This window comes from Hyperoodon ampullatus, assembly GCF_949752795.1.
Source record: "Hyperoodon ampullatus genome assembly, chromosome: 8".
Taxonomy (NCBI): domain Eukaryota; kingdom Metazoa; phylum Chordata; class Mammalia; order Artiodactyla; family Ziphiidae; genus Hyperoodon; species Hyperoodon ampullatus.
The window spans coordinates 112,282,733-112,354,821 of NC_136921.1; the positions used below are offsets into that span (position 1 = coordinate 112,282,733).

At 37.7% G+C, this 72,089-nt stretch overlaps 1 protein-coding gene and 1 pseudogene across 2 annotated transcripts; one reads left to right on the forward strand and one right to left on the reverse strand.

Moving 5' to 3' along the window:
- Positions 1–8,881: 8,881 nt before the first annotated feature.
- SLC35F5 (solute carrier family 35 member F5) lies at positions 8,882–51,838 on the forward strand (the record flags this gene model as incomplete). The annotated part of the gene is given in 16 exon segments (XM_079709770.1): positions 8,882–8,921; positions 9,728–9,818; positions 9,975–10,116; positions 20,110–20,253; positions 23,010–23,072; positions 24,917–24,998; positions 25,779–25,969; positions 30,885–30,966; positions 31,698–31,785; positions 33,952–34,016; positions 36,196–36,300; positions 39,726–39,885; positions 44,202–44,292; positions 47,632–47,786; positions 51,785–51,797; positions 51,800–51,838. Coding segments are annotated over 16 exon segments (1,551 nt in total).
- Positions 51,839–68,733: 16,895 nt separating this feature from the next.
- On the reverse strand, positions 68,734–71,051 carry LOC307057387 (nudC domain-containing protein 1-like; annotated as a pseudogene). Its single transcript has 4 exons — positions 70,934–71,051; positions 70,626–70,804; positions 69,317–70,337; positions 68,734–69,188 (listed from the first exon to the last, which is right to left on the reverse strand). The product of its transcript is annotated as a nudC domain-containing protein 1-like (transcript).
- Positions 71,052–72,089: the final 1,038 nt, after the last annotated feature.

A 72,089-nucleotide genomic window follows, 5' to 3' on the forward strand; every position in this document is an offset into this window, starting at 1 on the left:
CCTGGGATAAACCCCACTTGATCATGGTGTATGATCCTTTTAATGTGCTGTTGGATTCTGTTTGCTAGTATTTTGTTGAGGATTTTTGCATCTATGTTCATCAGTGATATTGGCCTGTAGTTTTCTTTCTTTGTGACATCCTTGTCTGGTTTTGGTATCAAGGTGATGGTGGCCTCGTAGAATGAGTTTGGGAGTGTTCCTCCCTCTGCTATATTTTGGAAGAGTTTGAGAAGGATAGGCGTTAGCTCTTCTCTAAATGCTTGATAGAATTCGCCTGTGAAGCCTAAAATGAACCATTTTAATGTGAACGATTCCGTGGCACCATGTTGTGCAACCACCACGCCCATCTAGTTCCCAGACATTTTCTTCATCCCAAAAGGAAGCCCTCTACCCATTGGTCAGTTGCTCCCAGTTCTCTCCTCCCTGAGCCCCTGAAACCACCGGTTTCTGTTCTGTCTCTAGGGATTTACCTATTCTGCATATTTCATATAAATGAAATCATACAATATGTGACCTTTTGTCTGACTTCTTTGACTTAGCATAATGTTTTCGAGGTACATCTATGTTGTAGCGTGAATCAGCCACTTAATTCCTTCAATCAGCTGAGTATTGTTCTCTTATATATATAAATATATATACCACAATTTGTTTATGCATTCATTTGTTGATGGACACTTGAGATGTGCTATAGTCTGAATGTTTGTGTCCACCCAAAATTCATATGTTGAAATCCTAAAGCCCAATGTGATGGTATTCGTAGGTGGGGCCTTTGGGAAGTTCTTTAAATCATGAGAGTGGAACCATCATGAATGGGATTAGTGGCTAATAAAAGGGGCTCCAGTGAGATCCCTTGGTCCTTCCACCATGTGAGAACACAGTGAGAGAAGGTGCCAGCTCTGAACCAGAAAAAGGGCTCTTGCTAAAACACGGCCATGCTGGTGCCTGATCTTGTACTTCCCAGCCCCCAGGACTGAGAAATAAATGTCTGTTGTTTATAAGCTGCCCAGCCTGTGATATTTTGTTATAGCTGCCCGAATGTACTAAGACAGTTTGCCTCCATTGTCCATTGTGAATAGTGTTGCTAGGAATATGCATCTGCATGTATATTAGCCTTCTCTTGGTGGGGCACCACAGAGGGCTTCCACCTCTCAGCATTATTGTTGTCCCGCAGTGAGGCTGAGATGCTAGAAAAGAGACTAATACCATGTTTTACTTAGAATTGCTCCTCCTTTCTGAGGGCCAAGACTTTCTTTCAGGGCCACAGGATTGCTCTCTGATTCTTTCTTTCTTAAGATCAGTCATTTTCCTGAAAAACCTCAGTCTTTTTGTACCACCAGCTTTCAGTTTGCCAACGGTTCCCAGATAATTCTGAATGACTCTAAGACTCAAGCTAGTGCTCCTGTCACCTAAAGATAAAAAGAGTCAGTTCAATAAATTACCTTCAGTAAATTCACAGATGGCTACATCCTGATTGGAGATAACTTGACTACAGCAAATACATATGTATTTATTCATTTAGGTGTGCTTATTGGTTGTGGTGGTTTTAAATACGTCCACAAATTTGACACTTCCCCCTACAAAAGGCGGAGCCTCATCCCTCGGCCCTACCCCGTGTGTGTGGGGTAGATTCAGTGACTTGCTTCAAACGAGTCGAGTATAGTGAAGATGGTGGTGTGTCATTGTGGCTTCTTCCTTGCTTGATCTGGGGAAAGCCAGCCATCGGCCATGTCACGAGGACACCCAAGCAGTCTGTGGAGAGGCCCACCTGGGGAAACATTGAGACCAGAAGCTAGCAAGAAAAACTGAGACCAACAACTAGCAGGGAAGCGAGGCCTCCTGACAGCAGCCATGTGAGTGCGCCATCTTGGAAGCAGATTCCCCAGCCCCAGTCAAGCCTTCAGATGATGGCAGCCCAGCCAACATCTTGACTGCAACTTCACGAAGAGACCTTGAGTCAGAACCACAGAGCTAAACCACTCCCAAATCCCTGAGCCACAGAAACTGCGAAATAATTTTTAAGATGTTAAGTTTTAGAGTAATTGGTTACACAGCAATGCAGAGTTAGGATATTTGTTTATTGAATGACTGCAGGATACACACATAAAATGACATTATGCTTTCTCACCTTTTCCCCTACAAAGTTGATTTTTCTCTTGGTTCTTTGCTGCCCCAGGATGAAATAGTAGGCATGTTGCTTCGCTCTTCTGGATACGTTTAGATGTTTAAAAGTTCATTTTAGTCTAATAATCATATAACTCCTAACTCTCATTCAATTTAAGCTTCACCCTTCTGCCAGCCCAGGGCTATTTCAGGCCTGAAAGCCTGCAGTTGGGAGGGAAGCTTGGCTGGTTTCTTTATTCCCTATCTTATTTTACTTCCTTTCTGCCACTCACCAGGCTGTGTCTGATACCTCTGTGGATAGGGGATACGGCAGAGGAAGGATGCCAGGGAAGGGACAGGAAAGGCCTTACCTGACTGGTTTGGCTGGAATATGACACCTCTGCCTTCTGGGAATGGTACAGTGGCGTATGCTAAGTTTGCCTGTACCAACCCTCAAGAGCTCATTGTTCAATTATCAGGAATTTCGTGTGGTAGTTAAATCCAGACATCATTAAAAATTAAATCATATATAAACTTACAATTAAATAAATGTTTTAAAATACTCATTATCTTCTAACTACTTAACTACATTTTACTGGTTTCTACATTCTTGTCTTGAGTTTACTTATGTCTACTGTATATGCACGGTGGAAGCACTTTACAGTGGCGTCTTGTTGTGCATCTTTTCCATGTTTAGTGATGTCACGTTGTTACCCCGAAGCTGGCTGTGGCAGGAGCCAAGGAATCTTACCGTGGAAGTCAGAAATGCTACAAACCTGGACTCTTTTCCTGGAGATCTGGTTGTTAAACCTTTACTAGAACACCACCGGCATGGTGTATTCCAAATGCAGATCTTCATTCTCATGGAATGCTTCTGCTGGGACATATGTTTCCTGTAGTTTCCTTGGCAAGGGCCTGTCTCATCTCTTAGACCAGTTACAATTTTCCCCTGGTTCTCTGTTAGAGATATCTCATCCCTCGAGCAGCCCTTGTTGGTAGAGTCACTCTTAAGAAACCCAGTATGGCTCCTTCCTATGTGGTCCACTTCTAGCCTGTGAGAAATTCATCTTCATTTTTCTTCCTGGAAATATAGGCCATTCCCATCAGAATTCTTTTTCCTTATCATGCAGACAGAGCAGCAAGGCTCCAGTAAGCCCCAGTTGCATCTTCTCGCCCCCAGACTCAGGCACCAGCCCTTGTGTTCCTTAAACTCAAGAGAACATGTGCTAAGACCTTTGAATACTCTCTAGAAGTGCCTACTTCCTCCCTTGCTGGTCCTGAGGTGGGGAGAGGCACACATCCCAAATCCCTAGGGGGATGCTGATGGGAATATTCAGATAATGTGACAACGCTCTTCAAACAAATGCATAGTTTCCCATCTTTAGACTCTTCTCATGGATTCTTAGTCTACATATACAGCCTGGATATGAGTGGTGTGCTGACAGTAAAACTGGGTTAGGACACTCCCTTTACAGTCTAATCCCTTACCTTAGAACATGACTGTCTTCGCTACTTATTGTTTATTCTGTTTTGGGGCCTCTGCTCAAAGCAGAAGATAACACAAAGAGTCACATCTAACAACCTGTTACATATATCATAGCCTCAATTTGCTTTTTGCAAATTTTCTCATTTGGGAGTTGAGGCAACCTGGGCTGTTCATGGGCCACATGGGCTGTAGAAGTGTTCCAGGGACTGTGAGACTCAGGCTGGGTTGTTCATTTACTGCCTCGCAGCAGATGGGAACGCAGGTGTTGGTGCAAATGATAAGAGAGGAAAGAGCTAAGGTTGTACTGGGCGCGTGGTATCAGGTATCAAGTATCAGAAGCAGCGCACAAGACCAAGATGGGAGATGAGAGAACAAGGGAGAAGCTGAGGAGGTCAAGAGCACGTTGGGAAGTGGATGTGGCTGTCAATGAGCTCCCCGTTACCATGCTGTAACCTGCGGGCACGGGCCACTCACCTGGCAGGAGGCTGATGGGCTGGCTGAAAGCACAGGGTGGGCACGGGCGGCGCCACTTTTAAATTCCTCAGCATCAATTAAATGGGGCTCTTATTTTCTTATCTCGTTCCTCACCAATTATGCCTTCACCGGTAAGATATAAAAGGAAGTAACACTCCAGTGAGACCATCTTCAAAAAGAGCATCGATTTGGCGTCCAGCATGGTACATAGTGCTAAAAGGATACTAGCCAAGTACATTTAGATTCAGTACTTTCTAGCTTAGCTAATGCCTGCTTTAATTAGATAATCAGTTTTGTCCATAACATGGTTTTCTTGAGGGCCATATCTTACATAGTGTGCCAACAATACTACCACACTGGTAGCCATCAAGTGGACACTTAATTTCTGCCTTACTAAAAGTGTTTCTCTCTTATTTAAAAGCTCTTAGATTCTCCTCACCTACAAATTATAAGTCCAAACTCCCTGAACTAGTTCCCACAACACGCTGCAACCTCCCCAGAATTCACCTGATCTGTCTTAATTCCCATTCCTTCCTTCCATATATGCTGTGTTCTGTCAAGTGTTTTAGCAGTTGCCTCTGGACACACCTTTCTTTCTTGCTCATGTCAGAGACCAGAATGTGCCCCCCCGCAAAATTGTCACTTTGGCATAAGGATTATTTTGAACTGGAGGCAAATGAGATCAACAGATGCAGAAAGAAGCCTTCCTGACTAAAAGCAGAAACTTCTGAAAAATTAAGGACTGCCGTACTTAAATACCCTCTCCTTGGGAAGTTTTACGGACACGAAGAAGACAGAAAGCCAAGGTGGACCTGCACAAACCAACCTTATTCCATTAGCTGCCGCTATGTATTTACCTTCTCATGGGTTGCTGCACCTGAAAGTCTGAAACTCTTTTCCTTTGTCACATCTCTAGAAATTATTGTTTTGTTAAGATGCTACATTAGCCCAAGCTCTAACCGCCCATTTGAGTTACTTTTCCTTGAGATTTCTCCCAAACGATATGCTCTGTAATAAACTGTCATTCCCTTGTTAATCTGTCTTTTGTCAGTCTAATTTTACAGGACCCCAGCTGGAGAACCTAGGAGGATGAAAGGAAAAAAGAATTTTTCCTCCCCTACACTCATACTCTTTTACTCTCTTAGAAAAAAAACATTCCTCTACCCTGCCCCCATCAAAATTCTACCCATCATTAAAATGAAGCTCAGATCCACCTGTTTTCTAAAGCCTTCTTTATATTTACCTAAAGAGATCATGCCTGCGGAACTCTGGCCCATACCCTCAAGGGCATGGCAATGAGTGGCCAGCAATCAAGCACTGTCCTGGGATGCCTATTCTATATGTGTTTGGAACTTTTTTTTTTTTTTTTTTTTTTTGTGGTACGCGGGCCTCTCACTGCTGTGGCCTCTCCCGTTGCGGAGCACAGGCTCCGGATGCGCAGGCTCAGCGGCCATGGCTCACGGGCCCAGCCACTCCGCGGCATGTGGGATCTTCCCGGACCGGGGCACGAACCCGTGTCCCCTGCATCGGCAGGCGGACTCTCAACCACTGCGCCACCAGGGAAGCCCTGTTTGGAACTTTTATTCAGATCTCTTGCTATTTTGCTACTCCAACCTGCCTGTAAACCCTTTAAAGTCTAGGACTTGAGTGTACACAATAAACCCTTAGGACCTTAGATATCCCAGAATCTCCCAAGGTTATGATCTCCATTACAGCATGTTATTTACCCCGTAAAATGCAGTAATTCAAATTCAAAAGCAGTCTCTTGTGTACAATTAAAAAAAAATTGTGAACCTCTATCCATTAGACCATGTGTTAGATACAAATCAAATCAATTATTTATTGAGCTTGTGTACCCAGCATTCTGGTACGTACTAAAGAGAATATGATGATAACATACAAGCTACAAGAGTAGACTGTTGGCCAGAACTTGATCAATAACTGCCAGCTTCCTAACTTTTTGCCCTGTTTCCAACTTAGGACCAACCAGAGAAAGGCAAATACTCAGCCCTAACCAACCACATAGGATGCCTCGCTTCTGGTTAGTCTTTCTCGTTTCCCCATGCCGACAATCAAGGCATCCTGAAGCAGTTCCCCTTTTCCACTGTAAAGCTTTTACACTTCCCTGCCTGTCTTTGAGTCTCTGCCAAATACAAGTGATGGGAGCTGACTGCCTTCCTGTCACAAGCTCTGAATAAATATCTTTTGCTTGTTTTCGTTTGAGTGTTATTTATTTCCACACTTGGAATTCACAGAACTATTATAAGTGGTTTCAACTATTAACTGGGGGCTCCAAAGGCTCATGACATAGCCATTTGTAATTTTACTGAGGCTTGAATTTAAAATGTCATCTTTGATACTGGTGTACAGGAGTTAGTTAACTAGTGACTGTCCTGTACACTCACATACAACTTTGCTTTCATATTCATACTGTAACATAGGTACTTACTGAAGAAATTATATTCTCTATATTTCGGGGGATTTTTTTTTTAAGACTTAACTGATGAATCTTAAGGGTCTACTATTGAGAGATTTCAAAAGGACTTGAAGAGTGATCGACTTTGAAGAGTAAAAAGGAAATTAATAAAAATGAAAGATCAATCTTTTTAAGCCTGTGAGACTACGAAAATAGTACTACCAACAGAAATGAAGCTATGAGGAAGAAAATTGGCTTCAAAAGGTCAAGAGATGGCAGGATGTTGAAGCTCATTCAACAAATATTGACTGCAGTTCTGTGTTAGGCACTATTCTAGCTGCTGAGGAGATAGTGGAGGACCATATAGGCAAAAATCCTTGCTCTTGTATAAGTTATATTTGAAAATGTAGACAGCTGGGATTTGGTAGGAAGGGAAATGTAAAGATACCTGCTTTTAAGACTTAATCACACAGAGATGAGTTAAACTTATATCAGAAAGCAGCTTTCTAAGACTTTGAAGTTCCTGAGGACTTGGCCTTGGACAAGACATACGGGAACAAAAGAAAGAAATGCCTGAGGTCAGGATACCACAGCACAGAAACCACACCAGGGCCTGTTGACTCAGAGTAGTCCAGTGGAATTTTCCTCAGAGTGTGCTGGGAAAAAAATTTTAAGGGAAGATTAACCTAGGATTAGAGGCACCATCCGTTAGCAGATGCTCTGGTAATAAGTGGCAATAATCGTAATTTATATACATTTACAAAGTACTTACATTTGCATTATTTATTTAAGAAACAGATAAGAGTATCAGCATATTTACAGATGGAGAACTGAGGTAGAGAGAATAATAGTCCTCAAGATTCCACAATAAACTGTGGTCAGATTAAGAATTAGAACCTAATTTTCCTGACTCTTAGATCCTGGGAGGTATTCATAATGCTACTATTTTTTTCAGTCTGTGTATCATAAATGTAGCTTAAAAATTCTTAAGCATATTATGAGCCTGACACCCTAAAGAAAGAAGGATAAAGCAGGTACTGAAATAATTTGATTAATGTCTGCAAACAAATTTCCCCTAAGTAGTAATTTTAGGTAAATGGTTAAGGTTTTTCTATTCTGCATGACACGTTTCTGAATAATTTATTAAAAGAGCTTGATGCTGATAGTTTATTAGAAATTGACTAGATTAACACAAAAAAGTCCATTGGTATTGTTTTATTAGTCAACTGAAAAAATTCAATGCATTCAATTTCAATAAAACGAGAGATTAAAAAGGTAAGAAATGCACTACATTTGACTATAGAAGTAAGAAAATTGCATTTCTTCACACCATCTCATAAAGATGTTACAAATATGCTGGTGGTAGACAACTCCATACAGAACCTCGTAGTATTGTTTTTGTTTTCTAAATGCAAACCAGCACACTGGCAAGCCATTTTTCTTATGGGATACTGAAAAGATGATTAAGAAAAAATCTGTACAATGTAATAATTATTAACATTTGTGTTCTACCTGCCGTGAATTATCTAAGCCCTTCACATTTGTACGCTCATATAATCCTGGCATATGTACAAACTAACAGATGAGGCAGGTACTATTAATATGCCCAATTTTCAGATGAGGAAACTGAGGGTCAGGGAGGTGAAGTAGCTTGCCCTAGGGAAACAGCTTCTAATTCCCAGAGCTGGGATCTACTTTACATACAAAAAGTTTCCAGAAAGCAAAAGTTCTCCCAAGCCATTTTGCTTTTCCGGCCTCTTCTCGAGAAAGGAATATCGGGAGTTGCCTGACCGAACTTTGTAAGAAATGGAGTTGCTATCTCTTCTTTTAGTGCGGGGCCATCTGGAGGCTCGGCCACCTCCCTTGACCTTCACTCCAACCCAGCCACCCACGCCCGCTTCCCTCTCCTTCCACCGCGCCCCACTTCCCTTCTTCCCACCTCCGCTCCTCCCTGCAGCCCCAGCCGCATATTCGCGCTCTGTGCCCAGCGCCGCCAAACCACCCTAGAGGCGGACCCTCCCGCGGCCGCCTTTGCGCCTCCGTGACGTAACCCGCGCGCCACCGCCCTCAGGCCGTGGGGCGGGCCGCAGGCCAGGCTGGCTGGCCGGGGCCGGGGGCGGGGCCGGGGGGGCGGGGCCGGGATCCAGCTCCAGGGATCCAGCTCCAGGGATCCAGCTCCAGGGCTCCGCGGCCATCGCTGCCTGCGCGGTTCCTCACTCTCCCCTGCTCCCCGCCCTCCCGGGCCGAGTGGAGCCGGGTGGCGTCGGCAGCCTAGCCCCGAGGGGCACCGGGGCTTCAGGGGCTGGGCCTCCAGCGCAGCGCAATGTCAGGCGCCGCGACAGCCCTGTGAGTCCGAGGCCGCGGCCGTGGCCCTGGGCGGCGGCGGGTCCGGGCCGGGTCCGCTCATGGTGCCGCCACGACACCATCGCTGGGCAGGAAGGCCAGGTAGGTAGGCACGGAAGGCCCGCGAAATCACCCGGAGCCGAAACCGGGATCGAGCGTCCACCAACAGCCCCACCTCCAGCCTTTGGTAGCAGCCGACGTGCTTTGACCGAAACGGCAACGGTGTCTGGGGAGGCAGCCTGGGCGCCGCTGCTTCAGGGCTTTTTACTCGCCTTCCCTGGGGAGGCGTCACCGGCTTAACTTTTCTTTTTTTTTTTTTTTCCTCCGAAAAAGGAAGATTCCCTTTAACAGCTGTTTCCCCACCCACCTCGTGAATGACTGTTTAGATCTAAAATAAGTGACAGGGGTGGGTGGGGAAGCCTGGAGGATCCTTTCCCTTTACCACGTGAGGTGCTTGGAAACGTGCCGTCTAGACTCACAACAAATCCCTTCCTCTCACATCTCACCCAACTCCGCTCGAGATCGGGGACGGAAAAGACACGTAGAAACAGGCGCGTGCCTAGACGCTGTCCCGGGAGTGGGTACCTCCGGAGAGAGGCACGGGAGGCGAATGCAGTTCTGTATTTATGAAACTCGGAGAAGCTGTTTTTCAGTAGCTAACTATTCTTAAATATGCCGTTTGTTGAATACTGCTTTTTTTTTTTTCCTGTACCATGTTCTTTTCTGAGTATAATTTGAAATGCACAACGGATAACATGAAAGTCTAGAGGAAAGTGTCAGTTATATTTTACACACTTTGATATTCTTTCATTTGCTTTCATTTGGAAGGTGAACAGTGAAAAAGAGCTTAGGAATCTTATGTTGAGTGGTTGATGTTTTCATAAGCATTGTTTCGTGGTGGTTTTTAGGTGCGCTGAGTTCTTCACCTCCGTTTAGACTCAGATCTGACCAGTTTTCAGGCGCTGCTCTTGAAGACCTCAGAAAGGCCTTTAAAATAAGGTAAATTACACATCTTTTTTTTTTTTACCTGTATGACTTTCAACCTGAACATTAGCTTAAAAAATGTAAGATATTTCTGTTATACTAATTTTCTCATTTTTATATGGTTATTTTAAAAATATCTCCTCTAATGTGATCTGTATTTTCACGAAACAGATTGCAAATGGTGTGTGTATTTATCATGAACCGAATGAATTCCCAGAGCAGTGGTTTCACTCAGCGCAGGCGAATGGCTCTTGGGATTGTTATTCTCCTACTTGTTGATGTGATATGGGTCGCATCCTCAGAACTTACTTCGGTATGTAATTCTTGTCTAGGAATGATGTTGCGTTATAGAAATATTGTTATAGTATCTCTCGTCATTACTATCTCTCATCTTAAAGCAGTATTTTGAAGATTGATGAATTATTTATCTTTTCTTTGATAATGAATTAGTATCAATTCAAGTTGAAACTGAAAGGATACTCTTTTTGTTGCTTCATACAGTTTTCTTATATCTTTTAGGGAGGTTATTTAGAAAATGAGATACATGCATATTTTCTTAACATTTGTGGGTGTTTTTTTGTTTTTTTCCTAAATTAATTTCCTTCTTTAGAAATACTATCTTCTAGTGGAACAGCCATCTAGGATGCGAATCCATTTGCCACCATTTAGTAGAAAGTGAGAATGCTTTAGGACAGATGAGTGAAAGTGATCTGAGTTTTCATGTACAGGGCACTATCGTACACATACATGCATGCATGGACATTTATATGTTTGCCGATTCAAACATTATTATGAAGTATATATATACAGTGATTGCCTTTAGTTAAATTTTATGTTGTTTTTATTGATGACCTGTCGGTAGTAATGTGGTATTTTTGAGTTCACAAGCTAGTTTTTCTTTCAACTTGTACAGGTACTTTATTCTGTTTGGCTAATGATCTCTGTAAAAACCTATTTTCAGAAGTTACTGCATTTCAACTTACATGTTGCTATCTTAAGGCAAAAGGAAGACTAGCATTTATAAAATGAGCTTAAATGTCACAAGAAGCAGTATGATACTGCTGGTCATCTCACATGGTAGCTAAGTAAATAGTTGACATTGACATTGTATCCGATGAATGAATAAATGTTTAGCCTTTTTGGACTTAGGCTCTGGAATACAATAGGCCATTTATTTTTCACTTTTCTACAGCCTTTTTAGTTTTTAGATTAACATTCTGTAGTTTAACTACAAAGAAACCTCTTTAATGTTGACAGGGAAATAAGCCTATCTTTAAAATTTTATTTTAGTTTAAATAACTAGTTTTGTTTTTATTTATCACGTAATAAAATTTAGGACAAAAGAACACCTGGTTAAATTATAATTTAACAATCCATATCTAAGCAAAGTAAAAAAAAAAAAACCCAACAACAAACTTGTCCCTATTTTTGAAAAAAGTAAAACCTGTTAATAAGAGGATATTTTATAATTTGGTTATCCAGGAGCATATGTAATGTGTCTAATTCCTCAGCCAAATATGCTCTTCAAACTTAAGATATACTGTGTATTTCAAAATTGAAAATCAGTCTTTTTATTGTGGAAATTTTCTGACATATACAAAGTAGAGAGAATGGTGTAATGGATCTTCACGTACCCATCACTTACCTTTAACAGTTATCAAATTTTGCCAATCTTTTTTTAAAAATAGATTTATTTATTCTATTTATTTATTTTTGGCTGTGTTGGGTTTTTGTTGCTGCACGTGGGCTTTTCTCTAGTTGCTGCGAGCGGGGGCTACTCTTCGTTGTGGTGCACGGGCTTCTCATTGCGGTGGCTTCTCTCGTTGCGGAGCACGGGCTCTAGGTGCGCAGGCTTCAGTAGTTGTGGCTCGCGGGCTCAGTAGTTGTGGCTCGTGGGCTCTAGAGCACAGGCTCAGTAGTTGTGGTGCATGGGCTTAGTTGCTCCACGGCATGTGGGATCTTCCCAGACCAGGGCTCAAACTCGTGTCCCCTGCCTTGGCAGGCGGATTCTTAACCACTGTGCCACCAGGGAAGCCCCAAATTTTGCCAATCTTATCAACCCCTTCCCAAACATTTTTTCTTCCAGTGTTTAAAGCGAATTCTAGCTACCTGTCATTTCACCTATAAATTCTTTCATATTCATTTCAAAAGGACTTCTAATTTTTTAAATATAATTACCATGCCATTAATATATCTCACAAAATCAATTATAATTCATTAAAATCATCTGATATTCAAATTTCCCTGGTTGTCGAGGACGTCTTTTTAGGTTAGGATCTAGTCAAAGATCACACATTACATTTGTTGGAACTTTTAAGTCACTTTTAGTCCTTAACCGTATTCCCTCCCTTTCTTTTTTTTTTTTTTTTTTTTTGATTTGTTGGAGAAATTGGATCATTCTTCCTGTAGAATATATCACACTGTCGTAGTCCATTTGGGCTGCTCCCGTAACAGACTACCGTAGACTGGGTGGTTCCAACAACATTTCTTACAGTTCTGGAGACTGAAAAACCCAAGATCAAGGTGCCAGCAGTTTTGCTGTCTGTTGTGAACCGCTCCCTGGCTCTTAGATGGCAGTCTTCTCACTGTGTCCTCACAAAGCAGAAGGGTCAGGAGAGCTCTGGGGAGTCTCTTTTCTATGGAACTAATCTCATTCATGACTTACCCTAGTGACCTAGTCACATCCCACAGGCTCCTGCTTCCTCATGCCATCACACTGGGGGTTAAGATTGTCACCTAAGTGGATACAGACGTTCAGTCCACAGCACACACGTCCTGGATTTGGCTAGTTACTTCCTTGAGACGTCATTTAGCTTGCTCCTTTGTCTCTCTTATTTCCTGTAAAATGGTAGATGTGAAGTCTTGATTTGATTTAGGTTCAGTTTTTAGGAAAAAGTGCCTTGGTGGTATTGGGTACTTCCTTTGACATCACAACATGAGGCCCATAACGTCTGCAAGTCTTACTTTGGATGATGCCAATGTGAGCACTGTAAGTTCCTCATCAATCTTTAGGTAGTGGTTGAATGTCCATATGATTATTGCCCAGATAGAGTATTTCACTAGGGTTGTAAAATGGTGATTTTTCTAAGGGTCATTCCTCCTGCGTTTATTAGCTAGAATTCTTTAAGGAGGACTTTTCCACAACTACTCTTTGGTTATCCTGATACACGGGTCATATAGGAAAGGTTGGATAAATCTTGATTCTTTCCCTTTATTCATTTTTTCCCCTTTATTCATTTTAAACTAATGTTGCCTAGCAACTTCTGGAAGTAACCATTGAGGATTTTTTGCATATCATTATACATTTATGGATTTTTGTATATTTGATGTGTTTTAAGCAATTGTGGTTATTATCCCTTTTGATGCTTAAACTGCCCTATCTGTGGCCAGTGGGAGCCCCTTTAAATTCTCTCCAGTGTCCTTTCAATATTACCCCATTAATCTTTAACATCCTGTTTGCCTTCTGGCACAAGATGCCCCAGACTCATCTCATACATTCCTGCCCCATACTTGAATTTGACCCTTTCTTCAAGGGCCTGTGTTTTTTTTGTGTGCAAGATGGTACAGATCATCATCTGCATTTTAGAGGTGCTCATTCCTTCTGGGTTATCTTTTTTTTGTTATTTAATTTTACTTATTTTTTTATACAGCAGGTTCTTATTAGTTATCAGTTTCATACACATCGGTGTATACATGTCAATCCCAATCTCCCAATTCTTCACACCACCACCACCTCCCCACCGCCACTTTCCCACTTGGTGTCCATACGTTTGTTCTCTACATCTGTGTCTCTATTTCTGCCCTGCAAACCGGTTCATCTGTACCATTTGTCTAGGTTCCACATACATGTGTTAGCATAGGGTATTTGTTTTTCTCTTTCCGACTTACTTCACTCTGTATGACATTCTATAGATCCATCCACCTCTCTACCAATGACCCAATTCCGTTTCTTTTTTTGGCTGAGTAATATTCCATCATATATATGTGCCACATCTTCTTTATCCATTCATATGTCGATGGACACTTAGGTTATTTCCATGTCCTGGCTATTGTAAATACAGCTGCAGTGAACATTGTAGTACATGACTCTTATTGAATTATGGTTTTCTCTAGGTATATGCCCAGTAGTGGGATTGCTGGGCTGTATGGTAGTTCTATTTTTATTTTTTTAAGGAATCTCCATATTGTTCTCCATAGTGGCTATATCAATTTACATTCCCACCAACAATGCAAGAGGGTTCCCTTTTCTCCATACCCTCTCCAGCATTTATTGTTTGTAGATTTTTTGATGATGGCCATTCTGACTGGTGTGAGGTGATACCTCATTGTAGTTTTTTTTTTTTTTTTAAAGATGTTGGCAGTAGGAGTTTATTAATTAATTTATTTTTGCTGTGTTGGGTCTTCGTTTCTGTGCGAGGGCTTTCTCTAGCTGTGGCAAGCAGGGGCCACTCTTCATCACAGCGCACAGGCCTCTCACTATTGCGGCGTCTCTTGGTGCGGAACACAGGCTCCAGACGCGCAGGCTCAGTAGTTATGGCTCACGGGCCTAGTTGCTCCGTGGCATGTGGGATCTTCCCAGACCAGGGCTCGAACCCGTGTCCCCTGCATTAGCAGGCAGATTCTCAACTGCTGTGCCACCAGGGAAGCCCCCTCATTGTAGTTTTGATTTGCATTGCTCTAATGATTAGTAATGTTGAGCATTCTTTCATGTGTTTGTTGGCAGTCTGTATATCTTCTTTGGAGAAATGTCTATTTAGGTCTTCTGCTAATTTTTGGATTGGGTTGTTTGTTTTTTCATATTGAGCTGCATGAGCTGCTTGTAAATTTTGGAGATTAATCCTTTGTCAGTTGCTTCATTTGCAAATATTTTATCCCATTCTGAGGGTTGTCTTTTCATCTTGTTTATGGTTCCCTTTGCTGTGCAAAAGCTTTTAAGTTTCATTAGGTCCCATTTCTTTATTTTTGTTTTTATTTCCATTACTCTAGGAGGTGGGTCAAAAAGGATCTTGCTGTGATTTATGTCATAGAGTGTCCTGCCTATGTTTTCCTCTAAGAGTTTTTTAGTGTCTGGCCTTACATGTATGTCTTTAATCCATTTTGAGTTTATTTTTGTGTATAGTGTTAGGGAGTGTTCTAATTTCATTCTTTTACATGTAGCTGTCCAGTTTTCCCAGCACCACTTATTGAAGAGGCTGTCTTTTCTTCATTGTATATTCTTGCCTCCTTTATCAAAAATAAGGTGACCATATGTGCGTGGGTTTACCTCTGGGCTTTCTATCCTGTTCCATTGATCTATATTTCTGTTTTTGTGCCAGTACCATACTGTCTCGATTACTGTAGCTTTGTAGTATAGTCTGAAGTCAGGGAGTCTGAGTCCTCCAGCTCCATTTTTCTTTCTCAAGATTGCTTTGGCTATTCGGGATCTTTTGTGTTTCCATACAAATTGTGAAATTTTTTGTTCTACTTCTGTGAAAAATGCCATTGGCAGTTTGATAGGGGTTGCATTGAATCTGTAGATTGCTTTGGGTAGTAGAGTCATTTTTAAAATGTTGATTCTTCCAATCAAAGAACATGGTATATCTCTCCATCTGTTTGTATCATCTTTAATTTCTTTCGTCAGTGTCTTATAGTGTTCTGCATACAGGTCTTTTGTCTCCTTAGGTAGGTTTATTCCTAGGTATTTTATTCTTTTTGTTGCAGTGGTAAATGGGAGTGTTTCCTTAATTTCTCTTTCAGGTTTTTCACCATTAGTGTATAGGAATGCAAGAGATTTCTGTGCATTAATTTTGTATCCTGCTACTTTACCAAATTCATTGATTAGCTCTAGTAGTTTTTTGTTAGAGTCTTTAGTATTCTCTATGTACAGTATCATGTCATCTGCAAAGAGTGACAGCTTTACATCTTTTCCAATTTGGATTCCTCTTATTTCTTTTTCTTCTCTGATTGCTGTCCGGATTCTGTTTGCTAGTATTTTTTTGAGGATTTTTGCATCTATATTCATCAGTGATATTGGTCTGTAATTTTCTTTTTTTGTAGTATTTTTGTTTTCTTAGTATCTGGTTTTGGTATCAGGGTGATGGTGGCCTCGTAGAATGAGTTTGGGAGTGTTCCTTCCTCTGCAGTTTTTTGGAAGAGTTTGAGAAGGTTGGGTGTTAGCTCTTCTCTAAATGTTTGATAGAATTCACCTGTGAAGCCATCTGGTCTTGGGGTTTTGTTTGTTAGAAGATTTTTAATCACAGTTTCAATTTTGTTACTTGTGATTGGTCTGTTCATATTTTCTATTTCGTCCTGGTTCAGTCTTGGAAGGTTATACCTTTCTAAGAATTTGTCCATTTCTTCCAGGTTGTCCATTTTATTGGCATAGAGTTGCTTGTAGTAGTCTCTTATGATGCTTTGTCTTTCTGCAGTGTCCATTGTAACTTCTCCTCTTTCATTTCTAATTTTATTGATTTGAGTCATCTCCCTCTTTTTCTTGATGAGTCTGGCTAAAGGTCTATCAATTTTGTTTATCTTCTCAAAGAACCAGCTTTTAGTTTTATTGATCTTTGCTATTGTTTTCTTTGTTTCTATTTTATTTATTTCTGCTCTGATCTTTATTATTTCTTGCCTTCTACTAACTGGGTTTTGTTTGTTCTTCTTTCTCTAGTTCTTCTAGGTGTAAGTTTAGATTGTTTATTTGAGGTTTTTTTGTTTCCTGAGGTAGGCTTGTATAGCTCTAAACTTCCCTCTTACAACTGCTTTTGCTGCATCACATAGGTTTTGGATCATTGTGTTTTCGTTGTAATTTGTCTCTAGGTATTTTTTGATTTCCTCTTTGATTTCATCAGTGATCTCTTGGTTATTTAGTAACATATTGTTTAGCCTACATGTGTTTGTGGTTTTTACGTTTTTTTCCCTGTTATTAATTTCTATTCTCATAGCGTTGTGGTCGGAAAAGATGCTTGATACGATTTGTTTTCCTAAATTTACCAAGACTTGGGCTTCCCTGGTGACGCAGTGGTTGAGAGTCCGCCGGCCGATGCAGGGGACACGGTTTTGTGCCACGGTCCGGGAAGATCCCACATGCCGCGGAGCGGCTAGGTCCGTGAGCCATGACCGCTGAGCCTGCGCGTCCAGGGCCGCTGAAGCCGTGTGTCCGGAGCCTGTGCTCCGCAACGGGAGAGGCCACAGCAGTGAGAGGCCCGTGTACCGCAAAAAAAAAAAAAAAAAAGAAAGTACCAAGGCTTGATTTGTGACCCAAGACATGATCTGTCCTGGAGAATGTTCTGTGTGCACTTGAGAAGAAAGTGTAATCTGCTGTTTTTGAATGGAATGTCCTATAAATATCAATTAAATCTATCTGGTCTGTTGTGTCATTTAAAGCTCGTGTTTTCTTATTATTTTTCTGTCTGGATGATCTGTCCATTGTTGTAAGTGAGGTGTTAAAGTCCTCGACTATTATTATGTTACTGTCAATTTCCTCTTTTTTTTTTTCTTTTTTTGCGGTACATGGGCCTCTCACTGTTGTGGCCTCTCCCGTTGCGGAGCACAGGCTCCAGACGCGCAGGCTCAGCGACCATGGCTCCCGTCCCAGCTGCTCCGCGGCATGTGGGATCTTCCCGGACCAGGGCACGAACCCGTGTCCCCTGCATCAGCAGGTGGACTCTCAACCATTGCACTACCAGGGAAGCCTAATTTCCTCTTTTATAGCTGTTAGCAGTTGCCTTATGTATTGAGTTGCTCCTTTGTTGAGTGCATATGTATCTATAATTATTACGTCTTTTTCTTGGATCAATCCCTTGATCATTATGTACTTCCTTCCTTGTCTCTTGTAATATTCTTTATTTTAAAGTCTATTTTATCTGATATGAGTATTGCTACTCCAGCTTTCTTTTGATTTCCATTTGCATGGAATATCTTTTTCCATCCCCTCACTTTCAGTCTCTATGTGTCCCTAGGTCTGAAGTGGGTCTCTTGTAGACAGCATATATATGGGTCTTGTTTTTTTTTTTTTTTTTTTTTTTTTTTTTTTTTTGTGGTACGCGGGCCTCTCACTGCCGTGGCCCCTCCCGTTGTGGAGCACAGGCTCCGGACGCGCAGGCTCAGCAGCCATGGCTCACGGGCCCAGCCGCTCCGCGGCATATGGGATCCTCCCAGACCGGGGCACGAACCCGTATCCCCTGCATCGGCAGGCGGACTCTCAACCACTGCGCCACCAGGGAGGCCCTGGGTCTTGTTTTTGTATCCATTCAGCAAGCCTGTGTCTTTTGGTTGGAGCATTTAATCCGTTCACATTTAAGGTAATTATCGATATGTATGTTGCTATCACCATTTTCTTAATTGTTTTGCGTTTGTTTTTGTAGGTCCTTTTCTTCTTGTGTGTTTCCCACTTAGAGAAGTTCCTTTAGCATTTGTTGTAGAGCTGGTTTCGTGGTGCTGAATTCTGTTAGCTTTTGCTTGTCTGTAAAGCTTTTGATTTTTCCATCAAATCTGAATGAGATCCTTACTGGGTGGAGTAATCTTGGTTGTAGGTTCTTCCCTTTCATCAGTTTAAGTGTGTCATGCCACTCCCTTCTGGCTTGTAGCATTTCTGCTGAGAAATCAGCTGTTAACCTTATGGGAGTTCCCTTGTATGTTATTTGTCGTTTTTCCCTTGCTGCTTTCAATAATTGTCTTCTTTGTCTTTAATTTTTGCCAATTTGATTACTATGTGTCTTGGTGTGTTTTTCTTTGGGTTTATCCTGCCTGGGACTCTCTGTGCTTCCTGGACTTGGGTGGCTGTTTCCTTTCCCATGTTAGGGAAGTTTTCGACTATAATCTCTTCAAATATTTTCTCTGGTCTTTTCTCTCTCTCTTCTCCTTCTGGGACCCCTATAATGTGAATGTTGTTGTGTTTAATGTTGTCCCAGAGGTCTCTTAAGGTTGTCTTCATTTCTTTTCATTTTTTCTTCTTTATTCTGTTCCATGGCAGTGAATTCCACCGTTCTGTCTTTCCAGGTCACTTATCCGTTCTTCTGCCTCAGTTATTCTGCTATTGATTCCTTCTAGTGCAGTTTTCATTTCAGTTATTGTATTGTTCATCTCTGTTTGTTCTTTAATTCTCTTAGGTCTTTGTTAAACATTTCTTGCATCTTCCCAATCTTTGCCTCCATTCTTTTTCCGAGGTCCTGGATCATCTTCACTGTCATTATTCTGAATTCTTTTTCTGGAAGGTTGCCTATCTCCACGTAATTTAGTTGTTTTTGTGGGGTTTTATCTTGCCCCTTCATCTGGTACAAAGTTCTCTGCCTTTCCATTTAGTCTATCTTTCTGTGAATATAGTTTTCCTTCCACAGGCTGTAGAATTGTAGTTCTTCTTCCTTCTGCTGTCTGCCCCCTCTGGGTTATCATTTTTTTCTAGGCCTTTTCAATGCATATAACTAGGTCTTTTGGGGGTTTTTTTTGGAAACAAAAATTATGACTTCATTCTGATATTTTCAATTTAAATGAGGATTACAAGGATCTACTGTATAGCACAGGGAACTATATTCAATATCTTGTAATAACTTATAATGGAAAAGAATCTGAAAAAAGAATATATATATATATGTATATATATATATATATATATATATATATATATATATATATATATATATATATAAAACTGAATCACTTGGCTATACACCTGAAACTAACACAACACTGTAAATCAACTATAGTTCAATTTTAAAAAATCAAACAAAAAAACAATGATTACAGGTTGTTGTATAACTTCCTAATAACATTAAACTTCATGCAGTTTTCTTCATACCCCATACTGTTTCATTGCTTCTCTTTATGCTGTTTCCTCTGTTTGGGCCTTCAGATACAGATCAAGAATGGCTTCTTTTGGGAAACTTCTGTAACGTTCAAAATGGTCCGTCTTTCTTTGGTACTCTCATGGTACCCTGTATCCCCCTATCATGGTATTAGCACATAACACTGTGTATTCTTCATATCTATATCTGTGTCTATATATCTGTATCTGTATCTATAGATCTCCTCTCAGGAAATCCTATCTTGTTTTTCCTTAGCTGCTAGTATAGATACTGTTGCATAGTAGGTTTTCAGTGACTATTGAACAAAAGTTGTTTTGCAAGTTGTTGCTGCTTTGTTTTGGAAATATTATCCTTTGTATGCAAGGCAAATACAATATTCAGAAATGAATTCAAAATATTTTTATAATCCCTTTTGATCTTTCCCTTCCAAATGAACTTCTAGAGTTAAAAATCATGTAATAACTGTATTTTATTGGAAATGAGTAATAAGGTTTGTCTCACAGTTTCTGTAACTTTTTCCTCCACAGTATGTTTTTACTCAGTACAACAAACCGTTCTTCAGCACCTTTGCAAAAACATCTATGTTTGTTCTGTACCTTTTGGGCTTTATAATTTGGAAGCCATGGAGACAACAGTGTACAAGAGGATTTCGAGGAAAGCATGCTGCTTTTGTAAGTTTAAAATTTTAACTGTTTGTTGGAGCGGGGGTACATTTTTTCAAACTGTTAGTTTCTTGAAAAACAGTCAGATTTTAACTTGTTCTTTAAATGAGTGAAGATAGCATGATATAAGAAAAACTTGCTTTTGTCCATACTTTTAAATTTACTCTTCTAATCAGCTTGGCATCAGAATGTTTTGTGAGAAGTCAAAGGTACATAATCACTTTCTTTCCCTTACCTCATGACATGCTCTGAGTTGTTAAGACTTACTTAACTAGTCCAAATCAACTAATGTGGAGAAGATGATGGAAGGTAAAGGATAAGAAGAATATCTAGAGTCTGTGGTCATTTGCAGATCAAATAAATATCATCTAATTAGCTATAAAGTTGATTGTAGAAGCAAACTAATTCAAAGTTTATATGTTAAAATGAAAATAACATATTTCAGGGCATATTTCAGATGTTTGGCTAATCAAATTATATTCCATCACTAATGTCACATAAAATGCTTGTTTATAAGTGTTGAAAGAAATGGCAGTTTATGTAGTGATGTATCTTCCGTGTAGTAGAAACTGAATTTTTGATAATGAAGCATATAAAAGTCTCTTTTTTTTTTTTCTTTTTTACACATTTATTTATTTATTTATTTTTGGCTGCGTTGGGTCTTTGTTGCTGCACACGGGCTTTCTCTAGTTTCGGTGAGCGGGGGCTACTCTTTGTTGCAGTGCGCGGGCTTCTCGTTGTGGTGGCTTCTCTTGTTCTTCTTGAGGAGCATGGGCTCTAGGCACATGGGCTTCAGTAGTTGTGGTTCACAGGCTCTAGAACGCAGGCTCAGTAGTTGTGGCGCATGGGCTTAGTTGCTCTACAGCATGTGGGATCTTCCCAGATCAGGGCTCTAACCTGTGTTCCCTGCATTGGCAGGTGGATTCCTAACCACTGCGCCACCACCAGGGAAGCCCATAAAACTCTCCTTTACATTAATCCTTTTCCTTTTTTTTTTCCTTTTTAATTCTCTATCCTTTTCTCTCTTTTTAAAATTGTGGTAAAATACACATAACATCAAATTTACCATTTTAACCATTTTTTTCTTTTCCCCAATTTTTTAAAAATAAATTTATTTATTTTTATTTTTGGCTGCGTTGAGTCTTTGTTGCTGCACGTGGGCTTTCTCTAGTTGCAGCGAACGGGGTCTACTCTTCATTGCAGTGCACGGGCTTCTCATTGTGGTGGCTCCTCTTGTTGCAGAGCACAGGCTCTAGGTACGTGGGCTTCAGTAGTTGTGGCATACAGGCTCAGTAGTTGTGGCTCACGGGCTCTAGAGCACACGCTCAGTACTTGTGGCGCACAGGCTTAGTTGCTCCACGGCATGTGGGATCTTCCCAGACCAGGGCTCGAACCCATGTCTCCTGCATTGGCAGGCGGATTCTTAACCACTACGCCACCAGGGAAGTCCCTTCACTTTCTCTTTTGTTGTAATTAAATAGGAATGTCTTTGTACACATCTGTAGTTATTTACTTAGGATAAATTCCTAAAAGTATAATTGCTGGATAAAACAGTAATGTCATTATATAGCTTTTGATTCCTTTTGCTAAATTATCATCTACAATAATTGCACCTGATTTATGTCTGTTAGCAGTGCATGAGACTGAACTGTTAGCAAAACCCTAATGCTTTGCCAATATGATAGGTAGACAGTGGTATCTTGTTTAATCTGTGTGTTTTTGGTTACTTTTTCATATATTTTTTGCACAGTAGAATTCTTTTGTGAGTTGTCCTTATCTTGTCCATTTTTCTACAATAACTCTTTCTTACTGATTTATAAAGGTTTTTTAAGGGCATGGGCTTCTGGTGTTTGAATCTTGTTCTGTCACTTGCTGATTGTGTGATCTTTAGCAAGTTATTTAACCTCTTCAAACTTTAAGCAGGGATAAATGATAGGGTAGTTGTGGGTGTGAATAAAAGCATGCTTTTACAGCACTAGCACAGTGGTTCTCAAAGTGGTCCAGTGTCTGAATCCATTTAGGGGATTCTTGAGGTTAACACTGTTATCATGATAATGCTAAGATGTTATTTGCCTTCTTCACTAACCCATCCATCCTCTCCCTGGTGATCTGAAATGTTATTATAATATTGTGAAAAGGGCTTAAGTTCAGAGTTAGACTAAGCTGGGCTTTAATCCTAGTTCTGTTACTTAGATGAAATTTCTTATCCTCAATTTCCTCATCAATAAAATAAAGATGATAATACTTACCTTACATGGTCGAGTACTTGGCATTAGCTGCTATTATTATTAATAATGATTATAGGGCTTCCCTGGTGGCACAGTGGTTGAGAGTCCACCTGCCGATGCAGGGGACGTGGGTTCGAGCCCTGGTCTGGGAAGATCCCACATGCCGTGGAGCAACTAGGCCCGTGAGCCACAACTACTGAGCCTGCGCGTCTGGAGCCTGTGCTCCGCAACAAGAGAGGCTGCGACAGTGAGGGGCCCGCGCATCGCGATGAAGAGTGGCCCCCGCTTGCCACAGCTAGAGAAAGCCCTCGCACAGAAACGAAGACCCAACACAGCCAAAAATAAATTAATTAATTAATTAATTAAGAAAAAACAGTAAGAAATGTTCAGGTACAATTGGTGTCTTTTTAAAAAAAAATGATTATACCCTTATAGGTCTGCTCTGGATTTTTGGTTCTGTACCTTTGAGCTGTGACTCACACTAGTTCTACTTTATTTCATGAGTTTAATTGAATTTTATGTTTCATTAATTTGTAGTTTGCAGATGCTGAAGGTTACTTCGCTGCTTGCACAACAGATACAACTATGAATAGTTCTTTGGTAAGTGTTTCTTTTCTCCTCAGGAAGAGAGCGGGTGGAGTTGACCATGGCGGGAAGGACTGAAATAGCATTGATAGCACCACAGCTATATTAAAATAAAAATATATCTCAATGTTGGCTGCTGTCCATGAGAGTTGTAATTTGGTACTTTCTTAGAGATACCTGAGACCTAAAAGTAAGCAATTCAGCCACCTCTGGGGAGAGAAGGGAAGAGGAAATTAGTTAAGGACTGAAAATAGTAAAGGAAGTCCTTTGTCCTTTGTTTCTTACCAACTTTGTCACTTCATGTTTGTTATTATATTATTACCACTTAGAAACAAATACATTTACTTGACACTGAGACTCTATTAGCAGATTGTTTATTCATTTCACAAATTTTTAAGAGCACTTAATGTATGTTAAACACTTGTTCTAGACTCTCAAAATACAGCTTATATTCTAGTGTGTGTTCGGGGAAGGGAGGGAGACAGATAATAAGCAAGCATATGAAGGAATTATCAGTCACTCTATTTAAGCGTTTATAATCTTGTTGGAGAGAGAGTATGTAAAAATCTATTCTTTTTACACCATTACTAAGGCATCTCTTTAAAATATATTATTCCAAATGTGGCATTCTATCTGAGAAAAATTTTAAAGTTAACTCTAAAATTTAATAACCAATTTATGAAGCACTAGCTCAGTGACCTTACTGACAATACAGTTTTTTGTTCCTCTGACTTTTAGAACTATAGTTGCTTTCAAGGTAGCTTACCGGGTGCTGTGAATGGTTTGTGAATCTTAGAGAAAATGTCATTTCTTTTCTCTGGGATCCTAAGCATCAACAAGACTAATCCCCTGGTGGTTCAATGGTTAGGACTCTGCGCTTTCACTACCGAGAGTGCGGGTTTGATCCCTAGTTGGAGGACTAAGATCCTGCAAGCCTCACTGTGCGGCCAAAAAAACCCAAAAAGCAAACAAACAAAAAACAGAAAAAAACAAACAAGACTAATATCAGTTGTCTCTATCAGTGTAGAAGACAGAGTTGAGATGGCAGCCTACTCTTCTACTATTTTTTTCTATTATCTGTAAGATGGACATGTCAAATTGTTCTAGGCCAAATGCTATGATGAAAAGTTCAATGCAACAATGAGACTCCATCTATTTCCAAATCCTGTTGTCTCTTCATTTACTGAATATTTTTCATTGGCAGAGTCTGTATCAGGAGTTAAAGATAAATTGAAACAAAAAATATTTTATGTTAATTTAAGAAACAGCCTTGTTTCTTAAATTATCAGAATTGTGCCTTAAATACAGATCATCTGAAGAACATTTACAAAAACAGTTGGGGGATTTAGAACCACTTAAAAATGTAGACTTTTAGAGCAGGTTAGACAAACCTGGCTTTAATTCTGTTCTCTGCCACTAGGTTATTTTATATCACTGAGGACAGAGACTGTGTCTCTATTCGCTCTTATATCCCTGGGACCTAGAACAGCACCTGATGTAGTAGGAGCTCAATATGTATATGTTAAAAGAATGAATGAAAAGGAATGGGAGATAATCTGTTAGCTGAGGGAGGTCTGTTTTTATGACATTTAAAAATTAAATATCATAATGTGCCAGTGCCGTGTGATTACATTTCTAAACTTTAAATTGATTCTTTCTGTCATAGTACCTGGGTGGATCATTTGAGTTTCCTATATAAGTCTTGAAAATGCATTTTGGGAAAATTATGCTGTATAAACATGGTGGTGAACAGCCCTGTTCTGGGTGGTATCTGTGTCTGTATACCATCCACTTAAATTTAGCCATTATATCAGCTATTATACTTGTTTATATTTGTTTCTGTTTTTGCTGCATTCCAGAGTGAACCTCTGTATGTTCCTGTGAAATTTCATGATCTTCCGAGTGAAAAACCTGAGAACACAAACATTGATACTGAAAAATGTAAGCAAAACTTAGAATTTCATAACTTAGAAATGGGTGGAAATTTTAGCTTCATTCAAGCCATCCCAAAACTTAGTGGTTCTGTGGGTTGCCTGGGATCACCTGGCAGTTCTTCTGTTCCATGTGGTGTTGGCTTAGCCTGTAGTTGTTCAGTTGACTGGACGTTTTTATTAATTCAATGGAAATAACTTCCAAATACCAGAAATCTCTATGATGTTATTATGTATATATAGATATATTTATTAATGAACAGAATCCTCTTCAACCAGACCATCAAAGACCTTGATAGCAAATTACAGGAGTTTTGCTGGTTCTTTGAACATGGTAAAGAATGCCAGCTTCAATGTAACGCACAGTATTCATCCACGATATTCTCTTTCAAGGAAGGGAACTACAAAAGAATGTTCTGCATGCTTGACCAGGAAAATAATTCTCATAAATTGGATATCTATGAGGAAAAATCCAAATAAACTTTTACTATAAATGCTAAAATAATAATCATACTATAATCCTGAACCAGGCAGTTGTTTGAAACTTTGTTGAATATCGGTCTCATTTTAAAACCTTCAAAATTTTTTATAGATGGAAACATTTTTCCCACCAACTCTTTTGAATGAGCAGCGCTGTCCCATGTAATAATTTAACTGTTTTTTTTGACTGTTCAAATACGATTATAGATGGATTAAATAATATGCATTTATAAGTAAATTAAAACTTGTGACATTTTTTGGATGTGAGGGGAAACGTTTAATGATTTTATACTTTACTTTTCCTTTCAAGCTCCCAAAAAGTCTCGAGTGAGGTTTAGTAATATCATGGAGATTCGACAGCTTCCATCAAGCCATGCATTGGAAGCTAAGTTATCGCGCATGTCATATCCTACCGTGAAAGAACAAGAATCCTTACTCAAAACTGTGGGGAAACTTACTGCAGCTCAAGTAGCAAAAATTAGCTTTTTTTTTTGCTTTGTGGTAAGTCTTCTTTTTATTATATGTTTGGAATTTGACTTTTAAGACAGTAGACATACCAACAATATAGTATTAAAGTTTAAGACTATTAGGTTGCCTTAGTCGTGACTTTGAACTCTGTTATCTGCTATCATAGGGAAATTAGAGTATTAAATTAATAAATACTAGGCATACGTAAAAGAATTCAATGAATACTATACACTACAACCACTCATGTATATTTAGAATTTGACATTGCCTCATGGTCAGAATAATGAATAGAGTTATTTCACACTATGATATATACAAGCACTAGTAAATGTCCAGATAAGAGTTTGCATTGATTGCATTGATTTCTTCAAATAAGTCCTTTTGAGGTTTTATTTTAAATTCATATAAATGTGGTCAAATATTTTATAAATACTCATAGTAAACATTTTTTCATTGTTTATTATAATATTGTTTATGGCTTCTTAATTATTTTAATATAGAAACAAAAATATGCTTAATGTTTCAATAAAATATTCATATAACAAATAAAATATTATTTTGGGCTAATCTGGGATTAGATAACTTGTCTGAGTTAGTAAACTGCGATTTACAATTTAAAAAATGAATGTCAGTGCTCTTTTCTATATGTATCATTGGAAGTAGACTATTCCAAGGTAGTTTAGTATGGGCCTTTAAGGTTTAAATTTATACTGAGCATTTTAAACCACTAGGTAATACAATGCTAATGTCAATATTATTAGCCTGATTATAAGATTTTTTTACTTTGCAGTTTTGCCTCTCATATTTACTGCATAGCCAATTTTTCACCATCCTCTAACTGAATAACCTCTGTTTTAGTGATACCTTGATTAATATATTCAGGAGTACAAATCAAAGAATCTTTGGGAGTTGTACTATGATAATTACATATGTAATAAAGTTGATTTAAAGGCTCATATATTTGGATTATTCTATTGTGATTTCAGTTTACTTGTTTTAAGTACGGCAAGACTAAGATTTATTAATTATATCTCCTAAGTTTTAAAGGAGACTTGAGGTGAAACACGATAAAAGGATCTATAAAGTAAAACTTTAAAAAGGAAGGGTGGATAAGAGCCAGACTAAACAGATAAGGTCTGTGTAGGGTGCAAACTGGCTGTGGAATGGGTTGATTATATCAGGAACTTACATTTAAAGAAAGAAAGAAAGCACACAATTCATCTGTAGACAAATGGGCAGAAAGGAAAACTTCCTGAGTTACACAGTTTGTCATCTATTGATAAAATAAACTTTTCCTAACTCAAAACCGAGAGAATATATTTCATAGGTTCTTATGTAGAAAGATACTGTTCTGTATAGCAGATTTACAGGTAGATATGTACAGATAACAGCCTTTTAGAAAAATTGTAGTAAAATATACCTACCATAAAACTTACTGTTTTGACTATTTTTAAGTGTACAGTTCACTGGCATTAAATACATTCACACTGTTTTGCAACCATCACCACTGTCTATCAGCAGAACTTTTTTCATCTTGCAAAACTAAAACTATACCCATTAAATGACAACTTCTCTTTCCCACCTCCCTAGCCCTTGACAGCCACCGTTTTACTTTCTGTCTCTCTGAATTTGACTGCTCTGTGCACCTCATATGAATGGAATTATACAGTATTTTTCCTTTGGTGACTGGCTTATTTCACTTAGCACAGTGTCTTCAAGGTTCATCTTTGTAGCATGTGTCAGAATAGTTTTCCTTTTTAAGGTTATGTAATATTCCACTGTATGTATATACCACATTTTGTTTATCCATTCATCCATTGATGTACACTTATGTTGCTTCCACCTTTAATAGTCTTTTTTTGAAAAATCAGCCTTAAGTAAGTTATAAGAGCAGGGAGCTGTGTTAATCTTAAGTAAAGACATTTCTGTAGAAAGTCAGAGTAATATAGTCCAGGTATATATCTTTTTAGAAACCTGACTTAATAGAGTAATAAGCTTGGATGAGCTCTAGAGCAATGCTGTTCAGCAGAAATATAATGTGCAAATGCAGGTCACATAGGTATTTTAAAATTTTCTAGTAGCCACATTAAAAAAAAAGAGAAACAAGTTACTTTTAATACCATATATATATATATATATATTTGATTAATTTATTTGGTTGTATTGGGGCTTTGTTGCTACATGCGGGCTTTCTCTGGTTGTGGTGAGCGGGGGCTACTCTTCGTTGCAGTGCGGAGCTTCTCATTGCGGTGGCTTCTCCTGTTGCAGAGCACGGGCTCTAGGCATGTGGACTTCAGTAGTTGTGGCATGCAGGCTCAGTAGTTGTGTCTCGCGGGCTCTAGAGCGCAGACTCAGTAGTTGTGGCACACAGGTTAGTTGCTCCGCGGCATGTGGGATCTTCCCAGACCAGGGCTCGAACCCATGTCCCCTGCATTGGCAGGCGGATTCTTAACCACTGCGCCACCAGGGAAGTCCCTTAATACTATATTTTTATTTAACCCACTATATGTAAAACACTTCAAGATATTATCAATATAAAAATTATTGATGAGATAGTTTACATTCTTTGTACTAAAATCTTCTAAACATTTCAATTTTTAAGCATTTCTATTTCATTTCAATTTCTTTTTCTGTTTCATTTCAATTTCAGTTTTTATTTCAATTTCTAAACATTTCAATTCAAAGTAGCCACATTTCATTTGCTTAGTAGTCACATGTGGCTAGTGGCTAATGTATTGTACATTGTAGGTCAAAAGGAGTTAATGATTACTGTATTTGCCAGTCCTTTAATTCTTTTGTCTCATTAGGACTTATGGTGTTTTAATTTTTTCTGTAAGATGTAATTTAGGTCATACAGGCTTTTATGCTAATTTTAAAATGAATTATCACTCATGAAATAATGAAATACTATATAAATTATTTGTGACAGCTTAATTATTAGTAAGTGGTTGTCCTCAACTCTGGAATAATGAAAGGAAACATTGTAAAGATAATTTTTACCGGAGGGCAATTGAGATGGTCTTCTTTTGTGATGAGGCTGCCTTGTGTTTAAAAGCCAGAGAATGGAGTTTGGGGAGAGCTGGAGAATGGGAAGATCTTTCTGGAAAGAGTTCATAGCTAATGATGAGTAGTTATACTCTTTGAATTCCTGCAATCTAAGTTGTCTGTTTTTATTTCTTTATCTCACATTAGCAGAGACCAGTAAGATTGTTTGGAAAATGAGCACAGTATTTAAGTATTAAAGTGGTAAGGAAAGTGGGTCAAGAAAGCTAATTATCACCCCACAAGCATGGCCTGTTCTTATAGAGAATCTCCAAAAGATAATTAAGGGCAGAATCTTCTGCTGCTTCTTTTTTTTTTTTTGCGGTACGCAGGCCTCTCACTGCCGTGGCCTCTCCCGTTGCGGGGCACAGGCTCCGGACGCGCAGGCTCAGCGGCCATGGCTCACGGGCCCAGCCGCTCCGCGGCATGTGGGATCCTCCCGGACCGGGACATGAACCCGTGTCCCCTGCATCGGCAGGCGGACTCTCAACCACTGCGCCACCAGGGAAGCCCTCTGCTTCTTTGTTAGCACTTCAACTGCAAGCAGATTGTGGCTTCTATTGTCATATATATTTGATATCGCCCATCTTACCAGTTGCTAACCTCATTTTCTTATTTAGATAGTCAAGTGCAATTAGGAAGTCAGAGGACTACAGATGCAATCAGAGTCTGGCTTTAGCTTTGAGTACAGTGTATACTGAATGAAGGCTTCTAGACTCTCAGCCATGTGCTGCCTTCTAGCAGTAAGATCTAGCTCTAAGATCATGTGTCTGTACTGCTGCTTTGAAATATGAATGCTAATAACTATACTCTCACTTAACTACAAGTTCTGAGAGATATCAAGAGATGTCCCGCCCTTAATAGAGACAAGTCGTTCTCCAGTAGCATATGATTATCCAGTCAGTCTGTTTAAGTAACAGGAAACAGTTAGACAAGCAGTTAATTTACTTTGACCCAGCAATCTGCTTCTTAGTATATACTACATTAGGGGCACTCATGCACATATGCCCCAGGAGACATATGCTAGAATATTCTTGGTAGCATTGTTTGAAATAGTCAAAAAAGTGTTCATCAACAGAAAAATGGATGAGTTGTGGTAAACTGTATTAGATTATCTGATAGCAGTAAAAACAAATGAACTTTGGATGCACACGCACACACACACGCACACACACACACCAGGCTTCATCAAAAGAGGTCCTATTTCTTATTCTCTAAATCAAAGTAGGCACAGGGTTGGGAATATAAGAATAACCTAGCCTAGACAAGCAAAAGGGAAAAAAGAAGAAAAAAAATCCTCATAGCTGGAAAACTTCCTTCATTATATTCAAAGTTATGAGAACTCTTTATGTTATGTCTCAAAACTGAGAATCAGAGAAACAATCACAGTTAGCCAGTAAATTCACAATTTCTTGGACATTTTAAAATTTCCAAAGTGAATGTAACCTTTTGTCTATCGATCTGGCTAGTTCCATCCATCCCCTTAGGCATCACCTTGTTCAATCGATTTCTCATGTATATTCATCTGTACGTATTTTAATGTTTGAGAATTCCCCCCAACTTAAATTTGATTTAGATAAACCTAATAGAGTACTATCAGTGCTTGGATAAAGCAAATTTCAATGTTGATTTGATATTAAATTTACCCTAATTTTTTAAAAAGCCTGAACAGTGCTAATTTTTAACCAACTGTTGTTAATTTCTTAAGGGAAGTTGGATAGCAAAGATATTAGGTCTGATATAAATGTTTGTCTTCTTTTTGGGCCTGTGACTTTTCAGTACAAAGCAGATTTTAAAACGTATGATAGCAGTATTTAGAGGGAGAAAAAAAGGAGGGGACTATAAATTATAATGATAAATATAAAAAGTCATTTATTAGGTTTCACTTTATTTTCTATTTCTTTAGTGGTTTTTGGCAAATTTGTCATATCAAGAAGCACTTTCAGACACAAAAGTTGCTATAGTTAATATTTTGTCCTCAACTTCTGGTAAGAAATTTGTCTTCAAAATCTGTATTATAACTCGAGACCTATTTCTGATATATATGTGTACATATACATATATTTTTATCTTGTTTTAAATTATTTCATTCTTTCTAATGTATATTGGTATAACTACTATTTAATCTTTAAATTTTGTGCCATAGCCTTGTGCTATTTATATTCCTTCCAATACTTTACAGTATTTTTTATACAACAATATATTAAAGTTTTATAGGCTGACTCTATATTGTAGCTGTCTTTCCTTTCACATATTCTTTCTAAAGATCTTTTTTTCAACCCTTTGGCTAAATGTAATTGCTTATTTCATAACTATAATTTGCCCTATGAAAGGTGTTTTATTTTTAAAATTGAATCTCCTTCCAAATCTGGAAGATAAAAAAAGTATTTTTGAAGCTGTAAAAATAACTTTAGTTCACTATGATGAGGTCAGAATGTTACTCTGAATGCTCAGTTTAACTCTCTTATTAGTTTTAAAATAAATAGGACTGTACTTGATCTGTATTGAAATAAACATGGTTTCATTTGGAGGCTGTTTTTATGTGTGATCTCTGAACATTTCAGCCTAGGTAACTGCAGTCTTAGTCATTTAAAAATGACAAAAATTAGTTTAAAAGTTAGGTGTCTAATTAACTTATTTAAACAATCAAGTTGGTAATAAATAATTTTGACAGTATTTAAGCTAATGTATCTTTTTTTTTATCCTTTTCTCTCCATAGGACTTTTTACCTTAATCCTTGCTGCAATGTTTCCAAGTAACAGTGGAGATAGATTTACTCTTTCTAAACTATTAGCTGTAATTTTAAGGTAAGAATATAGTGGAATAGCTAGCTTATTCTGCTTTAAAATGCAACGTTTAAAGCATTTCTGGTAATGATAGACGATAGTTTATATTATAATATACTGTATAGGCAAAGACAGATGAGGATAAAAGGTTTTAAAGGGACATTATGCTACTCAGCTCTTCATCACATCCTTGGCTAGTTTTCAAAACCTTCCTGGGGAAGGTAACTGGAGGGAGGACCCTAGAGCAGCTTTGGTTCCCATTCATGCGACTGTGGACTGCTAAGTATTGTACTGACATTCACGTTTAACTGCATGTTAATCCTCATAAGCTCCCAAGTTTCTGTTTCCTTTTCGTAAAACAAGTTCCCCTTTTTGTTTAGTTTTCAGTTTTCACTTCTCCCACTTCTAGAAATCTAAGCTGCAGTCTTCTCTGATTGTCTCAGCCTCAATCTTTCAATTATTTCTGTATAAATTATCTGGCAATTTTGTATTACTGTTTGTAATACAATACATAAGTATCATTAATGACTAATTTAAATCTTTTACTTTATTTAACTTTGTATGCCTACGAGATTATAAACCCTTGAAGGTCAGAACCTTGTTTTCTACTTCTGGGTGTCATCAAAGGCCTAGCTTAAAGCTTTGCTCACAGTCAATACTCAAAAAAGACATGTTGGTTTGATGAAGCTGTTGTTTTTGTGAGAGAAAATCAGAAATCAGAGAAGGTAGCAGAATAATTTACCAGAAAGATTAGTGTTTCTGAACTATCAGAGCTGGGTTTGAATCAGAGCTCTGCTTTTTGCCCCTGGGCACTTGCCCTAAACTCTCTGAGAGGATTTCCTAGATGACAAAATGATGATAGTATCATCTACTACTTTGCAGTCTTGTTTTAAAGTTTGGAGGGATGTATATAGAAAGTGATTATCGTAGAGACTGGCACTTGGCAATCACGTAAGTGGTGTTTCTGTCTTTTAGATATAAGGGTAACTTGACCATGGTAGTTTCCATGGGCAATCTGGTTGAACCAACTAATTTACCATTTAGACTTTATGGACACTAGGAATTTATTCTTTTTGCATGATTGGCCCATGTTTTAGCCAAACATATTTTTGTATTAGGGAAATACAGTATATTTGTCATAGGGAAGTGATGAGGTTTATCCAACTTTGTCCAAAATTCATGCCTATTTCTAACTTTTCTTTTCATTGTCTTAATAAAAGTAGAAAGATACATAGAAATAGAAAGACAGTATAAGGCTGCATGAGGACAGGAACCACATCTCTCTTGTTCATTGCTTAACCCGAAGTTTAGCTCAATAAGCAGCAGTTGAATGAAGGAATAACCTCTTGATTTCTCTACATCCTTAATTTGGTCTTATTTTTACATTAAAATAATGGGATTAATTTAATTATTTAAATATTTAAGGATAGTTTTACCATAAATTTCGGTTTTACCAGTGAGAGTTAGTGCCATTGCTAGGTTTATATGGGTTGTTTTTTTTGTTTGTTTGTTTGTTTTTTGCGGTACACGGGCCTCTCACTGTTGTGGCCTCTCCCATTGCGGAGCACAGGCTCCGGATGCACAGGCTCAGCAGCCATGGCTCACGGGCCCAGCCGCTCTGTGGCATGTGGAATCTTCCCAGACCGGGGCACGAACCCATGTCCCCTGCATTGGCAGGCGGATTCTCAACCACTGCGCCACCAGGGAAGCCCTATATGGGTTTTGATATTTGTACATTGCCAAAAAAGATTGGAAGAGGATGACAAGTTGGTTAATTTTTTCCTAATTGAAAGGCAGAAGATAGCATAGCAGGTAAGAACACTGGACTCTGGAAGTAGACTGCCTGCGTTTCAATCCCAGCTGTGTGATTTTGGTCAAGTTACTTCATTTCTTTGTGCATTATGTATAATTTTCTCATGTGTAAAATGGGAATGATAATAATAATAATACCTTCCTTATAAGGTAATATTGGGCATTTTATGTGGATTAAATGAGTTAATATAAGTACAGCACTTATACTATACTGATAATATTGTTAGATATTATTAATTAAATCATTAATTCTTTGATAGTTTTACCCAAAGCTGAGATTAATCTTTATTACTTGTAAATAATTTTGATCTTTGAGGTTAGTCTGTTGAAGGAATTTATTATTTTACTTGTCAGTAATGACTGTTATTCTCATAGCATCGGAGGTGTTGTGCTGGTAAACCTGTCAGGGTCTGAGAAATCTTCTGGAAGAGACCCAATAGGTAAGTATCTGATTCTGCATTCTTTCTGTTAGAGTATACAAGAAAAGTTCTGTGCATGTCATCATGCATGTGCATGTCCACACACATGCGTGCATACACACACAGGGTGAGCAGTAACAAGGCCTTTTTTTTTAACTTTTCCTTTGAAAATAATGTAAAAAAATTAAAAAATATTTCACAGAAGTCTCATATAGCCCTCCCCCAGATTCTCTTAACTATTTGCAATGTACATAACTACAGTACAGGTTTAAAAATCAGGAATTAACAGTGATTACAATAATTTTTATTTAGTCTGTAGATCCTTTTCAGATTTCACCATTTTTCCCACTAATGTTCTTTTCCTGGTCCAACATCATTTGTTGCATTTAGTTGTCATGTTTCCTTAGTTTTCTTTAATCTGGAACTATCCCTCAGTCTTTTTTTGTCTTTCATAACTTTAATATTTTTGGAGGATACTGTCCACTTGTTTCGTAGAATGTCCTTCAATCTGAGTTTGTCTGATATTTCCTTATGGTTAAATTTATGTTGTGCATTTTTGGCAAGAATACCATGGAAGTGATATTGTGTCCTGATAAGTACATCATATCAGAAGGCACATGATGTTGATTTGTCCCATTACTGGTGACATTAATTTTAAAGTGGTGTGTCAGGTTGCTCCAGTGTAGTTACTGATTTTTCCCTTTGTAAGTAATAATCACCTTGTAAGAGATACTGAGACTATACATACATCCTATCCATCATGCTTGTACCTACCTGCTAATTTTGTCATTCACTTCTGATTCTTGCCTGAAACAGTTACTACTACAGTAAACACTTTGTTTTTGATCCATTGTTTAGATTTAACAAAAGAAGGGTAATCGGAATCTAGCTTAACTGGTATTCCTTCTGGATACTTTCTTTATTTTTTATTTATTTATTTATTTATTTACTTGGCTGCGCCGGTTATTAGCTGCAGCATGCAGGATCTTAGTTGCGGCATGCAGAATCTTTAGTTGTGGCATGTGGGATCTTTAGTTGCAGCATGCAGGATCTAGCTTCCTGACCAGGTATTGAACCTGGGCCCCCTGCACTGGGAGCGTGGAGTCTTAACTACTGGACCACCAGTGAAGTCCCTCCTTCTGGATACTTTCTTTAGACATTTAAAGTTTATTAAATACAACAGTGCTTTCTAAACTATTCCTGGTTACTGCCCAGGGAGCTGTGTCTTGAACTGCCTTACCTCTTTCTCACCCAGAGAAGATCTGTATGTGTAACACAATATATATATATTTGTTGTGTGTGTGAGAGAGATTTTGTTGACAGGCTTTCCCTTTGCTTTTGAAAAATAGTTTAGTAGTGATAGTAATAATAAATAGATTTAATGAAACACTGGACTTTTGGATAATTGATTAAAGTATTGAATATGGTCACCTGGCAGATAGCACCTTATACAGCTGTTTTTAAAGGCTGACTTAAATGTTCTTGCGAGTGAGTTAATATATTAAAGAGAATCCATATTTATTATGCAGGTACTGTGAGCCCTACATTATGTTAGATATTTTAGAACATTAAAAAGTATGCATTATGTGTTTGCAGTTGTCAAGGAGTTTTTTATTTTAATCAATAATATATGATTAACAAAATGAAGCCCCTAGAGAATAAAATAACACTGTATTTAACTATAGTAAGTATTACATTATCTAAAATAGAAGACAAGGAGGATGGAAATTCAGTGGAGTAGAAGGAGGATGCTTGGTGGCAGTGGTGGGACTTTAACAGGGTCTTGAAAATGGTGGTAGAATGTATATTAAAAATTATACATAGCAGTGGGGAGAACAATATAAACAACAGCTTAGAGAGGGAAGGAAGCGTTGTTAAGTTGGCTGTGTCAGGTGTCATAATTGCTTACGTAGGGGACAATATGAAGTATGCATTTCAGAATTAAATACCAAAACGTTGGTAATATAACATGTATAACATTGGTTAGATCATTGAGGTGAATGTTTTTGCATTTATTTGTTTATACTTTAACCTCCTTCCTGTATTCCTGGAGGCCATGGATAAGGTGGGTTATACTTTATCTTTTCATATTTGAATACTCATTTCTTGAAATAGGAGCTGACTGTGTCAAATTTTAAATAAGTGTGTGATAAATGAGTTAATGAACAGATGCTTTAAATTATTATCTTGATTTTTACAGGTTCCATTTGGTCTCTTGTTGGAGCCATGCTGTATGCAGTCTATATTGTTATGATCAAGAGAAAAGTAGACAGAGAAGATAAATTGGATATTCCAATGTTCTTTGGTAAGACTATGTTTAACTTGTGAGGCTGTTTACTCTGAATGATTTACTTAGGGTTTCGTTTTTGTATTTTTTGGAGGGAATAGGGAAGGGTTCCTCCCCACTCCCCCATATGATTCTTTAAAACCATTAGATTTTAAAGATGATGACGTCCAGTCTCAATGTTTTTCTGTTACCTTGTTCTGCATAGTTGTGCACCTGTGAGGAAACGCTCATTCCCTCAGTGTGAGGTAAAGAAATTCCTTCTAACACCTTTTTCGAATTAATGTCTTCAGCCTGTGAATCAGATATTTTCCTCACTGATATGACAGGTTATGCTGTTATAAGCATGTGCGTGTATACCTGTCGTATTATACATTTTGCCTTTTTTGAATTGTTAGAAGTGTAATTGGGGAAACTGCCCCAAAATGATACGTATAATACTGTTTCAGTCTATGTACTTGTTTTTACTAAAGATTGTAGGTCTTTTGAAGGTTTTCCATTTGCACGTTATCTTTAAGACTCAGATTCTTTTATGACATAGATTTTCAAATTATCCAGTTATAGTTTCTGGCATCAATTCTTAATTTTGGTAAATGCCTAATATGATTTATAAATTCTCCTTTGCCTGGAATCAGCTCAGTAAAGAACTTGTGATATCTAGGATTGCAAAAGAAGAGCACATTGACAAGATATCTTCCAAAAGATATCTGAATATCAATAGATAAAGAAGCATGGTGATGAGAATTCAAAGTGCAGCTTACAGGGAACCAGGAGACATGGACTCTAGCTGTTATAACTTCATTTATCTCATACTCATCTGAAAATGAGAAGATTGGACTAGGTTAGTAGCTGATTTACGGAGGATCCTGGGAAGGTTGGAAGGAGGTGGCGTTGCACGTGTGAGTCTGGTTCTCAGACTCCTTTGCTGCTTCTGCTGGAGCAATTCTGCTTTGTTGGTTTTTTAGCATTATAATTTAATTAGTAGAAATGATTTTTCTGCTAAGAATAGTTGGTATATCTTCACCTAAAGATTAACAAAAATTAAACCTTTGAAAAGCCGCTGGACTGGGTGATCACTCAAGTTCCTTTCAAGTAGAGAATTCAATAAGTATACTTTAAATACGAAGCTAATTTTAATGATGTCTTATTTCAAAGTCATAGAAAATTCCATCTGGAATGGATTAAAATGTTAATGTTTTACAGTGTCCTTTTTTAGGATTGGCGGCTTTCAAGAAATTTGCTTATCTACTCTTTTTTTTTTTTTTTTTTTTTTTTTTTTTTTTTTTTTTTTGCGTTACGGGGGCCTCTCACTGTTGTGGCCTCTCCCATTGCGGAGCACAGGCTCCGGACGCGCAGGCTCCGGACGCGCAGGCTCAGCGGCCATGGCTCACGGGCCCAGCCGCTCCGCGGCATGTGGGATCTTCCCAGACCGGGGCACGAACCCGCGTCCCCTGCATCGGCAGGCGGACTCGCAACCACTGCGCCACCAGGGAAGCCCCTGCTTATCTACTCTTATTGGAGAGTAGTAACAGACATACAACTCGGTTGATCTTCTTCACATGTGCCATGATATGGAAAGCAATGTGAATTTGACATGGGCTTTAGAATAGATAGGGTTGGAGAAGTACTTAGTAGTTAGGGTTAGGACGTGGAGGGTTCTTTCGGCATTGGGATGTGAGCAGGGCAGAGCAGGGAACAGTGAGTAGATCCACTGTGCTGGAGTGTTCGCTTTAGGGAAGAACAGAAGTGCGTGTGGCTGCCTTCTGGAGGGTCTAGAGAACCGGTGAAGGGATTTGGATCTTTTATCTCTAGATCCAGAAGTTGTTACTAAATGCGGGTTTTCATAGGTTTCATAGTTCAGGGAACAGAAGAGAGATTTGGTTCTTGATCATGCCCAATTTTGGTGTTTTAATTAGAACAACTTTTTAATACTACACAAGCCTTCTGTATGTGCGTTGTTTTGTTCCTTTTTATCACTAGGTGTCTTAAGTTGGGTTTCCTAGAAGCAGGGTATGAGACGGGGCTTTGGTGCGGGAGATCCACTGAAGGGGTGCCCTGCAGGAAAGCCTGGCAAGGGCGTGAGAGGAGGGGAGAGAACCCCGCGGCCTCTGGTACCGTCGGGGCGTGGCCCAGCTCACCGCAGGTCCCTGGGCAGGGAGCGCAGTGGGAGCAGGTAATGTGTCTAGGCGCTCCTCAGAGCTGTCCTGGCCTAGAGCCGATAGGATTCGGCTGCACAGGGTGTGGAGTGGGGAGGGGTGGCATCTTGCTGGGAAAGGCAGACTTGGTCGCTGTCCGAGACAGTCCTTCAGAGGAGGCAGGTCCCGTGAGTCTTCAGCAGCCGGTGAGAGTAGGTGCTCCAGCCCTATTAAGATGTAACTAGGCATCCTAAATACTAGTTTATTATTTAGCAGCAAATATAAAATACATACCTACTGTAATTTAATTTTCTTTTAGGAAACCTCTATAGTTACCTCTGGATCTCATAGTGGGATTGTGGTGTTAAACTATATACAAAGTCCAATAAAAACGACTATAAAATTATAATATTTTTTCTTTACATTCACATGTTGTAGTCTTATATAAGCTTACGTTTCTATAATAATAATAACTAGCCTTTATTAACTATTTACTCCATGCCATATACTGTGCTGTATTTTATGTGTTTGTCTGATCTTCCTAGTAACCTAATTAAATATTGTTTTACACTTATAGATTGGAAAACTGAGGTTTACAAGAGATTGAGCATCTTGCCTAAAGTTTGCCTAAAGATTACAGTACTAGTGAATGGTAGAGCTGGGATTGGAACCCAGGGCAATCAGACTGCAGAGCACACACTTAACCACTAAATATTATAGCCTTCCTTTACACATAGCCCATGCTTAGTTCATACTTGAATAGCTATTGGTGTATGTGTGTAATCTCACAGACTAGCTTATGAGCTCTTGGGAAGGCGGGAAGCAAAAATTTTATCTTTTTAGGGGACCCTCCTCCATTATTCCTAGCATAGCACGGCTGCTTTAAACATAAATATGATTCGAATCAGAGAGTAAAGCGTCTAGTTCCTCTTCATAATTTAGACTGAATACACACACACATACATGCACCAGTTATTCCTTTAAGTTCTAGGACACTATATTATTATAATCTAAGGTTAGCAACCCTTCTTTCTGAATTGTTCTAAGTGGTTTGTTCTGCAGTAGTTGCTCCATACAGTGGGATAGTTGAACCTTGAAGACTCAGTGATCACCAGTTGCTTGATAAAGTTTTTTCTTGTGTTGATCTCTCCCTAAGACTTACTTAAAAACAAAAGTAACAGAAATTTCAGTTAAGGAAACCTGTTGAAGCCCTTTGTGCAAAATCTAACGTTTTCTGATTGTAGAGTTACAAGTTTGGAAAATTGAAATAAATCACAGTTACTAACTTTTCTCTCTTTTATACATGTTTAGGTTTTGTAGGTCTCTTTAATCTGCTGCTCTTATGGCCAGGTTTCTTTTTACTTCATTATACTGGATTTGAGGACTTTGAGTTTCCCAATAAAGTAGTATTAATGTGCATTATCATTAATGGCCTTATTGGAACAGTGCTCTCAGAGTTCCTGTGGTTGTGGTATGTACTGTTTATTACCCTATGATTTATTAGTTATGAGTTTATTGACTTTTGGCTAGTTTAAGCATTTCTATTTCTTCTGTCTTTTGATGGCCCCTTCTGTGCACCTTCCCACCCCACACACTTACAGCTTAATACAGTAACCCCATTAGAGCAGGAACTGTGTTTTGTTTTTTAATTTCTGTGTACCCATTGCATAGAATAGTGGCTTGCACATAGAAGGAGCTCATGAATTTTGCTGAACGAATAAATGAATATGAATGATCTGAATTTACAGAATGTTTTAGAAAGTAGCGTGTTATGCGAATTAAAGGCATCATTATCTAATGGACAGTCACACTTAGGAGATGTGTATCCCAGGTATGAATACATGAATTCTAAGTGAGAATCTGGGGACTTTGCTTATTCAGGAGACTTTGGAATGTCTGTTTGGTTGCTCATAGACTTTTTTGTTTTGTTTATTCTCAGGACTTTTCATATGAGTGAGGCAGATATATAAACCCTAAGCTCTGATTAACTTGAGATTTTAACATAGTTTGATATGTTGTAATATCAACTATGTTGATATATGATAATAATCTTAAAATAGTTTGACAGCAGTATCATATATGGAGTTTAAGACAACTTCAAATAGAGAGCTTAATACTTAGTCCTGTTTCCATCTAATATGAACTTAAAAAGAAACACAAATTGTACTTAAATTCCTAAATGTATTTTATTATATACCATTTAAGACTACTGACTAGTTTTCCCTTGCAAAAGACTGCAACAAAAATAGCCTTTTCCATCAAGTCTTCCTTAATGCTCTGCCTACATTTCTCTCCCTGCTCCAATTAAGGAAATATCTCTATTTTCTTGATATCCTCTGCACTCACTCCCTTTCGTGTAGTACTTAAAGATTTACTTTGTATTGTAGTAATTTATGTAATTAAATTCCTTTGCTGATCTAAAACTCTTTGGTATCAAAATCTGCTCATTTTGTACAAATTATTTGAGGTGCTCATTTTTTTTTAACCAAAAAGAGTTACATATTTTATTTTATATATTAATATATACCATATGTCTCATTCTTTTGTCCTATCACTTCTTTTGTTGTATCATTTCTCTTGCCTCTTTCCACTCTTGGTTCTGGGCAGATGAAACTGCTTATTGGTAGTGTTTTGATTGAACTTAGTTGAACCATAAGGAATTGTTGATCTTAAACCATTTTTGATGGCAGTTTCATAGGGTTCAACTCAGTGAACCATATGCTTTAAACAATTATGCACTCACTGTATTTTAACAGAAGTTTGTATTCCCTACTTTTCTAAGTTTAGCTTAGATTAGAAAATTTCAAAGCAAGGAGTTTTTACATATTTGAAAGAAATAATTTAAAAAAATTTTTGGATATTAGATGAGAGAAAGGTTTAATAATAAACATGGACTATACCACAAATATTAAAATATTAAAATACTCATTCTTTATCGAGAGAGTTATTTTTAATAAATATATACACTAGAGTTTCATTATGTCAGCAGATTTTAATGTAGGCTTGGGGATGAATGAATATGAGTTGTGACATATGTAATCTCTCTATTATGTGAGCTTTCCTGAGTTTGCTCCCTTGGAAAATTTTACAGTTAAAGAAATAATAAATGACATGTTTTGAAATATTTTTATTCTTTTTGTATTTAACTTTTTTTAAATTAAGAGAGTAATACATACAAATGGATTACAATGAAAAGGTAATCTCCCTTCTGCCCCAAATTTTCATTTCTTTTCCCCAGAGGCAACGAGTATTAACTTCTAAGCCTTCTGCCAAATTGTCTGTATATACAGAAGTGTGTTATCAGTCTCTTAATCCTCCCTCCTCCAATTTGTTTTATTTTTAACATGCAAACTATGGACATCATTCTATACACAAATTACTGTCTTGTAAATCTTTACATATCAGCCACTAGATTCATTTTTTTTAAAGCCTATGAAGTAATCTGTTATGCTCCAATCTATTATGTAACATAATGCATAGAACATAATGTGTTTTACCAGTTCCTTCTTGAGAGACATTTTAGTTTGTAGTCTTCTGCTTTGTAAATAATATGGCATTGAACATCCTCATATGTTTTTGCATATACATGTAAGTATTCTATAGGATAAATACTGAAAAGACTGAATCAAACGTGTAGACTTTAGATTTTGAGAGAATTGCAAAGTTATTCTCTACAGAAGGAACACAATTTATAATCCCAACTGTGTATATGAGTGTTTATTGTTGACTAAACTGGACACTCAAGGTCATATATTATGATCAAAGCTATGTTTATCCTTACCTGGGGTGGATTTTTCAGGACCTCAAAAAGGTTTATTTTTCAGATACACTTCTACACTCAAGCATTTAAGCGTACTTATGGTTACAACTCAAAAGCAGTAAGTTAGTCAGTAATGAAACAAACTTCATATCCCTTCAATTCTAGGTGTTGTTGGTAACTCAAAACAATTATAAGGAGCATATCTACGTACTTTATACCTTTCTAGATCATTAAAAATAGTTAAATCAGAAGTCATAATCTTTACGTGTATGATGATTTCTTTCTAGGAAGGCAAGATTATTGTATGTTTAACTATAAATAGACAATAAACTTCAGCATATATAATCAGGTGCTGAGTAGTATACTAAAGATTTAAAAGTGCAATTGTGAATTTTTTGGAAATTAAAGATGTGTACTTGTCACTCATTGTTTATTGGAAAAAAAATTTTTTAAGTGCACTGTTAACTCCATATATTGTACTGCTAGTATAGATGTGAGATTATCCACCTAGTCCTCTGTCTTAGCATTTCCTGGAGCATGTTGAATGAATAATAGATGAAATGGGGAATTCCCTGGTGGTCTGGTGGTTAGGACTCTGAGCTTCCACTGCAGGGGGCACAGGTTCAATCCCTGGTTGGGGAACTAAGATCCTGCGTGCCACGTGGCTTGGCCAAAAAATAAATAAGTAAATTAATTAATTTAAAAAAATAAATCAGATGTATTCAGCCATCATCTAAATTGGGAAAAGCTGGTATAAGTCAAACAGGGTTTTTAATACTTCATCTCAGACTCAGTGTGATTCTACTTTGCATTATAAATCTCTAAGAACATATACTGCATTAAAAAAACCCCAAAAAACAAGAGAATTCCCTGGTGGTCCAGTGGTTAGGACTCAGCGCTTTCACTGCGGGGGGCCCCAGTTTGATTCCTGGTCCTGGAACTAAGATCCTGCCTGCAAACCTTGCAGTGTGGCCAATAAATTAATTAATTAATTTTAAAAAATTTAATAAAAAAAAATGATATTTGATCCCTGAACCCTCTTTTCATGAATAGTGGACTAGCACTTGAGTTTTCTTTACCACATCAATAAGAACTAATTGTCCAGCCTCTGGTGAATACTTCAAGTGACACTTTATCAAGAGATAGCCTCTTTTATTGTAGGACAGCATTGTTAATCCTAACATATACTGAGCTAGAATTTACTTGCCTATGATTTCCATGGGTCTGTAGTCCTAATTATATACATTATGGTTTTATCTTGGCCTATGATTCATTTTCTTCTTGTATACCCAAATATCTATTCAACATAATGCTTTCCTTCATTTTTTTCCTTCAACTATATCAAATTATATGCAATTGGTATGTCAAAATTTGATACCAACATTGATAGTTCAAGGTGAAAATAAAATGAAGAGCTTAGGTTTTGGTTAGGACAACTGCTAGAAAAATGAAAAACAACAAGGAAATATCCCTGAAAAATACTCAAGTTCTTTTTTTCCGATATTAAGCCAAATCAAAAGAGCAGCACACATCTAAAGACTACTTTAGTTTTTAATGAGGGTGAGATTTTTTTGCTTTAATGACAGACCCACCTGTTGGCTTATCACCTTGTTAAAGTCTGTGTTATGAGGTATTGTCCTGAAATTTTAATATAGCTGTTTCCTTTGTTAGCTAAGTATCATTATCACAAAACTATAAGAACTCTTTTGACAGTTTTATTAAAAATGTTAATAAAATATAAGCTATACATCAAAAGTTGAATAACGTCTGTAAGCAGATCTAGAAAATAACAAAATCTTTTGAAATTTGTATACTTATATATTGGATTTTTAATATTTGAAGATAAACTGTAGGAATGATCTTAGTAACTTTATTTTTTATTATGTCATAGTCCATCCTGAGCTTTTATTTTTGCTCCTGATCTCTCTTGCCTATATTGTAAGAGAGATAGTTTTTGATCATTGTTTTTCTTTGGTTCTTTTACTTTTTTGATATGGAAATGTATATTTTCTTTTTTTTCTTTTTAGGGGCTGCTTTCTTACCTCATCACTGATAGGCACACTTGCACTAAGCCTTACAATACCTCTGTCCATAATAGCTGACATGTGTATGCAAAAGGTAAGGCAAACTATTTATTATATATTTTAAGTGTATTATTAAAACAGAGCTAATGAAAGGTAAGGAATGTGACTAAATTATAAAGATGACCATGAATAATACTTGATGCCTTCTCTTCCAAGCTGTTTTATTACAAAGAGATATAAAAAGTACCAAAGAAATGGGTAATGTGTTGCATTTTTTAGCCTTTCAATATTTTTCCTTAATTTCTAAATTAAGGGCAGTGTCTTTATATATAGTTCTCCAGTTTTGGAGCTGATTGTGTTCCAAATGTTCTTTGGTGAGTCAGTGGTGTGGAATAGGGGATATAGTTTAATCATATAAAGAGTAGTGTTTTGATTTCTAAGATAGACTCCAGAGGTTTCTTAACACTATGTTAATACTCCCATAGATGTGAGTGGCACAGGAATAACGTCGTCTCTCAGTGATGGCTCATTTCTGTCTGGACTCACCAGGGCAGGTGCTCCTTCCCTCGTCTGTGAAGTCCTGGTCTGAATGTGAGGGTTCTTTTGATAAATGCTGGCCATGATAACATTGCAGAAAAGAGAACTGGGGTGGAGGGTCCCTCCCAGCAGCCCAAAGGGAGAAGTTTCTTTAGTGCTTCTAGGGGTACTAGGGAGAAAAAGATGTGCCACTGGCTCACACTAAAAGATGTGTAGCCTTTTATCACTCAGTTCAATATTTGTAAGCTTTTAATGCCAATATTAAGTAACAAAATGATGTGTGTGTGTGGTTTGGTTTAATATAATTTGAAGAAGAAATACTTGAAAGCCCAAAGGCTTATAATATGTAGAAGTTAAAATCAGATATTTATTTTTCTTTAGATCTTCATGCAGTTTTTAGGATAAAGGCAAAATACTCTCAGTGATATGTATCCTCTTTATTTAAAAAAACAATTCTGTGGTATTTAATTTTGTTTTATGGTTCAATAAATTCTAATTTATCTGTCATGGTTAAGAATGGAAATCTTTGTAATTGAGAATTACTTATCTTACATATACCATGCATTTTCAAAAAATGTGAATATTATAAAATATATGTAACACTAAAGTCATATATCATTAAATCCTTTTATAGATTTAAATAATATCCAGGTCTTTCCACATCTCAGGGTCATAATCTTGAATATCAGTCAAAATTATTCTAGTGAAACTAGGGAAGTGCTGCTTATTAGAGGATTTTGGCAGATTGCTGTGTAAATGAACTTTACCATACTGATATTTTGAAAGCATCGGCTTTTTTGCAGATTTGATAAATAAAAATTGAAGGTTAATTTTACTTTTGAATTTTTTAAAAAGAACTGTAACAGCGGATTTAATTTTATTAAATGATTATGTCATTTGTTCAAATATTTTAAGATGAAGGCAAAACACAAGGGGAAAATGTATGTATATATAATAGATTAGAAAAACATACCAACAGGCATTTCTTGATTGTCTTTGCATCAAGATTAGGGAATCAGTTAAATGAGCAGGCTGGGCCTTTGGTGGGAATTGAGGGCAGGAAGATACCTTCTGGTAAAAGTAGCAGGGTATGCCCATACCTGTAATAGAAACATGGTAGGAGAAACCTACTTTCCTGGGTTTTTTTTTTATTCTAATATCCAAGCATATTTATATATAGTTTCTGAAATTTTAGCACTTATCAACTTTATTTATTGAGCTTAAAATATATATTTTTTTAACCTATTGGTATTTGGTATAATAGGAAGCATCCCTGATTGTTTTCAGGTTTATATTCAGATATATTCAGGAGTTAGACTCTTTTTGTTTACTTAGGCAATTTTCATTGTTAATAAATGTCTTCATTTTTAAAAAGTGTCTTCATAGCTTGTTGGAAATCAAATTAAAGGGTTTTTAAAATTATTATTCGGCAACATATAAATAACTGCATTGTTAAAAGTGAACTTTGCCTTTAAAAGTCATCTAGAGTTTTACTTACCTTTATAAAGTTTGCTTTTTTCAGTTCTAAAATAGGGTTTTTAGTTGAATATTCATGAAATCATTCTATCAACTATATCTGCATTTTTAACTCTCATTAGTCATAAGTTCTTTATACTTTTTCCTTTCTTGGGTCATTTATGTTCATCATGGTTTTTCTAGATTATTAAATATTCTGGCAAATATTCCAAGAATATGTTATACCAATACTTTGATAACAGTGTGAGGGCTTTTTAGTACTTACTGCTGGCTGTTCTTATCCTGACTCAGCCTGTGTGTGTGTGCCATACGAGCAGAACGTGCATGTTAAAAGTTGTCAGTGTTTTTTCTTGTGTTACGCATGATGAGTCCCTCATAAAACAACCATTATTCTCACAAAACCCCTTTACTCTGACTAATGGGTGGTATGAAATGGAATAGTATATGTTTTCCACCAGAGGGAGTCTTGCCTTTGATTCTCAGCCTCATTTTTTTAATGCTTAGAGAGGGCAAGCAGTTTTTCTTCCCTATTTTAAAGATAGGAGTTACTGTTTTTGTCGTTATTTTGAAAACAAACCACCAGTGTGTTGCAGCTGAGTCTCAATAGTTAATCAGTGCAGGCTCTTTTTAGCAATTGTTTTTGATCCTTAGTTGAATCTAGATGGTAAAGGAAAGAATGATGGTTTTTTTTTGGTAACTTTATGGCGTCTCATTTTTAATTTTCTTGACCACCCTGATAAAATGATGGATTGGAGGGTCAGGCTTGGCAATCTGAGGGCTTCTCACGGCTGAAAGTATTTCTCTTTGTAATCTTTATTGTACTTAGTCATGATTTCCTTTTGAAAATTTCTGTTTCATTTGTTACTAGATAATCAAGCTATATTTCATCAATAAAATGTTTGCAAAAGTTTTACTTGAGTTTCATCTGTTTTTAGTACTGTCTTAAGAACCATAACATAACACAACATATCATAGCAATAGCATAACCTAGTTTTTCAAAAATGGGAGTTTTTTAAAATGACTTCAGGAACTAAAGGGGAAGAAGCAACTTGAGAACAGGCAGTAATCAGTAAAGAAAAAATGGGCAATGTGATGTGTAAGGCAAATGCTTAAAATTTCATAATTCTGTTTCTGATGTACTATGCCTGTACTTATTAGTGAAAAGCATGCTTTCCTTTAGGCTATTTTCCAAGCAAGAAGTATTTTTGTTGGTAATTTAAGCAAGTGGTTAATATGTTGAAGTCCTGAATCCTTATATTTAATAATAACATACTTAAAATGTTGTCAACGATTAGTATTATTTTCTTGGTGTTTTAGTTTATTCCTGCAAGTTATTATAAGTGGAAAACTTATGTTAAAGGGAAAATTGTCTTAATGATAATTGTGGGTGTTTTGTTGTTTTTCTATCTCTTATTTTTAGGTGCAGTTTTCTTGGTTATTTTTTGCAGGCGCTATCCCTGTATTTTTTTCATTTTTTATTGTAACTCTCCTGTGCCATTATAATAATTGGGATCCTGTGATGGTGGGAATCAGAAGAATTTTTGCCTTTATATGCAGGAAACATCGAATTCAGAGGTAGGTTAAGTTCTAATACAGATTTTTTAAAAATAATGTTTACTAAGTAAATTAGGAATCATATCATGCTGGCCTAGCTTTTTAGAGATTCTGTGAAGAATTTTTAAAAGATTATAATTTTATATGTACAGTGCCAGATAAAAGAATTTGCTCAGACCCTTCATGTGATAAGATAGTTTCTTCCCAACTGCTTTTTTTTTTTTAATGTTTTGATTCACAGGTACAACCAAAGTGCTTACTGTTTTGCTAAAACAAATTTAAATGTAGAAAACATTTGTTTGTTTGAAAAAAATTCATAATAAAATATGATAACATTGCCTCCATTGTTTTTCAATTTCTTTCTTTTGAAGAGAGAGAAACCTTTTTACATTCTACTCTAAAAAGAATTTGGGACAATTTGTTGGGGAGTCTTGACCTTGTCTTAGGTCTGACCTCAAGCCTCAGCCAGTGGAGTAGATAATTTTTAAGGGTTCCTCAGGTCTAAAGCTTTCCTAACTATTGTCTTTTTTTTTTTTTTTTTTTTTTTTTTTGCGGTATGTGGGCCTCTCACTGTTGTGGCCTCTCCCGTTGCGGAGCACAGGCTCCGGACACGCAGGCTCAATGGCCATGGCTCATGGGCCAAGCCGCTCCGCGGCATGTGGGATCCTCCCAGACCGGGGCACGAACCCGTGTCCCCTGCATCGGCAGGCGGACTCTCAACCACTGCGCCACCAGGGAAGCCCTAACTATTGTCTTTTTTTTAAGGGTTTCAGAAGACAGCGAACAGTGTGAGAGTCTCATTCCTATGCACAGTGTTTCTCAGGAGGATGGAGCTAGTTAGCTGTAGTCCAGGTTTGTATGTTAGCTGACAGTAGTATTGAATAAGGTTCTTATTCTTGTATTGCTCAAATACAGAATCGATTTTCCATTTTTAGTTGTTTGAGAGGCAATACAGCTTAGAGGCTAAGGGAGTCCAATTCTGGAGTCAAACTTCCTGGGTTCCAATTCCAGCTTCTCTGTGTACTAGCTCTGTGACTTTATGCAAGGTTCTTAACCTCACTGTGCGTCAGCTTTCTTATCTATAAAATGGGGTTGCAGTAGAACCTCCCTCACAAAGTTGTTAAAAGAATTAAATACTTGGTAAGTTTAAAACACATACAATATAGTACCTTAGTCAAATTAAGTGATTCCCAAGTTTTGTTTGTTTGTTTTTTGAAAAGGAAGAAGTAAAATTGTATTCAGTTGCAGATTGCATGATTATATTTAGAAATTCTAAGGAATTAGTAAAAAAAGTTACTAGAATATTTGAGTTTAGCAAGATCACATATACAGTGTCAATATAAAAAATATCTTCCTATTATTTCTATATGTAGCAGTGAACAATAATTAAATGAAATTAGGAAAAATTCCATAAACAATGAACTTTTAAAAATACTTACAAGTACATTTAACAAACATTGTACAAGACTTGTAGATGGAAAACTAAAAAATAATTCAGAGAAAAATTAAGAGATATAAGTAAATGGAGAGATACAATAATGTGTTCATGGGTTGAATGACTCAACCCATAAAGATGTACTATTAAGAAGCCAGTTATCCCTAAACTGATCTATAGATTGAGTGCAATCCCAGTCAATATTCTAACAAGCTTTCTTGTGGAAATTGACAAGATGGTCCTAAAATAAGGCAATTAAAAATTTTTTATCTATTTATTTTTTAAAATTAAATTATACTTGAACTACAACACTGTTAGATCCAGGTGCAAAACATCGTGATTTGATACTTCTATACACTACAAAATGATCACAAGTGATTCCAAGTTTTTTTGGGGTTTTTTTTGCGGTACGCGGGCCTCTCACCGCTGTGGCCTCTCCTGTCGTGGAGCACAGGCTCCGGACGCGCAGGCCCAGCGGCCACGGCTCACGGGCCCAGCCGCTCTGCGGCATGTGGGACCTTCCCGGACCGGGGCACAAACGCGCGTCCCCTGCATCGGCAGGTGGACTCTCAACCACTGCGCCACCAGGGAAGCCCGTGATTCCAAGTTTTAACTATTACTTATATTCATGCTAATGGTCATCATTTTACTTAATGATACACTTTAGAAAAATATTTTTTTCTGAGTATAAAATTAAGAAAAAAATGTAATACTTCAGTGTATATCCAGTCTCTTCTCCATGTATGTGTGTGTGTTTACCACAACTGGCACAATATATATCCTGATTCTCTGACTATGCTTTTCACTTAATAATGTTTCAAGAACATTTCCACATTTTTTTTTAATTTTAAGAAATAGTATCTTGTATATTTCTTACATGACAGAAAGAGTACGTGATAGTTTATGTTTCTCTTAATGAGCCCTTGAAATATATCCACCGCATATCTTTGGTAGGTAGGAAAGCAATTATTTATTTAGAGCGAGAGATCACAATAAATTACTGAAACTCTGGAAATTCTGGTCCCTTTCTTCTGAGATAACTTTAGACAATTTATATTGAAATGTTTCTTGATTACACCTGGGCTTCCCCTCTTCACCTAGAACATTGAACAACTCCTGTCAACTCGTTGCACTCACATTGGCCATGAGGCTTAAGTTTATCTTCATGGTAAATTCACCTCTAACCCAAGGCTGTTTGTCTTGGTTTTATGTCTTTCTTTGATTGGTCTTTTTGTATTCTAGTTTTTCCTCTTAGGATGGTTATATATGCGCATAGTTTGAAGAGTTAGAATTCTACAATGCTTAGTGTACAATGCAGCTAATCCCCTGCCCTGTACTGCCTATCCCGCTTTCATTCTTTTCCCACCCTGAGGAGTCCCTTTAAACTCTTCATTGATCTGTTTCATATTTTCCTCTGCATCTAAGGACGGTGCTTATACTTCTATGTCTTGATTTCTCCGTTTCGGGCCTCTTCAGTTGGTTTTCCCACTGTGGCCCGTGAGGACAGGTTACGTTCAGTTTCCCCCCCCTCTGCTCCCACCACACTTGCCTGCCTTCCAGCCCTGTATCGCTCCTACCTCCTCATCATCCCAGGATATTTATCCTATGATTTTGAATAGATGTGTAATCAGTGTTTGCATTGTGATGCCTATATAAATGTTACTTTTACCTGAGCCATGTAGGATTGTGCCTGGCATTTCCCCAGTCCAGAGACCCTCTGTTACTACCCTTTTTGGAGAATAAACCTCAGATCTTCTCTTGGGATAGAGAAGAGGCACTTGACCAGCTGTGAAACGTGAGGAGCGGGCATCTGAGTGTCTAACTGCTTTTTCTATAAACTTTGTACCAATCTGCCTATTTTTAGTTGCTTCTTCACCCCTCCTTACCAGAGGCATCTGGTTGTATTTCTTCATTGCTAGCTAAGAGTTGGCTGCTCTTTTCTTGTCTCTGTTCTTCTCTATGTCCATGTGGTTTATACTTTAAAAAAAAAAATCCCTTTATTATCTTTTTACTGAGGTTTTGGGGACAGAATAGAACTAAGTATGTATATTTTGCTCTTCTAAATTGTTTTAATTTTTAAAATTAAAAAAATGCAAATAGTTATTCTTTAAAGCTTTTTAATGCTATAATTTATGCATTTTCCCTCCCTAGTATGCTGTGCATTATTCCCATACTCACACTCATACCCACCCCTCACCCAGATATTTTTGGAAGTGAGAGTTGGATAAAGAGGAGATAGTGAAAACTGAAGAAGATGGACTACAATAGAGTAGAAGAAAGTAGGGCAGGTTGGGCAGCAGTCTTTGTCTTGACAGGGGTAATGGTGGAATGTACCGTGAATAAAACTGTTATTATGTGATCTTAAAGTAGTATTGGATGTCAGCCTTTGACATTGCTGTAGAACTCACTTTCATGAGCTCTTAGAACTCGCCTCAAGTTCTGGTATCCAGTTATTAAGTATATAGGCTGTGTTTGATATATATTTCAATGGTAAGATAATTTGCTTTTAAAAATATAAACTATAAAAATTAAAGCTATGACAGTTGTAACCTAATGATGATCCTGTGTTTGTTTTTATTTTTAGCTTGATAATGGAACAATATACGGTGAAGAGACAATCTCTGGCAAGTTTTTGTAGAAAAATGTTTCAGTGCCTAGTCTGAAAAATAACAGTTTCAGTTCTTTGGAACTCTAAAACATATTTTCCTCTTGTCTGTTTTCTTCATTTTCATAATGAAGTACTTTGCTATGTAGCTGTGTACATATCACTACAGGTATAGGAAGTTTCAGTCTACAGTCCATCTAAAGGACCAACCTGCCTTACACATCTCAAGGAATTCAGCTGATGAAATAATTTGAACTAATCAAGGGATAAAATTTTAATGTTCTGGAGACTTTATTTTCACATATTATTTGTTACATGCTGGACTATATTATGAAAATGTTTTCAAGAAATCATTTTAAGTATATAGATTGGTGTTTCTTACAGGTAAAATGCTAAAATAAGCTGCCTATAATAGGTACGGATTATATTTTTGAGTTTTGTAGAATATTACAAATTAACAACACGGAAAATGTTTAATTTATGCAGCAAATATATTCACACAAATTTGGTAGGACTTTAGAAAGAATCAATATTTGAGAAAAGATCTGGTTCACTTACACTACATATACTGTATTATCCTTTCATAGCATTAGGTGCCTTCTACTTTAAATCTGTGACAAATCATGACAAATTTTTAAAGGAGAAGTATTGTAAAATGAAGAATTATGTACTTCTAAAGACTGTATTGCTGTAAATTTAATTGATAAAGCTCTGCTTATTTAGAGTTTTGAAGAAATATCCTCTCTTCAATTAAACATTTTCATAATGGAATGATGTAAATTGAAGTGATAAAGAGTATTATTAAAATAAAATGTTTATATATATGTGTGTGTATTATAGATCTATCAACTGGTTTCTGATTTTTTTCACATATAAATGTGCCAAATTATTCTAGAACTGGATGCCTCTTCTTTAAATAATTTTAGTTTTCCTAAATAAATTTTTATGGTTAAAAACCAAAGAAGGAAGGCAAGAAGAAATTCTACTTTAAAAATTACATTTGAAGATTTCCTCTACCAAGTTTAAATTAAATATAAATACTCCTGATTTTAACTTTTAAACTTAGGTCTTATATGTCCTTACTGTGCAGCAGCTCCTGGACTCTACTCACTGTAGCCCTCAGAGGATGAATATATGTCTCAGGATTCATCCAGGCTTTTGATTAATCAGAACATATTTCCTTCTCAAATTTTGTGAGATTAGTTCCTTTCTCTTCAAAATTTCTTAACACATCTGATTTTTTAAAATTCCCTTTGCAATATTTAGCTTCAGTTCGTCTTATTCACGTTCTTAAAATTGCTTCGATGTTACCGTAAGTCTAAAATGAAGTTTAGCCATCTTTCTGCTTGTCCTGAGATTTTATATTAATTTAAAAGATTGTTGATAACATTAAATTTTAAAAATAGATGTTATCCTATTTGGTGCCACCAATAAATCTTAAACTGAAAATAATCCTGATTTTGTGAGCTTGGCACAGGTTAAAGGCATGTAAAGAATGTGGACTTCGAAGAAATTTTCTCTTGAAAAGAACTAATGAAGTACATTTCAGTTACTCAAAGACTAAGTTTGGTTGACGTTTCCTATCTGTATACCCCTCTACTTTATGTTTTTGCTGTTTTGACAGTTCGCCAGTACCTTTCGGCAGTTTACAGGATGAAATAGTTGAAACAGTGTCAGTGAAATTCAAGCTTTAAATTTTTCTGTAAATATGGTAGGAAAAGAGGTTGAACTTAGAATTTTTTGGTTGTCCATGTGCTCTATGTTCACATGTCATACAGATCATGTGTTGTCACTCAGGATTCCAGAAGTAGTAAGCCTTGTTAACATACTGGACAAATCTTGAGGAGGTCTTCTTCCACTAGGCTATGCTTTTTGTCAAAGAACCTCTTCAGAAGGAAGCAAAATTACATTGGTTAGCTGAAAGTAGGGATTACTGCTGCTTTGCCAACTTACATATTGTTTTTTCTCCCAGGTTATATTTATCTAAATGATTTTGGTATTTGAATACTGTAGCCACGGCCAGTGAGCAGTTGAAGACTTCCTTTCTGCACCTTGTAGTTAAGGGTTCACCTTCTCAGAAAATTAAGTTATGTTAGATTACTTTCATTCTGTGATTACCCAGAAGTCTAAGTATCAGGGCCCTAGGGTCACAGCAACCACATTGCAGGCCTTTGGAAATGTTGGGAGAGGTTACATTCAAGTAACTGCTAATGTCCTTCATCTCTGTTGGAACAGTGTTGGCCTGTGATTATATTTTTCTGAATCTAAAGACCCAAATAGGGATTTCTAATACCTTGTTTCAGTCTTCTACTTTTCTTCCCATACATAATTTAAATTCCATTATTGTATAATGTTTCAAATTATGACCTTGACGAAAGGGAGTCTGCTGTTTTGTCAGAAACACTTTTGGTGAGATGAACATCAGAATCTCTACTAAAACAAAACTGAAAAATGAGGCAGGCTTAAAAGTGCTTAGATGAACGCTTTTTGAAGCTCAGAAAGGCCATTAGATATACGTAAGACATTCCGTTAAATAAATTTTGATTTTTAAAAAGATATATTGACTTCTGTCAGCCTGACTTAATTAATTCCTTAAATTAAACTGATTTTCCCACCGGCAGCCAACGAATAAAATTAATTGTTTCTATAGAAGTGAGCTCACAAGGTTAAATGAATGTTCTCAAAGGTATACAGTCTTATTTCAGGAAGAATGCTCATGCCAGCTTCACAATGAATCATGCAGAACCAATTTGGGGTTGCAAGGTGTGACTTCTCTGGAAGCCAAGGCTTTTCATAAGGCAGTTTGGTAAGATCTGTAGCACTAATCCTCAGTGTGCTGGTTGAAGAAACAAAATATCTCTAAAGAAAGATAAAGTAGGAAGTAATTTAAAAATATATTTCCCAGAATCATATCAGCAAATAAATGAAATGTCATTTTTATTTTAAGCAATTCTAGTTGTTATAATCCTGCCTCATTTCTCCCTACTTTCCTTTTGAAATATTCTCTATTACTAAATAATATTATAGGAAGAATTCAAAGAAGTAAGAGATGACTGCTACCTCTGACATCTGCAAATTTAACTTATATAGCTAACATAATTGTGTGCTGATTTTGTTTCTTCGATGGTGACAGGGCATATATGAGATTCTCGGTCCACAGAATTTGAAGGTAGCGTTCTATTTTATTATGTCATGTACCAAAAATTCCATTTGGCTAAATTGAGGTACCTTTTTTTACATAGACTTGCAATTTTTAGATGCCCCACATTTCCTTTTTTACACTATCAGCCTCATCCATCTGTAGAAAAATTAATAGTACAGTATTTCATAGTCTGTGCTCTATATGTACATAGGAAACTTCCCTTTAAATATTAAGAACCTTTAAAAAACGGGGGACAGAAAAGGACTTCATTACAAATTCAAAGCAAATAATGACCATTGGGAATTTATTGTTATATTAACATGAAGCTTTTTTGTTTTGCCATTAGGCATCAAGATGACATGATAATTGAAATCTTTATTTTAACTTTAACTCTTATTATAATGATTACCTTATTTTCATTCTGGTTTTTTGGTTTTCTAAAAAAAATTGTGTTTTATATATCTTAGGAACTAAGCATCATTTTAATGTCATTGCATTTAAAAAACAAGGCTTTACTATAAAATTTCCTATATGATAACTATACATACTAGAATGGCAACTAATGAAATCATTGACAAAAATTTAAGGAAAAATTACATATGAAAAGGAATTAGTATTCTCTGGTTAGGCATACTTGCCGAAATGCTGAAGTGAAATGGCAAAATATCCAATGAGAACATTTTGAATTTTTGGTAACATGAATTATTTTATTTTTCATTTGGGGGTTTGGAGTGGAGAAGCACTCAGATGAAGACAGCATTTCCTTCATGATATTTTAAAGTTGGAAAAGAAAACCTTCCAAATGGAAATTTTTAACAAGGTACTTCGTTAAATTCTTAGTTTTTAATTTAATTTTACATGTGGTTTCTTTCTTAAGAGCTACTTTTATTAACTTTAACTTAGATCCTTGTATGCTAAACATTCAGTATATCCCTACTTGGTTTTCCTATATCTGGTTTTAATTATGGCAAAGTCAGTCAGGCAAGGGTATTTGTCAGTTTCAGTGGATCTTTATAAGGCAGGCAGAAGATTTTTGTTTCAAGTCTTATTTATTTGGGACATAAGGTGAAAACAGTTCTTCAGAATCTTACTGGCAATATTTGTTTATTCAGAATAGCTCTCACTTTTTTTTTTCTTATGAAAAAATTCAATGTCAATCAGTTAGACCATGTAATATCTAAAGCAAAATTTTGTTGAAGGCCATTCCCTGTCATAATATTCAGGGATAAGGGGTAATACACTAAGTTCTTCTGACCTCTGCAGTAGCTCAGTGTAGAATTATATGTATTTTAATACGCGTGCTCCAGGTAAGGCTTCCAAGAGGCAACATGCTAAAGAGCAGTGGATCTCAAACTTGAGGGCCCACCAGCATTGCTTGGAGGGCTTGCTGGGCCCACCCCACAGTTTCTCATTCAGAAGGGCTGGGCAAGCCCTGTGAATCTGCATTCCTAACAAGTTTCCAGGTAATGCCCCTGCTGCTGGTCCTAGGACCACGCTTTGTGAATCATTACCCTCAGGAAAGAGCAGTGACTTTGACGTTGGAATTCCCCTGTTCTCCATTAGTGGATTTACTGGGGGGCAGGAAGGGGGGGGCGGGTATTTAATCCAGGTAGGCCTACATTTCCTTAGCTGTAAAATGGAGGTTAATGCTACCTACCTGGGACTGTGAGAATTGAGGTAGTAAAGTTGGAAGTGCCCGGTCCTGCGTGCCTGGGGGGCTTGATAAATGCTGATTCCCTTGTTCCATCCTCCCCATCCTATTCTCAAATGGAAAGGGAGGAACTAAACTTAGTGCCTTCTAAGTTCCTGTCAGCTCTCAAATTCTGTGATTCTAAAAGTTCTCTAGCTCAAGAGAGAACGCCAAACACTGTATGTGTGTTTGGTGCTTTACAGAGAGTGGTGTGGTGGTAACAGTGAGATTGCATAGACCATAGTTTTCGTTTCTGCTTTCATTACAGCTTAGCATCCAGACTCTGTAAAAAAGTTTTCAGTCAGATTTTAAAGCAGCATTGAAGAAATCATATCTGAATTCATGACAGTTTCTGGAGGCTGAGTGTATCAGATAAATCGGCATGCTTTTCTAAACGACTGGCCATATTAGAGTCTCCACTATGTTGCCTCCTATAATGCATGCTCAAATATGTAGTTTTCATTACCTGCTTGATTTTCAGACAGCATTAAATAAGCTGCAAAACAAACCCAAGCTAAAATTTTGAGCATATAATTTTTTTAAATTTTATTTATTTATTTACTGGCTGCGTTGGGTCTTCGTTGTTGCATGCGGGCTTTCCCTAGTTGCGGCGAGCAGGGGCTACTCTTCGTTGTGGTGCACGGGCTTCTCGTTGTGGTGGCTTCTCATTGTGGAGCATGGGCTCTAGGCACACAGGCTTCAGTAGTTGTGGCACGCGGGCTCAGTAGTTGTGGCTCGCAGGCTCTAGAGCCCAGGCTCAGTAGTTGTGGCGCACGGACTTAGTTGCTCCACAGCATGTGGGATCTTCCCAGACCGGGGCTCGAACCCGTGTCCCCTGCACTGGCAGGCGGATTCTTAACCATGTGCCATCAGGGAAGCCCGTGAGCATATAATTTTTATAGCATGAAATTATTCAGTGTTTTATTTAAAAATAGTCACTAGTGTATTCACTGTTGTGAATTTATAATCTAAAAAATTGGGGATGCTAAAAGTACTGGGCTAAAATACTATTAAATCTTTTTCGTTTAACTCCATCTTGTTAAAGAAAATAATCACAACCAGGGTCCTTTTTCTTTACCCCGCCATCTAAATCTATACAGTATGTATGCTAACGCACATATATGGAATCTAAGAAAACTGTACTGATGAACCTAGTGGCAGGGCAGGAATCAAGATGCAGACGTAGAGAACAGAGACTTGAGGACGCTGGTGGGGAGGGGGAAGGTGGGACAAAGCGAGAGAGTGGCATAGACATATATACACTACCAAATGTAAACTAGATAGCTAGTGGGAAGCAGCCGCATAGCACAGGGAGATCAGCTCGGTGCTTTGTGACCACCTAGAGGGGTGGGATAGGGACGGTGGGAGGGAGGCCAAGAGGGAGGGGATATGGGGATATATGTATACATATAGCTGATTCACTTTGTTGTACAGGATAAACTAACTCAACATTGTAAAGCAATTATACTCCAATAAAGATATTAAAAACAATAAATCTATACAGTAAATTTGGGGATGAGTACATACAACAAAAAGCATATGCAGCTAAGTGATTGGGGTTTGGCGACATATGTGGAACTTGAATAAAGCATTTGCAGCCATCCAGGATGATCTCCTTAAACTGCTGACTGCTGGGGGCCTGCAGGATGAGCACTGGAAACATGGGTGCGAGAGCTTTCCCCACACACTGGAGCCTCTGACTGCATTTTGAAATACCTGTTTTTAAAAACCTGAGCAGAAGGAGGCTAGAAAGAATGCAGACAGGACATTGAAAATGCTAATTCCCTTTGTTAGTATAACATGAAATACCTGATAGTGGCCAAAAAAAAAAAAGTCAGTGCCAGGACACGATGTAGGTACAGTTCAACTAGTATAATCTGAAGTGGTTCTTAATATTCAGGTTTGTGTTAGAGGTTAGGCAGCAATATTTTTGTGGAACCAGGTATGTATATTTATTTTGCCTTTCTTTATAGTCATACTGGTAAATTCTTGGGAAGGTTTGTTTTGCGTCCAAGATATTTTCTATACAGTTGACCCTTGAACAACACGGGGGTTAATCTGAGTATAATTCATAGTCGACCCTCCATCTCCATGGTTCCTCCATATCCGTATATTCAACCACAGACCTTTATAGTCCTGTAATATTTACTGTTGAACAATATCTGCATATTAGTGGACCTGTGCAGTTCAATCTGAACAGCTGTTCAAGGGTCAACTGTACTAAAATTTTATAGTAAACTCTTAATCCCCTTTGGCTAGTAAATTAAAGCTGAAATTATTGTGTCAACATACTGTGATTTGTATTTTAACATAAGACAAGAGTGCATCATTCTGATCAAGTTGCAACATTTTAATTTTATCTGATCGGTCTGTATTGAGTAATCAGTAGCTAAGTGCAAATACTCCCATCCCTGTAGTAGAGATCATTTTATACAAAAGTCACCTTAATTACTAGACCCAGAAGGCCAGAGGTGATGAAAGAGTACTTTAGAAAGATGAAATGTTAAATAAATAAACAAATTAAGGAAACAATCTGAGATAGATTTGCCTAAATGTAATTTAATGCAGATTTTTACCTCAGATTTTTTTTTTTTTTTTTTTTTTTGCGGCATGTGGGCCTCTCACTGTTGTGGCCTCTCCCGTTGCGGAGCACAGGCTCCGGACGCGCAGGCTCAGCGGCCATGGCCCACGGGCCCAGCCGCTCCGCGGCACACGGGATCCTCCCAGACCGGGGCACAAACCCGCGTCCCCTGCATTGGCAGGCGGACTCCCAACCACTGCGCCACCAGGGAAGCCCTGTATGATTTATTTTAATGCATTTGTGTAAAATCATATGTATATTCTGCTTATAGTATGTACTTCTATTTCAGTAAAAATACATGAAAAGTTCAGATCTGTCCTTGTGCAAACAAGTATTTGGTTGTTCTTTCTTTTCCGGCTGCACCACGCAACATGCGGGATCTTAGTTCTCTGACCAGGGGTCAGACCCGCGCCCCCTGCGATGGAAGTGCTGAGTCTTAACCGCTGGACCGCCAGGGAAGTCCCAACAACTATTTGATTTCTAAAGTTTCCTTTTATTCAAACATTTGCACTCATTCTTTCATACCTTTGTCTCCAAGATGTATCTCAGGTATTTGATAAAGCAGATCTTCCTGTAGAACAACGAGAAGAGCAGGAGCCACGCACATGATGCAGCTGGAGACGAAGACAAAGAAGGGCCCTGCTTTTCCTTTTCTTCCTGCCGTTGACTCGCATTGCAGGGCGTGACCGGGAGCTTGGCACTTGGAGCCTCCGGATGTCAACTCTTCCAAGCTAGAGAGCAGAGGTCAAGCAGGCCCAGAGCTGGCACAGGCACTAAGTAGCTGGCTTGCGTTTGGAGGCCCGATTGTGTGGAAAACACGTGATCTTTAAACAGCAGAATCACAGTACGTGAAGATGTCACAGTACAAGAAATACTCTGAAGCCAGGATTGGTATTGTCCATCTCAGGTCCACTCCAGAAAGAGGATTTGGGGGGAAATGCCTGCCCTGGACTTCTATGATCGTTCCCAGCCCTCCTCCTCTACTGCCCACCGCCATCCTTTCCCTTTTCCTCTGCTCTTCAAAACTGTGGCCGCTTTAAAGCCAAACATAAAAATAGAACATGAAAAATATTTTTTAGTGACTGAGAGGATGAGAGCTAAAGCATTCAGGATAGTGTATTCACGGAAGTGTTGAAAAAGAGGAACTAAGAGCAATAATTTCTTAATATCTTGGAAGACTCACGAAAGACTGAAAACAATCTTAAGGAGATAGTGTTCTCAAAACTTTGCTCTCATTATTTAAAACTCTTCATCTTAATTATTTTGAAAAGTCATTAAGCATTTGTCAGTTCTAACCATTAGAGATAAAATTTTAAACTGGTTCATTAATCATAGGGTCATCATTTTGCAGTTGGAAGGGTCTCTAGAGAGTTTCTAGTGACAGAATTAGGATGGCCACGTGTCCCAGTTTGTGGAGGACAGTCCCAGTTTACATCTTGTTGTCCTGGTATAATCATTAATAGTGCTCCAATAAAGAATGTAATTTATATTCAGTCAATTATATGGCCACCCTAACGTACTCTTAAGTTTCCTGACAACTAGGCTGCTGACAAATTTCACATTCTTTGATTCCCAATCTAGTGTTTTTTACTCTAGACCTGTGAGCTTGCATAAAGGAAGCCATATAAGCCAACAATCTTGGGTCTTTTGATCAGGATGTTAACTCCTACCTTGAATCAATTTTCCTCCTGGAGTAGAATGCTAGGATACTTCACAGAGGTAAGTGAAGAGCCAGATTATCCGGTTTGCTCTGTTGGCCCAAATTTTCCTTCCTGGGGCCATAAACCAGTTATTATTAAGAAACTTAACAAGCAAATTTTTATTTTTATTTTTCAGGTTTATTGAGGTATAATTGACAAAATAAGTTGTAATATGTAATATGGTTTGATACACGTATACATTATGAAAGGATTTCCACTATAAATTAACACATCCATCACCTCACATACTTACTAATTTATTTTTTGGTCAAAAAGCTTAAGATCTACTCTCAGCAAATTTCAATTATACCATAAAGTATTCTCAACTATAGTCACCATGCTATACATTAGATCCTTAGAACTTTGCTCACTTTATACCTGAAAGTTTGTGCCCTTTTACCAACCACTCCTCATCTCCCCCAACCCCCAGCCCATGGCAACTACTGTTCTACTCTCTGTTTCTAGAAGTTTGACTTTTTCCTTTTTAGATTCCACATGTAAGTAGTACCATGCAGTACGTCTTATTTCACTTAGCATAATGCCTTCCAAGTTCATCCATGTTGCAAAGGGTAGGATTTCCTTCTTCTTAAAGTCTGAATAATATTATATATTATAAATGTATATTATATATATATTATATTATATATATTATATATATCATATATATATATATATGATCTTTATCCATTTGTATGTCGACAGACATTTAGGTTTACCTTGGCTATTGTGAATAATGCTGCAATGAACATGGGAGTACAGATAGCGATTTGAGATAGTGATTTTGTTTTCTTAGGATATATACCCGGAAGTGGGATTGTTGGACTATATGGTAGTGTTGTTTTTTAATTTATTGGGGAACCTGTTTACTATTTTCCATAGTGGCTGCTATACAATTTTACATTCCTGCTAACAGTGTACAAGGGTTTACTTTTTTCCACATATTTACCAGCTTTTGTTATCTCTTGTCTTTTTTATAAAAGTCATCAGGCTGTGAGGTGATATTGTAGTTTTGATCTGTATTTCCCTGATGATTAGTGATGCTGAATTTCTTTTCATATACCAATTGGACACTTGTATGTCTTCTTTGGAAAAATGTCTATTCAGGTCCTTTGCCCATTTTTAAATTAGATTATTTTGTTTCTTTTGCTATTGAGTTGTATGAGTTCCTTATATATTTTGGATATTAACTCCTTATTGATAATGTGGTTTGCAAATATTTTCTCCCATTCTATAGGTTACCTTTACATTTTGTTGATGTTTTCCTTTGCTGTGCAAGAGCTTTTTAGTTTGATTTGGTCCCAGTTGTTTATTTTCGCTTTTGTTGCTTTTGCTTTTGGTGTCAAATCCAAAAATTTCGTTCTTTTGCATATGGATATCCAGTTTCCCCAACACCATTTATTGAAGAGACTATCCTTTCCTCATTGTGTATTCTTGGTGCCTTTGTCAAAAATTAATTGACTAGGGCTTCCCTGGTGGCGCAGTGGTTGAGAGTCCTCCTGCCAATGCAGGGGACACAAGTTCGTGCCCCGGTCCGGGAAGATCCCACATGCCGCAGAGCAGCTGGGCCCGTGAGCCATGGCCACTGAGCCTGCGCGTCCAGAGCCTGTGCTCCGCAACGGGAGAGGCCACAACAGTGAGAGGCCCGCGTACCAAAAAAAAAAAAAATTAATTGACTAGATGTGTATGGGTTTGTTTCTCTTCTGGGCACTCTATTCTGTTTCATTGATCTATGTGTCTGTTTTTATGCCAATGACATACTGTTTTGATTACTATCGCTTAGTAATATAGTTTGAAATCAAGAAATACGGTGCCTCCAGCTTTGATCTTTTTGCTCAAGATTGCTTTAGCTATTCAGGGTCTTTTTTGTGGTTCCAGATGAATTTAGCATTGATTTTTCTGTTTCTGTGAAAAATGACATTGGAATTTTGGAAGAGATTGCATTGCATCCATAGATCACTTTGGATAAGTATGGACAATTAATTTTTCCAATCCATGAATATGGACTATCTTTTCAATTATTTGTATCATCTTCAATTTCTTTCATCATTCTTTTATAGTTTTCAGCATATAGAGTATTCACCTCCTTGTTAAATTTATTCCTAAGTATTTTTACCATATTTGATGTTATTGTAAATGGGATTTTTTTCCTTAATTTCTCTATCTGATGGTTCATTGTTACTGAGCAGAAATACAACTGATTTTTGTATATTGATTTTTATGTATTAATTTTTGTACTCAGTGACTTTACTGAATGCATTTACGTTCTAACAGTTTTTTGATGGAATCTTTAGGGTTTTTTTTTAATATATATGAGATCATGTCGTCTACAAACATAGACAGTTTTACTTCTTCCTTTCTGATTTGGATGTCATTTTATTTCTTTTTCTTCCCTGATTTATCTGACTAGGACTTCTGGTACTATGTTAAATAGAAGTGCTAAGAGTAGGCATCCTTGTGTTGTTCCTGATCTTAGAAGAAAAGCCTTTAGCTTTTCATTGTTGAGTATGGAGTTAGCTGTGGGGTTGTCATGTGGGGTACATTCCTTCTATACCTAATTTGTTGAGAGTTTTTAATCATGAATGGGTGTTGGATTTTGTCACATGCTTTTTCTGCATCTGTTTAGACAATCATATAATTTTTATCCTTCATTCTGTTAATGTGGTGTATCATATTTATTGATTGGCATATGTTGTACCATCCTTGCATCTCAGAGATAAATCCCACTTGATCGTGGTGTTTGATTCTTTTAATGTGCTGTTGAATTTAGTTTGCTAATATTTTGTTGAGGATTTTTGCATCTTTGTTTATCAAAGATATAGGCCAAGGAAATTTTCTTGTAGTGGCCTTTTCTGGCTTTGGTGTCAGAGTAATGCTGGCCTCCTAAAATGAGTTTAGAAGTGTTCCCTTCTCTTCTATCTTTTGGAAGAGTTTGAGAAGGATAAGTATTATTTCTTTTTAACTCTTTGGTAAAATTCACCAGCAAAGCCTTCTGGTCCTGCACTTTTCTTTATTGGGAGGTTTTGATTACTGATTCAATCTTCTTATTAGTAATTGGTCTGTTCAGATTTTCTGTTTCTTCATGAATCAGTCTTAGTAGAAATGGATCCATTTCTTCTAGACTGTGCAGTTTGTTGGCATGTAATTGTTCATAGAAGTCTCTTATGATCCTTAGTAGTTCTGTGGTATCTGTGGTTGTAATGTCTCCTCTTGTTTCTGATTTTAATCATTTGAGTCTTCTCTCTTTTTTTTTAATCCGGTTAAGGTTTGTCAATTTTGTTTGTCTTAGTTTCATTGATCTTTTCTGTTATGTTTCTAATCTATTTATTTTGGCTCTGAACTTTGTTATTTCCTTCCTTCTACTAACTTTGGGTTTAGTTTGTTCTTTATTTAGTTTCCTTCAGGTGTAAAATTAACCTGTTTATTTAAGATCCTTCTTTTTTCTTAATGTAGGCATTTAATGCTATAAAATTCTTGTTTAGAACTGGTTTTGCATCCCCAAGTTTTGGTATGTTGTGTTTTTGTTTTTGTTTAAAGATATTTTTTGATTGCCCTTTTAATTTCTTCCTTGATCCATTCAGGAGCATGTTTCTTAATCTTCACATATTTGTGAATTTTTCAATTTTCCTCTTGTTATTGGTTTCTAGTTTTAAACCACTGTGGTCACAAAAGATGCTTGCTAAAATTTCAATGTACTTAAATTTGTTAACACTTGTTTTATGGCCTAACATATGACCGATCCTGGAGAATATTCTGTGTGTGCTTCAGAAGAGTATGTATTCTTCTGCTTTTGGATGAAATGTTCTGTATATGTCTGTTATGTTCATCTTTAACATGTAGTTTAAGTCCAGTTTGGTTACTGACTTTCTGTTTGAATGATCTCTCCATTGTCAAAAGGGGGATATTGAAGTCCCCTGCAACTACTGTGTTGATATCTATTCAATTGGATGTTGGGCACATTAATATTTATAATTGTTATATCCTTCTTGATGAATTGATCACCTCATCATTATATAATGACCGTCTTTGCCTCTTTTTACAGTTTTTCACTTAAAGTCTATTTTGTCTGATGTAAATATAGCTACCCTGCTCTCTTTTGGTTCCCATCTGCATGGAATAGCTTTTTTCCCATCCATTCACTTTCAGTCTATGTGTATCTTTAAAACTGAAGTGAGTCTCTTTTCAGCATTTATGTGGGTCTTATCATTATTATAATTTTAAAATCCATTCAGCCACTCTGTATCTTTTGACTGGAGAACTTAGTTTACTTACATTTAATTTTTGATATGTATGGAGTTACTATTGCTATTTTTTAAATTGTTTTCTGGCTTTTTTTGTAGTTCCTTTGTTCCTCTCTCGCTCTCTTCTTTCATGATTTGATGATTTTCTGTAATTGTATGCTTTGCTTCCTTTCTTCTTATCTTTTTTTGTATCTACTGTAGGTTTTCACTCTGTGGTTATCATAACAACTTCATGTGCATACAAAGGCTCTACATATGCTTACTCTCCCTCCCACATTTTATGTTTTTGATGTCACAAATTGCATCTCTTTAAATTATGTATCCATTAACAAATTATTGTAGCTGTAGTTATTTTTAATGCTTTTTTCTCTTATCCTTTATACTAGAGTTATAAGTGGTTTATACATCCTCATTGCAATATTAGAGTATTCTGAATTCACGTATATATTTACCTCTACCAGTGAGTTTTATGCTTTCATATATTTTCATGTTACTAATTAGCATCCTTTTGTTTCAGCTTGAAGAACTCCCTTAAACATTTCTTATAAGGCCACTCTAGTGGTAATGGACTCCTTCAGCTTGTGTTTGTCTGGGAAATCTTTATCTCTTCTTTAATTCTGAAGGATAAGTTGGCTAGAATATTCTTGGTTGGCAGTTTTTTTCTTTCAGCATCTTAAATATGTCATCCCACTCTCTTCTGGTCTACAAGGTTTCTGCTGAAAAATCCAATGATGGTCTTACGGAGGTTCTTCAGCTCCCTGATGCAGGCTAACTGGAAGCCTGACCTTCAGGCAGCAGCTGGGAAAGTCAGGACGTTAGCTATGCAGTCTAGCCCCTATCAGGGAGAAACCAAGAGCTGCGTGTTTTTGCTTACTCTGTGCCAAGCCAAAGGGGAAAGTTACTGGTAGTGCTTGTGCACCTATATAGAATGGCCTGTTTTTTTTGTTGTTTGTTTTGTTTTGTTTTTTGCTGTGTTGGGTCTTTATTGCTGTATGCAGGCTTTCTCTAGTTTCAGTGAGTGGGTGCTACTCTTTGTTGTGGTGCACTTCTGTGGAGGGGAAGTCAGGAGCCTCTTATCTAACCTTCTTGGTGATGTCCTCCATGTGACATTCTTAAGGGGCCTTTGGGCTGCTCACACCTTCCTCTTGTTTGAGCATCTCCACTTGAATCTTGCCACACACATTTAGTTTTAAATTGGCATTGAGGAGAAACATCTGGAGTCAAATCTAGCCACATAGACCCAAATCACCCCAAGAGCTAAGGGAATCTAAAATATACAACAGGTACTGCTTTCATAAAGATTAAGAAAAAACCTTAACAGGTAAGTAACTATACCTTCAAACCAAAAAATAGCAGGTAATCATGCTTTAGTTAAATGATCAACTACTACATCATCTCTAAGTGTCTGTACTATTCCAGAATGACCTGGACCCCAATCAAGATGACGAGTCCTTTAAAAAAATATGACTTTGGTGGGTGCATATAAAAATTGCTTTAATGAGAGAGCAGTTATCACTTCCTGCGCCAGGAAACATTTCTGGTATATACCCCAAAAGAATGCAAATAGTTAAGCCTAATACAGAATGATAAACTCCATGAGCCTATGTAGGCAAAGAGCCTTACAAGTAATTTATTTGGTGAGCAGTGTGGAGAATGTGATCGGGTGCTTTAAAAAACATCAACTATGAAACTTCTATAAATACGATGGAGAGAAAAAGAAGCCTGGCCTTGACCATCAGCATTCATCTGAGCTGCACTAAACCCAATCTGAAAAAAAAATCCCGGAAGTTCAACCAAGAATGCATTGAAGTATTTCAACCACCAAATTAAGGACATAGCCATGAGACCTTTTCTTTTGGGTGCTAATTCAGGACTATTAACCCTATTTTCTTGGACAGTGTTGAGAAACCACTCAATCTTGGATGTACTTGTGTAAACTTGAATTTTCAGCTCAGATCTTCTTTCCTGACGCTTATTTTATTTTATTTTTTCTGACGCTTATTTTAGATGGAATACTTAAGCATACCTGCATGACACTATTGCTTAATTCAAGTCCTGCTGAATACCAGTGTCCCACGAGATTAACTCAATGGGCGTTCCGAAACAAAAGAAAACATAAAACCAAAAGCTGATTCCATGGTTGAATAAACTGGGAAACATGCTTACATGTTCCTGCTTTCACTGCAGGATCACGTGAAAGATTTAATATCCTATGTAAATAATGACTTCCTAGAAAGGTTGGGGTCCAATTTGCAGTCTTCTTTAAACTTATTTGATCAAGGATCCCCCCCCCGGAAACTCTTGCTTTTTTTTTTTTTTAAATAAATTTATTTATGTATTTATTTTTGGCTGCATTGGGTCTTTGTTGCTGCATGCGGGCTTTCTCTAGTTGCGGCGAGTGGGGCTACTCTTCCTTGTGGTGCGCAGGCTTCTCATTGCGGTGACTTCTCTTGTTGCAGAACACAGGCTCTTGGCGCATGGGCTTTAGTAGTTGTGGTGCGCGGGCTCAGTAGTTGTGGCTCGCGGGCTCAGTAGTTGTGGTTCGCGGGCCCTAGAGCGCAGGTTTAGTTGTGCGGCACATGAGCTTAGTTGCTCCGCGGCATGTGGGATCCTCCCAGACCAGGGCTCGAACCCGTGTCCCCTGCATCGGCAGGCGGATTCTTAACCACTAACCACCCAACCCTTGCTTTTTTGGCTAAATGTTTATCCATGCGTGTAGAGATGTTTCTGTTCCATGGAATATGGTTTAGAAATTGCTGCTATCGAAGATAGCAAATGACTGACGAGGTCAGGAATCTTTATGCATTTTTGTGTCATTCGAGTTTTTGGTAGAAGAAATGTTTCCCCATCTGTGATAATGAAGGGGCTGAATACATGGTGTGTTTTCCTAACACAGGTGGCCAATTTGAGGTGCTTTGGCAAACAATGTGGTGTCCCTAATAAGTACAAAGTATTTTTACCTTCCGCTTAGAGTAAAACCTCATACAGCATGAAATGGATAAGCAGTTCAAAAATAATGTCTCCTATACTATTTTTTACATGATAAATTTTTTTTTTTTTTTTTTTTGCGGTACGCGGGCCTCTCACTATTGTGGCCTCTCCTGTTGCGGAGCACAGGCTCCAGTCACGCAGGCCCAGCGGCCATGGCTCACGGGCCCAGCCGCTCCGCGGCATGTGGGATCCTCCCGGACCGGGGCACAAACCCGTGTCCCCTGCATCGGCAGGCGGACTCTCAACCACTGCGCCACCAGGGAAGCCCAATATTTTTATTTTTAAACAATGAAGTGTACATCTTTCATATAAAAGATGAGATTCTAGCCTCTGTTTTTAAAAAATTATACTTGCTAATACTATCTTTACATTTTTTACAGAAGCTAATTTTCTCTAAATTTGCAGCTTCATTCCATAGTTTTTATAGACTCATAATCTCGAATATATTTCCAATATCCTTTAAAAAATAAATTCATACAAGATAATTTTAACACAATAAAACTTAACAGGTTACAGCACAACTGCCTAGCCTTCCAGCTACCACTGAATACTTTTCCAGTACAGAGAAGCCAACATGTTGGAGTAATTAATTCTCTGTATTTACCTTTATTAAAAAGAGTTTTTTGGTAGTGAGAACAAATAATCTCTCATTTGTTGCTTGAAAGCCTAAAATAGGATCACTGGTTTCTAGGCTTGCTACTTGCTGCTTAGCAACCTGCCCTACTTGCCTGCCTTCCTTCCTATTGTAAAGTACAGTGGACATGGGAGTGGGCTGACAATAGATGAAAACTCGTTGAAGGCACTCGCAAAGGGCTGCATAAGAATAATTTGGAGCACGGGCAAAAAAATGTGTGTCTCTCTTTGATGCTTGGATGTAGCCTAAAGCATTGAAAATTGCGATATGCTCCCATGTATCATCTTGGTTGTGGAGTGTGGTTGCCAGTGTAGGGCATCAACATCATGGTGCACACAGAAGCAGGGCATTTCTTTAGGATCCACTATGACAGGGAAAAGGTACTGGTTGCTTCCGAGATTCACCCACTTATATGGCAATCCTTTCTTCTCCCCATGTTCAGATGAACCAGCTCTCCTATCCAATCTCTCCTTGGTGGTACCTGTTTTTCCTTGAATTTCAAGCTAGTTGATTGCCCTGTAACCTCAGATCTCACATGAGTAGTTTTTAATGTACTGCCATCAAATCTGCATAAACTGGAGCTCTCTTCAAAGAAAATGCCACATTCTTCTAACTAACTCTTGAGCATTACAATGAGGTTTATCTGGATTTGGATTCAGTTCTTCAGAGGTCAAATGCATCAAACGTTCAGCTATTGCAGCACATTGAGCTGAGTCTCATAAATTCCCCGTTTATCACCGACCACTAGTTCTGGCCATGTCAGTCCTTTACTCTTCTTAATCAAGGAAATCTCCAAGCTACTGTTCTCTTTAATTATCCATATACTGCTTTCACGATCCATAGATGAATAGAGATTTCCTTCCAGAAACCTCTGACCCTTCAGCACAACGTTGACATTGATCAGACAAAAACTGTGTTTGAATGTCTTCCTTAATACAGTCTTCTGGAAGCGGTATTGTTACTGTCAAATCATCTTCAGTCTGTTGCCAGTAATACAGAGGTTCTTTGATTTTCTCTGACATGTATTCATCCTTACTTTCTTCAAGATCTTGACCAACTTGAACAAATGTAAAGGACTTGTAGGAGACAATCATTAGACCATTCCCGTCGGGCTCAAAAGCGACATAATGGGGCATTGACTTTCCACGGAGAATATTATGCTTAGTAATTTCATATTTTTTATTATTTTTATTATTAACAGTGACCCACTCCAAGGAAACATAGAAACCACTTCCTTCCATATCCAATTCCTCTTTCTGTGTTCAAAGAAGCAGCATAGTTATTGAATGTTCTTCAGCTTTCAGCAATGAGATAGTGTGAATTATGATAAAAGGACTGCCAAGCTCTTCATTAAACATAATCTCCCATTTTTCAGAAGCACTATTTCCACGTTCACCTGTTCCAGTGAGATACAATCTTCCAGTTCTATCTGACAAGGTAACCCAAGTAGAAGATGTGAAATGGATGGATGCGCAAAGGCGATTATCATATGCTGTCAAATCTGTAGGAAGTCGAAAACACCTCTTGTGGTTTTCCTAAGGCAGTGTCCAGCATCACTGTTTTTTGTTTTTTGTTTTATTTATTTATTTATTTATTTATTTAGCTGTGTTGGGTCTTCGTTTCTGTGCGAGGGCTTTCTCCAGTTGCGGCGAGCAGGGGCCATTCCTCATCGCAGTGTGCGGGCCTCTCATTGTCGTGGCCTCTCTTGTTGCGGAGCACGGGCTCCAGATGCGCAGGCTCAGTAGTTGTGGCTCACGGGCTTAGTTGCTCCGTGGCATGTGGGATCTTCCCAGACCAGGGCTCGAACCCGGGTCCCCTGCATTGGCAGGCAGATTCTTAACCACTGTGCCACCAGGGAAGCCCAAGCATCACTGTTAAATTCATAATTCTTCCAGCGTTATCAACGTAGTAGACACTGTCTTGATACCATGAATCACAATGTAGGTAATTATACCTCCAATAGCATGCATGTGTTCCAGTGTATACTGATCATCTCGAAGTTTTACTTCTGCCACAGACAAGGCTAGGAGCTGTCACTTTCCCACTAGGCAGAACAGAGAAAACTCCTGATTCATAGGCACAGTACACAGAAAAGTCTTGTCTCAGTGGTGAGGAATAATCATACATAGACTGAGCATTGCTCCAGACAAGCCTGCGTCAAGCTCCAGCTGGTAACAGGGCAGCGGCTCGAGGGAGAGCTTATAACCCTCGAAGTGGGGATCCAACAGAGGTCTCTTCACCCGCAGGGAGCAATTAGTGGCCACCTCCATCGCCTTCCAGGGTCCTAACGTGAGAATTAATAAAGTTCGTGTTGAAAGGTCCGCGCTTCACGTGTACCACCGTGGCTGGGAGGCGGCATGGTTCCCATCACTGTCTCCTGTACTTTTAAACTTAGACTCAAAAAAAGAAATTAGATTCAGAAAAACCTGAAGAACCATTGCAATTACTGCCAAAATGTTTCAGAGGGCATTAGGGTTATGCCTCCTCTCCTAGGACAGGAGTGGAAAAGAAGATAGATGCTCATCACCAGAGGTAGGACTCTATTTGTTACGAGGATTTGCAGGGGCAGCACTTTGTTATTGGGTTTTTGTTTTGATATTGGAATTATATTTGTTGAATTTTAATCATAAGCAGGGAAATACATCTTCCTGAATGTAAGAAAACACGTTAGCTAATTTGGGCCATAAATGTAAAAATTGCCCTTAGCATGTAATCATAGGAATACTAACTTTATGATACATTGTTTTTCTTTGATAAAGTTTTGGTTTAAAACCTGTTGGATTTAGCAAGGGATGAAGGTCAAGACCTGGTCATTTTTGCAGATAAGACACACACACACACACACACACACACACAAACATGCACACAGGTTGACCTATATTTCATTCAGCAGTAATATTTGCTATTAGAAATAATTCTACTTGCATCTTAATTTTGCTTACTCAATGAATATGTTAAGTGTTTCATAAAGTCTACCTTTAGGGCTTCCCTGGTGGCGCAGTGGTTGAGAGTCCGCCTGCCGTTGCAGGGGACACGGGTTCGTGCCCCAGTCCGGGAAGATCCCACATGCCGTGGAGCGGCTGGGCCCGTGAGCCATGGCCGCTGGGCCTGCGCGTCCAGAGCCTGTGCTCCACAACGGGAGAGGCCACAGCAGTGAGAAACCCGCGTACTGCAAAAAAAAAAAAAGTCTACCTTTCAAAACATCATAAATATACTAAACAGCAGTTCTTTAGTTGAAAGTGCTAATTTAATTAAACAAATACTTGTGTGGATTCCTACTATTTGCAAAGCTTCATTGAACACATTAT